Source organism: Solanum pennellii, chromosome 10, assembly GCF_001406875.1.
Source record: "Solanum pennellii chromosome 10, SPENNV200".
NCBI classification, from domain to species: Eukaryota; Viridiplantae; Streptophyta; class Magnoliopsida; order Solanales; family Solanaceae; genus Solanum; species Solanum pennellii.
In genome coordinates, this window is record NC_028646.1 from 58,919,501 (window position 1) to 58,991,589 (window position 72,089).

Genomic DNA, 72,089 nt, shown 5'->3' on the forward strand with positions numbered 1-72,089 from the left:
CTTCACACGTCAAACGAAAGCTAGAAAACATGTGTGTTTAATAGGTATATATTTTGAATAATTTAAATGTTTAATTGATATTAGCCTAGTTAAGATGTCTAAGTGAAATATACAGATAACTTTAAGAGACTGTAGATGATTTAAGCGTTATTTGTATCAGTAATACTTATGTTCCATTTTCAAATGTGTATGTGAATTTTTATGAGTATTCATTTGTAATTATATTAGTTATACTCGTATTCTATTTTTGAATGTACATGTGTAATTGTTTGATGAGTATTTATTTGTATGCGTTACGTGTATCATCTTTGAATGTGTGTGAGTATTTATTTGATGAGCATTCATTTGTATATGTATCAATCATATTCCTAGTCAATTTTCTAATGTATGTACATATTTGTATGATGAATATTTATTTATTGAGAAAATACATAAAATTTCCTCTGAACTTGGCTGGAAAACTTACTTTAGCATTTTAATTTTGCGGGTAATTATTTATCTTCCTCCCCCTAAATCTCTTTTTAAGTGAATTAAAATACATCCTAATATTATAACTCACAATGACAAGTGCATTCCGCATGCGCTATGTCGTTGATACGTCTGCGCCATGTCATTGATGCATCAGCGTCATGTCATTGCCATATCAGCATCACATTAAGCATATTTAAATTTTAATGTTTAATTTTTTTGTTTCTTTTTATTTACTCACAATTTTAGAAAGTAGAAAAGATCTCAAAAAAATAAGAATTAATACATGATTATAATAAAAATAATCTCAAAAAAAATCAGTTGAAAGAGATTCAAAATCTCAAAATCATTCTCACAAAAACACTCAATTTTTAAGACACATAATTAAAACAAATAAATAATAACAACTAAAAATGTAATTTGAAATGAAAAATTTGTAGAGTTTCATTGAAAGGAGCTTCAAGTTCATCAAATTCAAACCTTGCCATAAGGACTAATTTAATTTGAAGCAAGAACAAATTGATGGCTTCCTATTTTCCTTTGTTCATCACATTTTTTGGATTTATTGATAAAGGAAATGAGGATGGGATGGGGCGTCTTGAAGAAGGAAAAATAATATGAAAAGTTCAACAAAGAAGAAGAAGAAAAGTGTGAAGCACCGAGATTCGAAGAGAAATAAAGAGGGTAGAAGTGGGGGTTCGTTTGGGGGGGGGGTCGAAGAAGAAGAAATTGTAGTGCAAGTGGTGGTTGAGGGCGGGAGGGGTGTATTGAGTGTGAGGAAGATGAAGGGACAGGAGGTGGGGGTGGGGGTGGAGGTGGTGGCACTAAAAGTTGGGGGTGGTAGGGTATGAAAAAGATGAAGAAGAAAAGGATTATTGGAAAAATGAAAATACTTGGGGTCCACTTATTTTTTTTCCTTTAATTCTTAGTCTTTACGCGCTTTATTTTTATTTTTTTTACTTGCCATGTCAGCGATTTGTGTGTATTTTAATTCACTTGAAAAAAAATTAGGAGGGTAAATAATTACCCGTAAAATTAAAGTGCTAAAGTGAGTTTTGCTACCAAGTTATCAGTTATACTCTTATTTCATTTTCAATTGTGTATGCATATTTGTTTGTTTGACAAGTATATATTTGAATTTGTAGTTATTCCAATGCACCTTTAATTGTCGACAAACATACATTATGAATCTCTCATTTTGCATCAATACACCACATAGACCAACACTCGAAGCATCACTGAATACCACAAATGTCATACCCTTCCGAATAATGCTAAGATAGGTGCTAAGGACAATAATTCCTTAGCTTTTGAAAGTTGGCCTTTAACTCATCATTCCACAAATTAGACTGGTGCACCCCATGGGAAAATACCAGGCTGAATAAATCTTTTATGCAATTAGTCTTCCAATTGAGCCTTCAATTTCTTTAACTCTGTCGAGGCAATCCTGTAAGGAGAGATGGAAATGGCCTTAGTGTCCAGCTCTTAGTCAATTACGAAATTGATAACATGGTCCAGAGAGAAACCCGTAAGTCGGTAGGAAAGACATCTATGAACTCTCTTGCGTCTCTTCTGGTCATTAAAGGGGACAGATCCCTGGTAAGATCACGAATGTGGGTCAAATAAGATAAACAAACCTTCTCTATCATACAATGGGCATGAACAAAAGATATCACTCCCTTCAGATATGAATTTGAAGCAACCTTCTACACTAATCGAGGTAAGCCGGGGTAAGCTAAGGCCACAGTCTTAGCATAACAATCAAGGTTTGCATGATAGGAAGATAACTAATCCATACCCAATATCGTATCAAAATCAGGCATATCAGTAAAATCAAGTCTTCCTAAGTCATCTCACTGTAAGAAAATGTCATTACACACCCCCGGTACATCCGATCCACCACTAAGTAATCGCCTACCAAGGTAAAGTCACTGATAGGCCAACAAGGGACTCACAGACATGATCAATACCCACAAAAAAAATAAGTAGATACATCTAATCAGGTCGACCCAGGATCAATTAATAATGTAGTAGAGGGATGACATACTAAGACATTACCTATTATCACTACATATGAGGCCTCTGCCTTGGATATACCTGGTATAACATAGAATTGTCTACAATTACCACTAGACTAAGAGGCACCAAAAGCACTATCTCGAGCTCTCTGATATCCACCTTTGGTATCCTTAGTACAACCTCTAGCACCTTCTAAAGTATATTGTACCACTGAAGCTGGCGTAGAAGGAGTAGAATGTGACCCTAACTATACAACAAAATAAGGACGTCTAGGACAGACCTTTGTCTTATGTCCAAACTCCTCACAAACAAAACAACTATGAGAACTTGAACCTTGCTGAGAGTAACCAAAAGAGTTTGTATGCCCTCTCTGACCTTAAGATCCACTATGTATGCCCTGACCAGTCTGACTAGGCTTGGGTCACCAACAACATATGTACACTTAATATATTCATGTACTGGTCTACCTTGATAACTCTGTGTGCCCTGGCCCAAAAAAATCTCTACCTTTAGATGAATGATCGTTGAACTAACTTGGAGATGAAACCTCTTGGTGCCGCTACCATGTCTAGCATGTCGAATACTCTCAATCATAGCATGATCAATAATACTCTAGAACGTACCACCTAATAACACAAAGAGGCTGTGATTTTTTTAAGAGAACTGGTGGAACCCTTTACCAACTTATGGATCTGCTCAAATTCTGTAGGGATCTCAACATGGCATAACGAGACAATTATGAAAATGAGTGTCGTACTCATAAAATTATAAGGAGCCCTTCAAACTTTTCCTTGCGTTATCACGAAGTCTATATGGCAAAAACCGCTCAAGGAACACTTAAGTAAATAGCTCCCAACCCAAAATATAAGAACCAACGATCCTATAAGCAAGAACCGATCTCCACCGCTCCTTAGCTACTCTAGAAAACAAATAAGAGATGTAAGACACCCCAAGTGTCTCTAAGATACCTAGTTTGAACAATTTTTATTAGCACTTAGTCAAGAAGTCATAAACCTTCTCTCTTCAGTAAATATTGTTAAACCTGGGAACTACCAATCTAACAAATCTCTCAAAGCTCTTCTTCTTGGCAATCGACATGGTTGTACTAGTAGAAAAGTTGTGAATCTTGAAGGTTCCATAGAAGGTACTGAAGAGGGATCAGGAGTCTTAAATCCCTCACAAGGCCCCTGAACAAGTGGTGCAACACCAAGTGTAATTAGAGAACCTATAGTACCCGAAAGAATACCAAAATAAGGGGCACTCTCTAGTCTAGCTAATAACCTAACGATTAACTCCTGAAGCATCAAACTGGTGTCGGGAACCAAAAGAATTTGGGCTCTCACCTCAGCCTACTACTCAATAAATCATCATGCTCATATACGGACTTAGGTTATGCCTCCCTAGCTCATCCTTGAGCAGGTGATGCCCCTCTCACTCGACCACGACCCCTAACTCCACTAGTCTCCTTAACTCACCCATAGACTAGGCTCAGGCAACAGGTATAGCCTCACCCTCTAAGGTTCCTCGCCATCTTCATAGAGAGAAAAGATTAATTGTATGAAACATGGTATGAATAATTCGAACAAAAGGAATTTCTTCTACTAGGTATAATGTATCCTCTTAGAGATAAGTATGAACATCTATGTATTGATCCACAAGACTTTACTAGTCACCCTGCTCTTCAACTTATGAAATCAGTGAATCTAATGCTCTAATACTAATGTGTCACTATCTAAAAATCAAGGTCATGATGACACACACCCCAAGAACCACAAATGGTGTGTAAGTCAAATAAAATAACACATATAAGAGTTCCAAAAGAAAGTCAAGCTACAATTGAAGAGAAGGAAAAATAACAAAAAAAATCTCAAAACTCGGTGTCATAAGCATAAAAAACATCTAATACATTTCTAGAATCTGGGATACATCTCAAGTCTTTGAAAAGAAATTAAAAATTTTAAATGATACATAGAGACTAATGGCGGTTCAAAAATCAGGATCTCACCACAACTCCAAATGAGAAGAAAACGCTAAATCTAATCAGCTTCTACGAAGATCATCCTGAGTAGAATCTATATCAAGAAGATAATTGAAGTAGGGGTGAGTACAATCTACATGTACTTAGTAGGTTATACCGATTGAATATAAGGATCTAATCAGACTCAAGAAATAAACTATGAAATACTTCCACCTACATGCATAAAATTCATATTCCGGCGTAGATACTACCAATCTATATAGTAATGACACCAATAAGGTAAACATATAAGGCTACAAATAATACTTATATATCAATAGATAAGCAAGTTACAAAATATGAAAGACTCACCAATGCAATGTAACGAGATGATGTGATGGGATCAAGATCGCCGCACAACCTATTATATATACCTTATCAAGTTTAGCTTCCATAAAAAGAGCCATGCGTACTCGCAACCATATGCCAATCTCAAAATCTCTATATTTATCAACTTGCCACCTAGATTGTGGTCAAGGATCAATATAATGTGTCTCATTTTATTTCTCCGAAATAATATTTCTCCACTTCTTCATACACATGTGAATCATGAATGCTGAATGAGGATAAATGCATCACAACATATACAACACAAGGCATAATCAATTATCGAGAATTTGAATAACATAAAATCTCCAAACTCAATAGGTCATGAGCACATCCTCATCTGATAGGGATAGTAGAAGAAATCATTTTAAAACAATCTTTACCATTTAGAAAGCACTTCTTAAGTTTAAGATGACCAAATATCAATTCGAAATCCCCTAACTGGGGAATCTTAATGTCAAATATAAAAGTAGGCCACACTACCCCTCACTCAGGTAATTTCTCAAATATCATAAATTTTCTACAGCAGTAATTAAGGTATCACATGAGACCTCTACACATGCTAAGTATCACAAATAGGCCTCACACGGGCTAAACAAGAAAGTCAACACTTCCCAACATCTAAAATTCATACTCCAACTCATTTCACAATTGACTTCTTAAGAAAGATTAACTACTCATCTCAATCTAAAAAAGGGATAGCGAACCTACCTCGAAAGCTGAAACTTCACCTGAAAAACTTTATTGGAGCACTCTCTCTACGAAATGATCCCCAACCATCAAGAATGGAAATGGTTCATCAAAAGGAGTCCAATATACCCATGATGACAAGATTGGAAAACGAAGGTATAATAATCTAAAAATCACTTCAAAAATTGGGAGGGTAAAATCATATTTTTATTTGAAAAACACAATCGACAATCAAAGAGGAACTTGTGGTTGAAACCCCCATTAAAATCAATCAAGAAACGAGCTTATATCCATGAAAATACTATTTTTTCACTTATGGGGAAAACCCTCAAAACCCACAATGAAATCAAGATTTAAAGGTGTTTCGAATTATTAAAATTAAAGAAAAAGATAAGGAGTTAATAGAGGAACTTACTCACACGAACTTTACCAAGAAAAACTTTCAAAGAATTATCTATCCTAAGATCAAATTGAGTGAAAATGAAATTTGAGAAAAAGGAAAAATCCCAAATTTAGGTCTTGTCCAGGTGAAAAATTATTATCGCAGGTCAATAATTCTCATGGTCGCGATAGACATGAAGGTTTCACATCGGGACCGCAAAGGTTAAGGGAGGGAATTATCGCGATCGCGAGCCTAAGGGTCGTGATTGTGAAGGCCACAGAGAAGATATAATGTGATCGCGAGCCTACGGTCCGCGATCGTGAAGGTCAAAATGACCTGCACCCAAAATAGGGCTTAAACTTAAAAAAATATTCCCAAATGGACCCTCAGAAATTGTTAAGAATCCGATAAAAAAATAAAAATTAACTGAATATGCTACACCATTAAATTTGACATTTCAGACTCAATGGAATCGTCAAATTATAGAATTACCCTCTCAAACCACTCTTTAGGTTCAAAACACAGCTTCTCACCCAAATGCCCAAAACTCAGCTTAAGGCCTAAAAAACCTTACCAAGCACCATTCTAGCTTAAACTTGACGTTTCGGAGGAACTGACGAAATCTCTATTCGGCGCTAGAATTTCTAAATATTAATCAAAGTAAATTATATCAATATAATTCAACTAAAACGGATTAAAATCATTTCTGATCGCAATAGGGACCATGCTAACCACTCTCACAACATAAATTAAGCATGAAACACTAAGAGAAAGGGAAAATAGTCATTTAATGGTTAAAAGCAGTTTCACTAGAAATGGGACATTTCAAGTGATGAATTTTTGTATGTTGCTTATTGTCAAGGCAAATTGATTACTTGACCATCACCAATGAAGGTTAACATTGAATCCCCCAAATTTTTCAGATGTGTACATGAGGATATATGTGGACCTATTCACCCATCTAGCGGATTCTTCAGATATTTTAGGTTCCCAGATGCATCTTCAAGATGGTCTCATGTGTGCCTCATATCGTCTCGCAACATGGTGTTTGTGAAGTTATTGGTACAAATGATGCGCTTAAGAATACAATTTTAAGATTATCGTATTAAGTTAATTCACCTTAATAATGTTGGAAATTAACATCACAAACTATTGATGATGATTGTTTATTAGTTGGAATAAAAGTTGGACATCTTGTAGCTCATGTTCATACTCAAAATAGCCTTGTTGAGTCATTTATTAAGTGCCTAAAACTGATAGCAAGAATGTTACTTATGAAAACAAAGTTGTCGACTATCGTTTGGGATCATGTTATCTTATATGCAGCATCACATATTTGTCTCCAACCGACTCATCATAATAAATACTCTGCGTCACACAATTACTATTTGGTCATGAACTAAATATTTCTCATCTATGAATTTATGAATGTGTTGTATACGTGCCAGTAGCACCACTATAACGCATGAGGCTCAAAATAAAGTTAGGATTATATGTTAGGTTTGATTCACTCTTTATAGTTCGTTACATTGAATCATTGACCCGGAGATTTATTCACTGCACGATCTGTAGATTATTTATTTAATGAAAAAAATTTCCGCTATTTGAGGAGACATAAAGGAACTTAAAAGAGAAATTGCATAGAAAGTTTCATCATTATCTCATTTTGATCCACATTCCTCTATATGTGAATTCCATTTGTAGAAAATAGCAAATAAAATGATATACACATTTGCTGATTTGAAAGGATAACTAAGTCACATATTCTTATAAAGAATGTATCCATTTGAATTGATATTCCAACAGGACCATCACTGGTGTCATAGCTTCTGAATCTCATACACGCTTGAAGTGTGGCATATTAGGTTCGAAGGATAAAAATCTTAGAAAAATCTCATAAAAGATGACACCATAAAGGTATCTCACAAAGATATTCAAAATCCAATAAATTATAATATTTTTGAATGAATCAATGAACCTGAGTCTCAAGTGAATGAAGAACTATCAATAAGCTTTATTGATAATGAGATAAAACTCAATTGATCAAAAATTACGATGGATAATGTTTTTTCATATAAAATTGCAGTTAACATTATGTAAGACAGTGAGGATCTTGAACCTCTATCTTTCGAAGAATTTCGATGAAGATGTGATTGACGAAAATGAATTCAATTAAAATTGAGTTCACTTGTTAAACGTGAGGTTTTTGGACCAGTAGTCCAACCACATGATGATGTAAAATCAATTGGATATTAATGAGTCTTTGTGCGAAAAGAATGAGAGAAATTAAACTAAAAGATACAAGGAACGCCTTGTTGCACAAAGATTCTCTCAAGGACCGAGTATGGACTATGAGGAAACACATTAACCAGTTATGGATGCGATAACTTTTTGATATCTAATCAATTTAGCTATCCATGAAAATCTTGAAATATATTTGGTGAACGTAGTTACAACTTATCTTTACGGTTTACTTGATAATGAAATTTATGTGAAAATCTAAGAAGGATTTAAAATCCTGAAGCATATATTCCAAAATTTCAGAAAATATACTCAATTAGATTTTAAAAAAATCATTATATGGTTTAAAACAATCACGGTGCATGTGGTATAATCGCCTTATTGAGTACTTGATAAAAGAAGGTTATATAAATAATGTCAATCTCATTCTCCTTGTATTTCATTAAGAAACCAATGTCAGAGTTAGTTATACTTGTTGTTTATATTGATGACATAAATCTCATAAGAACTCCAACAGAGGTTCAAAAGTCAATTAAATCATATATTATTATAAGTGAGAAGATCTTAAGTTTAAAGTTAGATTACGAAAATGCCCTTCACCAATTTTTTAAATTAAAAAATCATTTACTAATTTTTAAAATTAAATCAATAATGACAATTAAACTAGACCAAATACATGATTAGATGTTACAACTTATCATTTTCCATTTCTTAATGAATTTGATTGTTAAAACTTTTTAGTTTCTACCATTAAACACATTTATACACAAACCTTTCATGTACTTAATTTCTCCCTTTATAAATTGGATAAAAAATATTAATCCACCACACTTTGATTTCATCATCTAATAGTTCTTTTGTCACAAGTATTTTTTATTGGTCACTATTTTCTTATTGATTTGTGCCTTCATTCATTTTTTATTTTCATGGTTGTTGGAGAAACACATAATCTAATAGTTCTTGTAATATTTTTTTATTGGTCACTATTTTTCTTATTGGTTTGTGTCCTTCATTCATTTTTTTATTTTTAATGATTGTTGGAGTATTTATATCCCAAGAAATTTCAGTTTTGGGGCTTAGTTCTAGCCTTACAAGTTGCTCATCATTCACCGAAAAAAATGTTGACATTTAAGTTCTAGGCAAAAAGTAAACACTAAAAGAAGTTTATTTTATATGCACAAAAAGACATAGGAGTACGTCAGACAATGTCAAGCAATTTTATATCTTGAGCCTATATAAATTATAACAGTAACAGAGGTCAAACGTGCAAGACACGTTTCCAGAACTAGTATCTAAAAAAATGAGATGAAAGATCATAGAAGACCAACCTTTGTCTTGGTCTGCGAGGTTTTCATCCATCAATTTTTCTATAATGAGAAAATTTGAAACGATTTTACATGGAAAAGGCTCATCCATTAGGTATTCCAACGATTGTTTGATTACTTGAAGTGAGTAAAGATCTATTTCAATCTTAATGAGAGGATGGGGAACCTTCTGGTTCTGAAGTGTCGTATTTTAGTGCAATTGGTGCACTTATTTATCTTGCTAATGCTACGAGACTGACTAAGAATTTTCTCTTAATCTGTTAGCAAGATATAGTTCTTTCCCTATACGAAGACATTGGAACAATGCTAAACATATATTGCAATACTTAAAGGGGACCAATGATATGAGTATGTTTTATACTAAAGAAAGATAGTTTATATCTTGATCATGCAGATGCATGTTATTTATCTGAACTACGTACAACTCGATCTCAAACAAATTATTTGTTCACATACGGAGGTACTACTATATCATAGCGATCTATGAAATAATCAATAGTTGTTAATTCTTCAAATCATATTGAGGAAATAGTTATACATGAAGCTAGTCAAGATTGTTATGGTTGAGACATTTTATCAAAAAAAAAAAAGTGTGGCCTGGAGTGTGATATTAAAGGTACCCGCAGTGCTATTGAAGACAATGTTGCATGCATAAAAGGAGGCTTTAAAAAGAGATAGAACGAAGCACATTTCATCAAAAGTATTCTTCACACATGATCTCCAAAAGAATGATGATATTGATATACAACAAATTCGTACAAGTGATAATCCAGCAAACTTGTTCACCAAATCTTTGTCAACTTCAACTCTTGAAAAGATGGTACACAAGATTGGAATGTGAAGACTTCATCAATTAAATTTTGGTCTTTATCAGGGGGGAAGAGGGTAAATACGTATTGCACTTTTTTTTCATTTGTCTAGATGTTGTCCTACTAAATTTTCCTAGCAATATTTTTAATGAAGCAAAAAGCAAATGCATATTTAAAGATATATGTACTCTTTCTAAATGTTTTTCCCTCTCTAGTTAAATTTTAATGAGGGATATTATTAAGCAAGATATGAGCATCAAAGAGAGAGTGTTTGAAATTGCGAATAACCGCTATAGGTGTATAGATAGTTTGTGGAATTGCCATGTTGGGAGTGTTAATGGTTTGTGGGATTGTCATGGAAGGAATGTGGATGACTTGTGCAGAAAATAAATGGCTTGTGAATGTCATAATCTGCTTCACGTATAGGGCCCATAAATAGCCAATGGTTAAGAAGAAAATAATATGGACTACTACTACTACTATTCTTTGTCTCTCTCATTGTTCTTTTGATTTAATACATAATCTTTTATTTTATAATAACAATTGATACAATATATAATAAGGACAAGTGATACAACATCAAATTACACCAACTTGTGTTCCTTTATTCTTCATTCTCACGGTGAACATTCTTTCAGATTTGAGTCTTAGTGCTAAAAAAAGATATCCTTAATCTGATATTCAAACCAGGAATTGAACCAGAAAGATTGGATATTCTAGACCCTCAAATATCATGTTGTAGCCTGATAGTTGAGGTAAATAATTGCACCAGTTACACAGAATAAATTTCAATTTCAGTATCTGCAATAAAGAGATTGCTGACAATACCAAAGAAGCACCTCCACGAGTCCCCCGTCACATAAACAGCATTTCAACAGCGATCCAGCTCTGCGAACTGACTTGATATAATGCTCGAGGATAGATTTCAAGATCTAGTAAGAATACAACAATCAACAAATCCTTTTGGATCATTGATCTCTCTCTTTCTCTTTTCATAATTGATGAGATGATGAGGAAACCATCATTACATCCTGAGCATCTTCCCAATGAGTGCTGCAAATATCAAATGCGGGAAACCAAATCTCATCCAAGTAAATACCAGTCTGATGAAGCAGCATCGAAGTGCCATGCATGTGTAAACAAGAGAAGTTACAGATTCTCGCATTTACCTTCCAAGGACGAGGGGATAGAGAAGAGTACAAGGAAAGATAGTCGAGCGCATCAATGAATGGTTGTCTGAAAATTCACCTGACAAGTGATAGTCCATGAGCGAGATGCAACATATTCTTGGCAAGAAAAGTGTCACCGTAATCGGTGAGCAAGAGAGCAAAGGTTTCATATGAAGTAAGAAGGGAGCTCCAGGTTACCACAATAAACTAGAAAGATAATCCGTCTGAAGCCCATAATCGTGTGAAAAACTAGATAGATGCTCCTCAATAATAATTGTCCTTTCTGAAGCCTAAGACTAATTAGAAGACTATCGTTTTGCACATTCTTTACAGTACATATCTGCACAGCAGGCAAGACTAGCCCAATTCTGTCTAGCTTATATGCCAGATACTACGGGATAAAAACTAGACTCTGATTTTACACTGGAAAAAGTAATCCTACCAAGAAGCTTGTTGGAATTCCATGAGAAATCATATGGGATTTATGACTACTTAAGTTGGGATTACTGATATCCAACTAGGTCATGTTAAGGTGGTTGCACATTTCTAATGTTGTAAATATTCATACAACCATATTTCCACTTCATAACTGGTGCACATGCACTTAAAGTTAGTTCAGATCTTCTAAACTTATTAGGTATGGATTGCAGATAGACCCTCTAACCTCGTATATAAAACAAGTTTAGATGGTCTAAAGTTAGCTATATTTTATGTTATATGGTCCTCATTGCCTCGACGTGCTGGTTTCAAATGTAAGCAACATTGGTATAGCCGATAGTTACTTCATGCCAAAAACTTTACATATCCATATCGTTATGTACCCAAAGTTGAGTCCATGTAACATAGACTATTATTCACATTACACCTTCAGCAGAAGCATGGTAACCACGCCTACTTCATCTCCAATATGCATTCAAACTAAAATCAAATTAAAAAAAGCAATGAGTAATTTTACCGATACAAAACTGGCCTGCGATCGCTGACTCCATTGAGGAGTTATTAACTGGACAGACATCTATGATCCAGAGCCTGTGCCTGAGGCTGGAACAGCAATAATAGAAAAGATAATCAGATGAGACAAGGAAGTAGCCTCTAGAAGAAACTACCAAGTATTTCACATAGTAATAAAATACAATAGAGCTCATCCTTTGAGTATATCAGATCTGCCTACACTAGGCCACCATGCAACGGCTTTCCCCGTCGAGGGCTAACTTACCTAGCTCAGAGGTGAAATGTCTACAGTCTTATCATAGTAGTCATAAATTAAGATATTGAACTGTAAAATGAAGAGAAAAAAACAGTAAAATGGAAAAATGGTTGGATATGCCCCGACAAGATTTCTAATTAATTTGACTTCTCCCCTTTCTCATTACTCTATCAAGGTTAGGGCAAGACCTTATGGTGTACTACTAAGAGGAAAGCCTAATCCAAATACAGTAAAGAATAGCCTCATCAAGTGTGAGCTGATACTGTAGTTACAAAGTTTAGCAGGAATTTCTAAAGAATCAGTCGAACGATCTTGTTTCTCTTTCCCTTACTACTTATAACTCTTGACAGAAGGGTTTGATTCTATTCTGAATAGATCCTGATCAAGGCAAGCTGGTAACACATTACTCTTGGCTCACCAATTCTTTCATTTTTCTGGTCAATTGTTGCAAAGGAAGAAACAGATATGAATCAATAACAGATTCAAGTGTGCCATTTAACATGATGAGAGGACAAAGGCCCAAGCGCTAAATAAGTTCAAATAAATTAAAATGGAGGCACTACCATCCAACACATGTTCTTGCACGCGTCTACATGTGTCATCTTCTCTAGTCATTTTATACGAGACATCTATGATTGTGGAACGTCCTCCCGTCCCGTAAACATCCAAGAAGTTTCACCATGTTTAGATGACCAAATGTTTCTCCGACAAGTAACAGAGATGATTGGGATCTTCTCCAATGTGGAACAGACTTAAATCAAGATTTTCCAACCATATCTTCATTGAACAGACTCATTTCTACGACTCTGCCACAGATTCAGCACTAATCAAGTTGACTACAACTTCAGAGTTCAGTACATTCCTATGGTAAATTCCATTTTTTGAGGTACAATACGATTCACCTTTTTCCAATCGAGTTTTCTGATAGACTTGGCGTAGTTTCACGAACCTTCAGAAGATTTGGGTGCAAGAAGATGAGATCCAACACTTCAAATGATCAGATGGTCTCTTTTCCTGATCATGTTGGATTCCTTTCGTACAATAACCTAAAACATATTCTTCCTAGATAGCTTACTTCGTCCATATAGGTAATAGAATGGCTTGTGTCTCCCAATCTCCTACTCTTACTCCTTGGGTCACTAATTGACGTGTTTCTAAGTTATAATCACATTTTTAGTAATAAGTATCTTTTACCAACTATGTTTCAATCTCATCTCCTCTGATAGTCACTTCGACCAATACATCTCAAATTATGGCAACGAAATAGGTAAAGTTAGCCTAGCTCCTACTTTAACTTTAAATTTAGTTCTTCATGTAGTCTCATATTTCATTATCCCAAACACTTAACTGCTCAGTGACTGTCCACAAAAACACAATTGTTATATACATGAAGGTAGTACGGGGCGAATCATTGTTTCCAAGCATGATGACATGAATTTTATTACCTCAGCCTTCCTAAATTGTCGAAAGTGTGCCTTCTGTACATAGCTAATCATGTTATTGCTTCACTAGGTCTATTACATAGATGATTGGGACATCCTAGTTCATTAAAGCTTCAGAAAATGGTATCTTATTTGTCTCACTTGTCTACTTTAGAATGTGAGTTGTTTGCAGATTGGGACATCCTAGTTCACTTTATTCGAGAGGAAAAATAGGCGTCTCATTGAGACTATTCACACCCTACTTATACATGTTCCATTGCAATTTGAGGAATGGAGGAATGCAGTTCGCAAATATTGTTATTTTATTAATCTTATGCCTTCCTCTGCAACTCAGAGTCAAGTCTCATACCCTAGTTTGTTTCCTCACTCAACTTAGTTTTTCTCTCTAAGTCCCACCTTATGTCTTTTGGAGGCTATGTCCATAACTTCACCAAAGACAAGTTAGCCCCTGTGCTCTTAAGTGTGTATTCTTAGGTTATCCAAGAGTGCAAAACAGATATCAGTGCATCTCACTTGACATCCAGCGGTACCTTATATCCGTCAATGTTACCTTATTCCAAATTCAAACCTTAATTTGCACCCTTCTCTCCCGCACACCAAAACATTTATGAGGTTTTACCAATTCCATCTTTTGGGATTCTGACGTTATCTCCCTTCCGCCACCCAAAAGCTATGTTGCTGAGACTCAGGTGCAGGTGTCCAATATGAGTGCAGATCTAGAGGTCAGATCCTTCATGATCTAAAACTTTTTGAGATTTTGGAGACACGGATCCAAATATGGATATGAGTGCGGGGATTCGGCTAAAAATAATTCAAATATCTAAAAAATAGAGTTACAAAACCTAAATTATAAGATATTGAGGAGAAAAAATTGATCAAGAAAAGAATCCTCTAATGAGATTAAAGGAAAAAGGAGTGACGGAAATTTCTATATACAAGATGTTCCATTGTCTTCAATTTCATTTAGCTTTTGTTTTGATTACAGAAAAGAAAAACTGTACGAAATTTCTTCATCGATTTTTGGTCAATACCCAAAATCGGCTGACCAGATTGTGCACGGATCCCAACCCACACCAATATTGTGTCAACACGAGTGCAGCACCAAAAGTGAAGAGTCAGAGCAACATAAGCCCAAAAGCAAGAGAAATTTTCATGTCTTTGGCTCATGAAAAAGAACCAGGCCCGCACGTAAAAAGGCTTGTTGAAGATATAATTAAGTAAAAAGAATGTGCTCCCTCTTATAGCTTTGCTTTAAGTTTTAGCTGAGATGATCACACACTTCAACCTGACCTCTGTGATCTTGGGAAAGACTTGAATAGCTTCCACTATAGGCAAGCTATATCGGCCATTGTGTTCAAGCCAATATTTTCTTCTTCTGATCCAGTGTTTTAAAAAACTCTGTTGGTACTCGCCTCGGGGCTCGCCCTTGGGCGGGGCTCTAGCAAGACGCTCCGAGACTCAAGTGTGGGGCTTAGTTCTGTAAGACTTATGCCCTAAGCGCCTGACTATACGCCTTAAGAACGCCCAATACTCGGGGCTCATCTAATAGATCTTACACAAATAATGTGTTAAAAACTTTTTTTAACATTGTTGACCCTTATAATTCTTGAATAAGTGAATGATACTTAACAATTTTTTAATCTATAGATACGAAGATTGAGAGTAACTCAAATAACTTCTAATATCACATCTTTACTATTTGGTAACACTATGGTAGAATAATTCTAACATGTATTCAGATGCAAACAGTAACTGCATGTAAGCCGTAAATGTACAGGAAGATCTCCCATTATGGTTCATCAGTTAAAGCCACTTCACATTACAGCGGACCTTCTGACATTATCATATGAGCTGAGACAGACAAAAATCAGTCTTTCTCCCCCCCTGCTCGGGAGAAACAAGAAACAGGACAAGCATAGAGTCGCAACGATGCTTACCTCAATTAAAGAATTCTAGGCAAGTTTAGACAGTAAATCGTCAAGTAATGGTAAAGGATCAACTCTTCTAGCCACCAACAACAGTCAGAAAACTTCACTTTTACATGGTAAATTGTCAACAAAACGGAATGAGCAGCTCCTCTACCCCCCATTATGGTTCATCAGTTAAAGCCACTTCACATTACAGCGGACCTTCTGACATTATCATATAAGCTGAGAAAGACAAAAAAAATCAGTGTTTCTCCCCCCCTGCTCGGGAGAAACAAGAAACAGGACAAGCAGAGTCGCAACAATGCATACCTCAATTGAAGAATTCTAGGCAAGTTTAGACAGTAAGTCGTCAAGTAATGGTAAAGGATCAACTCTTCTCGCCACCAACAACAGTCAGAAATTCAACTTTACATGGTAAATTGTCAACAAAAAGGAATGAGCAGCATCTCTACCCCTCAACAGCAACCAGAAACCTTCTCTTGCTGACTGGCTCCTCTTGCATAACCACTACATCTTTCACCTTTTCGAGCAGCTGCTCAAGTTCTGTCACTCCAAAGCTCTCATAGTCCAAAGGCCTCTTGTACCGCAGTTTATATATTGCCTCAAAATTACTAAGAAGAATCCGACAAAAGTAGCTCACAAGGATCTCTTGAATCTCATACTTGAACCTTTGGAGGCTTGTTCAACTAATGCAGCTGTATCAGATTTCTTACGCCCCCCATGTTCTATAACTAATCTTTCATCATCTGAGAACTCATCTGAAGATTCGGGTGTAGTCACAATATCAGCATTCACTAATTGCATTCTTTTTCCTTTTCTATCCTTTTTTGCCACAATCAAGGGAGAAGTACTTGGTCCCGCTCTTCCGTTACGGAGGTAAGCAAACTTTCTTTGGCCTTTTCCCTCAACAGATATAGCATCAGCCATCTTCTTCAGAAGATCCATAAATTTACAAGCCCCATATTCTGAAGTATAAAGCAGGTTCCCATAAAATTTCTGGTACTCTACGGGGATATGTGTAAGAGGCAAGCAACCTCCAAATAATTCAAGCAACTTCACCAGCTGTCCCTTCAAACCATTTATATCCCCAGGTGGAACCGACGTTACATCACTCTGGCCAAATAAAGATGGACCTACAGCTGGAACCTCAGTTAAACCAGATGGAAGACTGTGAGACGGCATACCCCCAGGATGACATGGCAAAGACATTAAAATGCCGTTATATTCAGCTAGAGACTCTGATATTATTGAGAAATTCCATGCATTATAATTGCTTCGAGAGAGGCCTCTACACACTGTAGCTTCTTCTTCATTCTGTTTATCTGAATTCTCATACATCTGGCAACCCATTAGCATCCCAGAAACGTCTGCCACACCTCCACGAGGAGGAATTAAGGCCTTCACAGGGGGGAAAAGGCCTTCACCTCGGGCCACACTTGGCCAATCCCAGACAAAGCTCCCTGCACTACATAAAGCAGATGAAACACTCACTCTAGCAGGAATGACAAGAATTACATTGTATCCTCGTTGACCAAGAATGTGAAGGGCAGGAGAAAAATCAACATCTCCTGAAATTAGCATAATGGATGATGGTTGAGGATTGTCAAGAGCAAAAACAAACATGTCAACCAAGATTGCCTTATCGGCTGCATCCTTCCTTCCATTAGGGACATCTATGAGTTTAACACCAGTCCTCTGACAGCCCTCTCTTAATCGCCTGGGGAAAGCATTAAAATCTCCATAGGCAGAAAACATAGTGACCACTCCCTTGATTACAGGATGGACCTGCAGAGCCATTCTGACGTTGCCAGCCACATCCTCAGGCCGTACATTACTAGGAACCGGACAGTTCTCTATATCCCAAAAAATTGCCACAGGTCCCTGTGTAGCATCTGGGACTTGCGGGGAGAGGGATACTGTTCCTTTCATATTTCTACTTTCCTTGGGCTTCTCAATTTGTTCGGACGATTCTGAGGATAATCCAGAAGATGATGTAGCAGGATGTGCTGTCATTATCCAATTACAGTTTCTATGGTCCTTGGCTTCCTGTAGATGGCCAACAAAACTAGTTACAAACAACTAGAACCTATTCCAAGTTTTTCCATAGATAACTGAATCAATACACGAAACCCATGAAAGCAGAAGTATTTTCTAACAGTTCCAATAAAAACCAATATATGCAAGCCCAGCAGCAATCAACTCCAAACAGTTGACAACATTAGTTTAGAACTTTAGATGCTAATTAGGGAGACCAAATTCATAATTTTTCACTTTATGTGAATAAAAAGTTAAATTTTACATGATGTATGCCTGCAACCAATTTGGCAAGGTAGCCTTTTTTATGATTAGAAACACAGTGGAAAACGATCTCCACTATTCAAAATAAAAGCTTAACATTTTCACTTAAGCAAAGTTGTGGCTGTAAATACGAGAGAAACAAGAGATATACATGACAGCACCATGGTAGAGTATGGGATATGTATCAAGATAACCATCTTGTGAATCATGTATCATATGATAAATCCTGTTGTAAGATACATGAAAAAGTTTAAACGATGCATAGAAAGAAAAAATAAGCGACTAAAGAGGATTTATATACTTCTTATAAGTCACTGAGAGGCTTGTTTAACACAAGGTAATTTATTGAGAGGTTTTTCCAAAATAGATGCCACAGGTGTGCAAAAGCTCCAGAGATCCCTAATCATCTCTTTGTACATTACAACAAGGACTGGCAGATGAGGTCTTATTTCATAATCATTTCGCAATGAACCATGCCAAACACACCGAAAAGATTATACTAAGTAGGGAAAGGACAAAAAAGCAGGTTAAAACAATGTGGAAAAAGCAGTACCCATGTGCATCTGTTGGACAGTTCAGGTAGAGAATTGTACACATCAAATCATAGACGCTTTGAAGAAAGGAAAAAAAAGCAAAAATGCTTGTTATGCTTGAAATCAGATGTCTTTAACCCTTTAAGTTTTTGTGTAACTTGAAAATTACATATGAATCAGACACTATGGACTCTCTGAATGCTAACAGAGTCTAAATTCACTCTGTTCTTACAGATTTTTGAGCAACCACTTTGTGCTATAGTGATTAGTGAAAACTCACCCTTAAAATAAGAATCCAAAAGCAAAGCACTCAGCGCATAAACAGAACATGTTACTAATACTAGTTTGAAGTCCATCATTCTTAAGAAGAAAAAACCTCACATCACCATTCAGCCCATCTGCCCCACTTCAGCACTCTTCTTGCATTGCATAGTTCCACATCTATATACATATAATGGGATAGGTTTGGCAGATCTAGAGATATTCGGTAATGAATAACGGTGATAATTAGAAAACAGAGTCCTCCAAATAACAGGTCAGATCATTTCAAAATTTGTTTACACATGGTGGCTGAGTAACCAAGTAAACACTCAACAAAACATTAATGCAAACCAAAAAATTCTTGAATTACCAAACATAATTTTAAAAAGATGGAAATTCTTAGAACAGTGATTCCCCAAAAGTAAGCATTCTGCTTCGATATCAATTGAGTTCTACCATGCTTCTTTTGTGATGTGGGGATATTAATTTTAAGGAAAAAAAGTACTAGTTTCCTAACAATAAACCTTATCTAAGTCTAAACTAGTTCTTAAACATGCAAACACTTCCTTTTTTAAAAAAATATGGAAAATGTAAACATGCGAACACTTTTTTTTTAGAAATGGAAAATGTAAACATGCAAACATGATCAATGATCCCAACTGTGTGTAAACACGCAAACATGATCAATGAAACATAAAAATATAGATTTGAGGAGTGCAAATTTCCAGGCCCCAATTGTGTGTTTACACTGGGTTTGTTGTTGAGTGAAAATTTTAGAACAGCTTATAGACTGGCTCTTTTGTTTTCTGTATTTCTTTTTTCACTTTGTAACAACCCATCGAAGCAAAAAAAATATTACAAGTTGAGAAGAAGTATTGATAAATCATAATGTGCAAGTCAAGAAAGGATAAAATACTGAAGAACTTTCAATGAACAATGACTATTACTCAATCTCAAACTAGTTAGGATCGGCTATATGAATCCTCTACCATTCTCCTCTACCCAAGTAGTAGAATGTCAATTTATCAGTATGTAAAATTAATAGAATGTTCAATCAAGTACACCCAAATCCCAAACTAGTTACGATCCCCAGTATCCATTTCACTCATTGAAAAACAGATTATTTTCAATCAGCAATCGACTACTCTTCCATCCCAAACTAGTTAAGGTTGGCTATATGAACCCTTTATATATATTCCCCACTCTACAAAAATTGAAAAACTTTCAATCAACACTCAAGTACGCATTGATCCAAACTAGTTCAGCTATAAGAATCGTCTATATGCATACTTCTCCGTAAGATTTGAGCCTTAACCCCAAGCTAGTAAATATCAACTATATGATATATTCATTATGCTCTAATAACTGAAGAACACCTCATCTTAAGCTAAATATATTTGGATACGGGATCAGCTACACCTCAATACCAAACTTGTTAAGGTCGCTATATGAAGTCCACATCGAGTCTATAAGAAGAAAAAAATTGATGATGGTAACTGAGTCTATAAAAATTCAAAAACTGAAGTGTTTTCAATCAATCCACTATCTTAATCTCAAAGTAGTTAGAGTTAGCTATATAAATCCTCTATATCCATTTCATTCCATAGAAGTTGAAGAATCTTTGATCAAGAAGCAACTATGATGCCACAATCCCAAACTAGTTGGTTGACTATGTGAATCTTCTATATCCATTCCTGTTATACAAAACAGAAAAATTTTCAACCATACAGCAGTTAAGTTCAGCTATATGCAGGAGCGGATCTAGAGTGTAGCAAAGGGGTTCATCCTAACCCCCACAGCAATGAATTACACTATATCATAAGGTATTTTTTAATATTTACTGTTATGTATTTTTTATAGATTTTGATTTCCCTAGACATAAAATAGAGGTTAACTTAGACTTGAGGGGTTCAAAATTTATCTTGAGATTCCAAGTTCAAATCACAAACACTATATTTTTATTTTTCAAACCCCTTAGTCGATCCTACATAGTGTCCCCTTAGTTGAAATTCTTTAATTTGTTTATAAAGGATTATCAAACCATTTTTTCGTTGTATGAGAAGTGAAGGATATTGAACCAACAATCAACTACTCAACCAAAAACTAGTTAGGAAATAATTTCAATCAAGGGTGGCAATTCGACGGGTTGGGTCAAATTTGGATGAGTCATAATGGATCAAGACTCAACCCAACCCAAATTTGTTTGGATCAAAACGGGTCATAGAGCAGGTTAAGACCCAACCAGACCAAATTGTTTATAGGTTTAACAATTTCTATTTGTTTTTAAAAATATTTTAGTACCTAATAAAATTAGTTTTTTCTTTATTATTATGACTATATATAACCTATCAAATTATAAAGATTTTTGATAAGATTTCTAATGAGTAAATTTGGTTTTACATATCCACTCAATGGGGCTATTACTTAAACGGGTTAGGCGGTTGGGTTTGATTTTGCCACCCCCAATTTCAATGAAGAACCCAGTAAAATCCTCATCCCAAACTAATTAGGGTGTACTACATGAACTATATCCATTAGTTTTTGAATATAAAACTAGAATAGTTAAGCAGAAGGGATGGCATTCATAGAGCCCTGAATCATCAGAAGAAGAAAAACTCTTGAATTGTTGAGATTGAAGTGGAAAGACAATATTGATTAACACTTAACATAGCAAATCGTGTATAGGAAAGGAGATGGAGAAAAAGGGAGTACCGCAAGATGATTGAATTTCGGAGCAAAGGAACCACCAATCTGTCAAGAGACGACACCAGATTTGCACTCATTTTTCATTCAGATTTGCCAAAGCAGATAGGATATACAGCCAAAACAAAATTAAGCTACATGGCGAAAGTGGTGAGCAAAGATATCGAAAAATCAAATCAAATTAAATTAATTTTATTTTATTTAGATTTTGATTCGGTGGTTCGGTGTAAGAGTAAAAAATCTCAGCGTTATCAACTAAATTTAGAATAGAAAAGGGTTAAAAATACCCTTGAACTATCCAAAATAGCTTAAATATATTCGAATTATATTTCGCCTCAAATATACTCTTTTCGTCAAACTATAGGGTCAAAAATATCATTCTCATTAACAGAATCTGTTAAACACCACTTGGATGCCGTGTGGATAAGCCTATAGAGTTTCACTCATGGCACGTAGACTAAGAAGCTTACCTTTAATTTTCCCCAATTTTCTCCATTTTCCTTAGAATTTAAAATCGTTTTCACAGGAGAACATAGAACCCCTTCTCTCATTACTCCATTTCTAGCATATCGTTGACCCTTTTGAGCTTGTTTTTTTTTACTTCCAACAACTGACTTCATTGTTTCAGGTGGTGAAACTATGGTACAAGGCACCAGAAATACTGCTTGGATCAAGGCACTACTTTGTTGATTTACTTTGTTTCATTCCAATTCCATTTGAAAGAAAGTCATTTTTATTGAAGTTGTTCATGGATGGATTGAGTGGTTACTGTTATGACACAGACCAAAATAAGAATTAAGAAAGAAGCTTAGGAGGGGTTAGAATTAAGAAAGAGAATTAAAACATTATTTATTTAAAACTTAGCTGCAAAATCGTTTCTAAGAAAATGGAAAAATGAGGGAAAGGGGTTCTATGTTCTTAGTGAAATCATTTCTAAATTTCGAGGGAAATGGAGAAAATTTGGGGAAATAAGGGGTAAGTTTATTAGTCAATGTGGCATGAGTGGAACTCTATTGGCTTATGTGGCGTGTCATGTGGCATCCACATGGCATTCAAGTACCATTTAACAGATTCTGTTAATGAGAAGAGTATTTTTGATCCTATAGTTTGACGGGAAGGGTATATTTGAGCCAAAATATAGTTCAAGGGTATATTTAAGCTATTTCAAATAATTCAAGGATATTTTTTATCCTTTTCCGAATTTAGAATAATATTTTTGTTGTAAAATCAAGATTATAAGAAGAAGACAAGAGAAATAGATGTAGGAGAAGATTTTCTTCTTATTCAAGTATATATAAGTTTCATATGTATATATTACAATAGTGAATGAACAACCCTATTTATAGAGTGAGAAATCACTCCAAAGGTCACCATATTAAGTATCATAATAAATAGATTCATTCTTATCCAAAAAGGTTCATGTAACCTAGTGAATATGAATGGTTGTTCATGTACTAACTTTATGGACTATCCACTTATTTAATGGATTTATAACACTCCCCCTTGGATGTCCATAGATATTGTGCCTCGTTAAAACCTTACTAGAAAAAAACCTTGTGGGAAAAAATTCTAGTGAAGGAAAAAGAGTACACATATCTTTTGATACGCATTATTTGCTGCCTCATTAAAAACCTTTCTAGGAAAACCCAATGGGACAAAACCTAGATTAAGGAAAAAAGAGTACAGTGCGTATTTTACTCCCCCTGATAAAAACCACGATTCAGATGGTTAAGTTTCCGCATTCCAATTTTGTGAACCATCTTCTCAAGAGTTGAGGCCGGTAAAGATTTAGTAAATAAATCTGCTGGATTATCACTCGAACGAATTTGTCGCACATCAATATCACCATTCTTCTGGAGATCATGTGTGAAGAATAATTTTGGTGAAATGTGTTTCGTTCTATCTCCTTTTATAAAGCCTCCTTTTAATTGAGCTATGCATGCAGCATTGTCTTCAAAGAGTATTGTGGGTATCTTGACGTCACACTTCAAACCACATCTTTCTTTGATAGAATGTATTACTGATCTTAACCATACACATTCTCTACTTGCTTCATGAATGGCTATTATCTCAGCATGATTTGAAGAAGTAGCGACAATAGACTGCTTCGTAGATCGCCATGATATAGCAGTACCTCCGTATGTGAACAGATAGCCTGTTTGTGATCGAGCTTTATGTGGGTCAGATAAATAACCTGCATCTGCATGACCAACAAGATCTGCACTATCTTTGTTAGTATAAAACAGACCCATATCACTAGTTCCCCTTAGATATCGCAATATATGTTTAACTCCTTTCCAATGTCTTCGTGTAGGGGAAGAACTATATCTTGCTAATAAATTAACAGAAAATGCTATGTCAGGTCTCGTAGCATTAGCAAGATACATAAGTGCCCCAATTGCACTAAGATAAGGTACTTCTGGACCAAGAGGTTCCTCATTCTCTTCTTGAGGTCGGAATGGATCCTTACTCACTTCAAGTGATCGGACAACCATTGGAGTACTTAATGGATGTGCTTTGTCCATGTAAAATCGTTTCAAGATTTTCTCAGTATAGGCAGATTGATGGATGAAGACCCCGTCTACTAAATATTCTATTTGTAGTCCAAGACAAATTTTTGTCTTTCCAAGGTCTTTCATCTCAAATTCTTCCTTTAGATATTCAATTGCCTTTTGAACCTCTTCTGGAGTTCCAATGAGATTAATGTCATCAACATAAACAGCAAGAATAACAAATCCCAATGTTGTTTTCTTAATAAATATACAAGGACAAATGACATCGTTTATATAACCTTGTTTTATCAAGTACTCACTGAGGCGATTATACCACATGCGCCCTGATTGTTTTAAGCCATATAATGACTTTTGTAATCTGATTGAATATATTTCCCGAGATTTTGAACTACATGCTTCAGGCATTTTAAGTCCTTCTGGAACTTTCATATAAATTTCATTATCAAGTGAACCGTAAAGGTAAGCTGTAACCACATCCATTAGACGAATTTCAAGATTTTCATGTACAGCTAAACCGATGAGATATCGAAAAGTTATTGCATCCATAACAGGTGAATATGTTTCTTCATAGTCGACACCAGGTCGTTGAGAGAATCCTTGTGCAACAAGGCGTGCCTTGTATCTTACAATCTCATTTCTCTCATTTCTTTTTCGTACAAAGACCCATTTATAGCCAATTGGTTTAACATCACTAGGCGTTTGGACTACTGGTCCAAAAACCTCACGCTTAGCAAGTGAATTCAATTCTGATTCAATTGCTTCTTTCCATTTTGGCCAATCATGTCTTTGTCGACATTCTTCGACGGATAGAGGTTCAAGATCCTCATTTCCTTGCATAATGTTAAGTGCAACATCATATGCGAAAACATTATCCACTATGATTTTTGATCGATCTAAACTTATCCCATCACCTGTAGAAGAACTTATTGAGAGTTCTTCATTTACTTGAGTCTCGGGTTCACTGATTTCTTCAGGAATATCAGGATTAATCAGATCTTGAATTTCTTCGTGAAATTCTTTTGTAGTGTCATTTTTTGTACTTCTTTTTCTAGGATTCTTATCTTTTGAACCCAATGGTCTACCACGCTTCAGGCGTATTTGTGATTCAGAAGCTATGACACTTGTAGATGGTCCTTTTGGGACGTCGATTCGGATAGGCACATTTACTGCAGGAATATGTGACTTTGTTATCCTTTTTGAATCAGTAAATGCGTCTGGCATTTGATTTGCTATGTTTTGCAAATGGATGATCTTCTGGACCTCTTGTTCACACACAGGGGAGCGTGGATCAAAATGAGATAATGACGAAACTTTCCATGCAATTTCACTTTTAAGTTTATTTTTCTCTCCCCCTAATTGCGGAAAATTTGTTTCATCAAATCGACAATCTGCAAATCTTGCAGTGAATAAATCTCCCGTCAATGGCTCAAGGTAGCGAATTATTGAGGGTGAATCAAACCCAACATATATGCCTAACCTTCTTTGAGGGCCCATCTTGGTGCGCTGAGGTGGTGCTACAGGCACATATACAGCACATCCAAAAATTCGAAGATGAGCAATATTTGGTTCATGACCAAATACCAATTGTAATGGGGAGTATTTATTATAATGAGTCGGTCTGAGACGAACAAGTGATGCTGCATGTAAGATAGCATGACCCCAAACAGTAGTAGGCAACTCACTTTTCATAAGTAGAGGTCTTGCTATCAATTGTAAGCGCTTAATAAATGACTCAGCAAGGCCATTTTGAGTATGAACATGAGCTACAGGATGTTCAACTTTTATCCCTACCGATACGCAATAAGCATCAAAAGCTTGGGATGTGAATTCGCCAGCATTATCAAGACGAATTGTCTTAATGGGATAATCTGGAAATTGCGCTCTTAATCGTATCATTTGTGCCAATAATTTTGCAAACGCCAGGTTGCGAGATGATAAGAGGCACACATGAGACCATCTTGAAGATGCGTCTATTAGGACCATAAAATATCTAAACGACCCACTAGATGGGTGAATAGGTCCACAAATATCCCCATGTATTCGTTCCAAAAATTGAGGGGATTCAATGTTAACCTTCATTGGTGATGGCCTAGTAATCAATTTGCCTTGGCAGCAAGCAGCACATGAAAACTCATCATTTGTAAGAATCTTCAGGTTCTTTAATGGATGACCATTTGAGTTTTCAATGATTCGTCTCATCATTATTGATCCAGGATGACCTATTCGGTCATGCCAAAGCACAAAAGTCTTTAAGTCAGTAAACTTCTGGTTTACGATAGAGTGTGCTTCAATCGTACTTATTTTTGCATAATACAGGCCAGAAGATAAAGTTGATAATTTCTCCAATACATATTTCTGGTTTGAGACAATCTTGGTAATACCAAGGTATTCAACATTCATTTCATTTATTGTCTCAACATGATATCCATTTCGGCGAATATCTTTAAAACTTAACAGGTTTCTTGGGGATTTAGAAGAGAACAAAGCATCTTCTATGACAAGTTTTGTCCCCTTAGGCAGAAATATAGTAGCTCTTCCGGAGCCTTCTATTAAGTTTGAATTACCAGAAATTGTAGTAACATTTGCTTTTCTTCTAAGCAAGTAGGAGAAGTATTTCTCATCTTTGAATATGGCGTGCGTTGTTCCACTATCAATTATACAAATATCTTCATGATTGATCATTGAGGTATCCATATATTCTTCAAGATAAAAGATATAAAAGAAATAAACATTATAATATTATTACTAAACAAAAACAATACACAACCTTTTAGTTATTTACAAATCTAGGAAAACATATTCATACTAGTTCATATAAACGACGAAAATGAAATATATTTATATTATCACAGACCCATCACCTATCAGGTGATCTATCTTTCCTTCGGGGTTCTCAAAGAAATCCGCTACATCTAGATGCATGGGTTCAACAGTATCTTCCGTGATAAAGTTGGCTTCTGCGTTATTTTTCACCTCCTTCAGGGAAGCTTGATATAACTCAACCAGGTGCCTTGGCGTACGACAGGTACGTGACCAATGTCCTTTTCCTCCACATCGATAACATTTGTTGTCTGAATTTTTCTTCTGCACTACGTCATGTTTTTCATTCTTCTTTTTACACTGCTGGTGTTGAATGTTATTATTTAGTGCAAGACGATCACCATGATTGAGATTTCTTCCTCGACCACGACCACGGCCACGACTGGGGCCACGACCTTTTTCACGCCTAGATTGGTGAAAATTTGCCGTATTTACTTCAGGAAATGGCATAGAACCAGTAGGTCGACTTTCATGGTTTTTCATCAGTAAATCATTGTGTTGTTCAGCAACAAGGAGATGTGAGATTAATTCAGAATACTTTTTAAATCCCATTTCTCGGTATTGCTGCTGCAGAAGCATACTCGAGGCAGGAAAAGTGGAAAATGTTTTTTCCAGCATATCATGGTCAGTGATACTTTCTCCACATAATTTTAATTGTGAGATAATTTTAAACATAGAAGAGTTATACTCACTGATAGATTTAAAATCTTGAAGTCTCAAGTGGATCCAATCATAACGTGCCTGTGGAAGGACAACCAACTTCAGGTGGTCATATCTATCTTTTAAATTGCACAACACCAGAGGATCCTTAACAGTGAGATATTCCATTTTCAAACCCTCATCAAGGTGATGACGGAGAAATATCATCGCCTTAGCACGGTTTTGATTTCATGCTTGATTATTTTCTTGGATGGTGTCTGCTAGACCCATCGCATCAAGATGAATTTCTGCATCGAGTGCCCATGATAGATAGCTTTTTCCCGATATGTCTAGAGCAAGAAATTCAAGTTTAGAAAGATTAGACATTATCTAAAAATAAAGGAAATTCTTACCTCCGAGGCTTTTAAAGTCTTTACTTGAACTGGTAGAGACTCGTGCTGATAACGTGTTGTAAAATCAAGATTATAAGAAGAAGACAAGAGAAATAGATGTAGGAGAAGATTTTCTTCTTATTCAAGTATATATAAGTTTCATATGTATATATTACAATAGTGAATGAACAACCCTATTTATAGAGTGAGAAATCACTCCAAAGGTCACCATATTAAGTATCATAATAAATAGATTCATTCTTATCCAAAAAGGTTCATGTAACCTAGTGAATATGAATGGTTGTTCATGTACTAACTTTATGGACTATCCACTTATTTAATGGATTTATAACAATTTTAACTTTTTTATTAATTATATATTTTAAATTTAATCAAAATATTTAATCTTTTGACCCACCCAATTTTAAATTTTGGAGCCCAGCCTTAAAACCAAACCAAAGAAACTCAAAAATCATTGGGTTACACATCAAAGTATTTGTTAGAGATGGGCGTTTGATTTTTCAATTTGATTCTATTAAATCGAATGTTTTGGTATTCGACTTTGAGAACAATGTCAATTGCCTTGGTAGGCGTTTTGGTCGTGTGATACCATATCACGATATGGTAACGTGAGATAGAATCAGTGTTTGGACATTTGATTATATGCTGATTTCATCTCATGAGATGTGATACCATATTCTTCAAAAATCATGATATGGAATCATATGGGAATACCATATCATGATATGAGTTATTTTAATAAAAAAAAATTGACCCACGAGTTTATATTTTGTTAAAACAATCCCACGTTTATATCTACTAACCATTTATTTCACATATAAATAAAATTTATAATCACATCATTACTTTTAAAAATTAATCATTCTTGCCGACATAAAATTTATTATTCTCACCAACATATAGTCACTTTAACTCACACTTCACGATTGTTGAGTAATAAAATCTTGAAGATCCCGTGAAAGGTGTTTCATTTTTACTCAAATATATTGACGAACAATTACTTAAGTGGAGAACAAATAACTATGTAATAATTTATTATACGATTTTATAATTTTTTGTTTATTTGATAATATTCAATAAATAATTGGGGCTATTTTAATAATTTTAGAACTTGTGAAATTTTTATGGTTATGAGAAAATATACAACACCAAAATTTCATATCGCATGTCCAAACAAAATTTTAATTTCATCTCATGATTTCACATCATGATTCTATATCATGATACCATATCACATGGTCAAACATGTCGTTGTTTGTTGGAACGTAAGTCAGAAAGAAGTAAAAAACCAGTTTAGTTCTTTATTGGAAATGTATTATTAAATATGTTTATTGGTTATTTCGAGTTTTCAATTTTTTATGTTTAGTGAAATATTTTGATTTGATATTTGATTTGAAATTGAATATTATAAAATATTAGTTAAAATTTTTATAATTTGACTTTAAAAAAATTGTGACTATTAAAAAATGAACAAGATAGTAATATTTTTGAGTTGTAGGACAAATGGACAATCTAAAAATATATATGGTGTAAATTCAGTTTGGTTGCAATTTGGATGGTTGGAAATTAAATTTATTTCTAAATTCTAAACCTCGCTGTGATTTATATCCAAACTCCAAAGTAATCTTATCCGATTCTACATAATAATTTTTTTTGTTGCTGAATTAGTAGTTCCCCAGATGGAATAACTTTTGTATTAGTATATTCTTTTAGTAATATCGGTTCGATTTTATCAAATTTTAATTTAATTGTTTGATTTTTTATTTTGAACAAGTGTGCGTCAAACATTAAATTAATTATATTTGGTTTAGTTTAATTTTTTCCGACTTCAATTTGATTTAGTGCAATATTTTTAAAATAATATAATTTCTCATTTCAATTGAAGTTTCAGAAGAAAAAAAATCCAAAAATTTATATGGATTTTCATCCGATTAATTTTATCGGTAGGTTATGCAGAATAAATTAAAAACTAAAAACTGTTTGTTTTGGACTTCTTGAATATCATGTGTCCTACATATTATGCGGGTTAGGTTCTCCGAAAAATACTTTATTTCTTGCTCATTGTCTTACATAAGCTCTTTGGGTAGAATCTAATCCATTATCAAATATTTACGTCAAGTCAATATGTTATTCTTTTGAATATAAACTTATTTTACTTAGTATGCGTATTTATTTCATTTAGTTACTTGATCATAATAAATTATAGGGCATAATACATATATTGAATCCTAAATTTAGCTTCAAATTTTAATTTTGACTTCCAACTTTCTTAATGCACAAACAAATACTTTAACGATTCTACTTTTAAATAAATAAACACATGAATCCTACATGACACAATACACGTAGGACACCACGTAGGATAAAAAATGACATGTAGGACATGTGTGTCTGTTTGTTCAACTTTATACAAGTTTAAGTGTCTACTTGTGCACATCCAAAGATGAAGGGCATAAATGTAATTTGAAGCCAAATTAAATGACATATTTATGTATTATGCCTAAATTATAGTATTGATTTGATATATACAACCTATGCGGATTATTTTTTTACCAGCTCTTTTAGAGGTCATTTTAGGAAAAGAAAAAAGCACAAAGAAACCAAAAGAAAGGGAGCAAAAAAGTGATTCCCTCTTCCCCTATGCCAAATAATGATACCTTTCCTATCGACATGGGTCGTGGTACGATGATGAGACTGATTCACCCTTAACCAGAAGTCTCGGGTTCAGCCCTAGATATGAAAAAAATCCTCTTGGGAGCGCCACCTCCGAACGGGAGCTGGAGTGTGCAATCCGAATATAGCGGGGACTCCAATATAGGCTCTGGACACCGAGTGGAAACCAGAAAAAAGATACCTTTCTTAAAATTTGATCTGAAGGAAGTAACCTGACAAGAAATGGAATGACTTCCTCCCTAAACCTCAGCAAAGGAAGCTTTTGATATAATGCTGAAACTATTTTCAGAATTCAACAATCCCACAAATTCAATATGGACAACAACTTCTTGTACCAACACTTGTCTGAAAGTGATGAACCTGATGAAAGTGACTTCTACCTCCCAGATTATGATAATCAAGAAGAGGATGATTCCAACTTCATATACATCATAAACACAATCTTAAGTGGCACTGCTCGTCTCAACGTCCTCTTACCTACCGCTACAATCCTTGCTTTCACCATATTTGCACCCATACTAACCAATGATGGTCAATGCAACAAATTTGAACAATGGATGACTGGGATTTTCTTGATCCTATCGGCTGCTTCTTGCGTGTTCTTCTCCTTCACCGATAGCTTCAAGTCAGCTACCGGGAGACTGCATTACGGGGTGGCAACTTTCAGTGGCATTTGGACTTTTAATGGAAGGAGGATTAAGCCTTGTGTTCCAAGAGATTATAGACTTAGATGGTCTGATATCTTCCATGCATCACTTTCTTTGATTGCTCTTCTTACATTTGCAGCATCACACACTGATGTGCTGCAATGTTATCGTTTTGTTGTACCACGAAAGATCATCAATACTGTTCCACTGGTGATTGGATTTGTCATTAGTCTTCTTTTTGTGATTTTCCCTTCTAGAAGAAGAGGAATTGGGTATCCCTTCTTGCTGCAAAGTGATATATAATGCAGTAAATGTTGTTCTAATCTTTTCATTATACATGAAAACAGAGAAAATGTAACTATTCCAAGTGTTCTAATTTTATCTACAAGGTTGTTAGAAGTCATGTTTTAAGACTTCCTTTCTTGAGCTATGATTTGATAGATGATATTCTTGGCACCCTTGTGTTGTGTTCTTGAATTGACATAGACCGATTTCGATACATGACTTCCTTTCCTGAACTATAAGCAAAGCACTCAATCCTTTTCATTTTCTCTCTTTGATGAGCAAAATGACACAACCAGCAGTTCATAAATAGCTTATTAAAGATATACATCTCGATGTTATTACCTGATTCAATGTGATAATCTGAACTGCTGTTAGTCAAACAAAAAGCAGAAACTCTGTGCAAGAAACCCATTTACATAATAATAATAAAATGATATACCAACACTAGTACATCAATAATATGATCAAAAAAGATCAAAAAACAAACCCAATGTAATCCCACAAGTGAGGTCTGGGGAGGGTGGGGTATCCGCAGTCTTAGTGCCTTACCCTTACTATTCACATATAACAAGTTTTTCCACGAGTCTTAACTATTCTCTGAAGTTGTATGCTGGAATTCTACCAAGGTCCTGTCAGTGTCCTTCTCAAGCATCTTAACTTACTCCCAAATGACGTATTCATTTTTTCCAATAACTACATTTAATGGAACGAAAAGTTAATAAACAACAGGACCTTGGTAGAATTCCAGCATACAACATCAGAAAATAGTTAAGAGTTGTGGAAAGACTTGGTATATGTAAATAAACTTCAGGCAATCAAGTTTAACTAATCACATGCATTTGTCTCGGTCTCTTACGTAGAACATATTCACTTTTAAAATTGTGATATCTGTGTAGGTGTACCATTTTCACAAGAATGTATGATTACACCGTTCACTCAGGCATAGCTAGTTTCCTTGAAACCTTGATCTATCTTCTAATTCACTAGCTAAGTACCCTATGACTCATATTCTTTCAACATACTATCTCTGTGTCTAGTCCATAGTTAAGCAGGAAAGGTAGGTAGTTATTGACTCACAGAGAGAGATACTTGCTATTAGTTGTAAAAGAGGCCATTACCTGATTTTTCTGTGAGTCGATAAATTCAGCCTGCGTGAAACATTCAAATGCAAACAGTTATTACAATAACTTTCTTGTAGTGATGCTGTGAATTTCAATTTCAACATATATACCTGTTTTTTCTGCAACTTTTCATTAATTTCTTTAAGCTTCGCCACTTCAGCTTCCAACTCGAAAGTATAGGCCTGTCATACCGAAATACCATAATGGAGTCATTCATACAAAATGCAAGTGTGTAAACATAGATAATGAATCCCTATGCCAAAGTTCTTTATGTATCTATCTTTTTTCCGGGATAATGTTGTGATTGTCAACTTTGTTTAATGCAGATTTGCCGATGTTGAACAACTACAAATGCATTTCCATCTATCTGATATGATTAGAGAAGATGCTCTTTGAGAGGTGTACAGATGTTTATGATAACGCTGTCAGTAAATTCAGTTATGTTTTTCTCAATTGCACGAGTATAACAGCATAAACACAAGATAACTCAATATGTAAAATATCGACATATGAAATCACCTGCTTCCGAGCCCTTGATCTTGCTGCGGATTCTCTGTTCTTAATCATCCTCTTATGCCTTCTTTCCACAACTTTTTCCAAAGTGCTGCATGATTTCCTCCCTCTTCCACCTTCATTAAATGCATAAGGTGAAGGGGAAAGAAATGACCTGTACAGTTTGTCCTTAGAAATCATTTCGGATGACAATTGATTTCCAGGGGATCCTCCTGGTGCAAATGTAACACCACTAAGCAATCCTGCCATGCCCGTAACTCCATTCTGCATAACACCGCCTTGAACAACAGTAGCATTTACAGAACGACTGGACGTGCTGACAACAAGAGCCCTTGCCGTTGGGCTAGCCAGTTGGCAATTGTTCCCTAATTGCATCGGAGATGCAAAGTCAACATTCCTTTTCTTAGGAATAAGAGGTTGCTGCTGCTGAGGCTGTTGTTGAGAAGATTTGACATTAACCACATTTAACATGTTACTCTCGGAAAATTTACTCAAAAGTCCGGGGCTTTGAGTTGGTTGCTGAAAAGCAATGTTCAAAGCATTGTTGTTACTACTCGGTTCACCTAAAACACCGGTGAATCCAACATTGTTTGAGGTTCCATTTGGTTGATTATCATCTCTCACCACTCCTGCTCTAACCAAAAACTCCTCCAACGTCATTTCACCCAAATTGGATTGCTTCTGTCCAAGATTGGAACTAACTGTTGTCTCATTCTGGAAATCTCTCCATACTTCATCCACAGTCCGCTGATTAAGTGTCCGAGGTAGTGTTAAAGAACCTTGTCTCTGCAAAGTCCCCGCAGCCATACTCCCCTCTCCAACACCAGCAGAAGATGCTAAGCCTTGAGACTCTTCAGCTGTCGAAATATTCTTCAAGAGGTCCTCCAAATTCATCGAACCAACATCCTTTCCGAAACCACAGGTACTCTGGAGCTCCTCAAATGTCAAGGAGTACATGGAAGATTGTCTAGTTAAACTAAAACTACCACTTCCCATCGACTTCTCACCGTTTCTCTCTATCTGTGGCGTGTCAGTACAGTTCTTGAAGTTCAAGTAAGATCCCATTGTGCTATAACTCAGGGGAAATTGAAATCTGATCAAAGGTTGATTAATAAGACATTATCAGGGAAAACTAGACTTAGTATGATACTATATATCCTCACACTGCAACAAAAACAGCTTTTAGCGGTAATATATGTATATACACATTAACAAAGAGTGCTAAAATTTTTACCAGCATTAGTTAATTGTCATTGGACAATGCCGCTATAGGATTTAAAAACACTTACAATGAATGTTAATTGCCTCAAAAGTTACATATTTAGCAGCAGTTAACAATTATCGAAGGTCTTAGCCACAATTCGAACAGTGGTAAGATGCAACCTTACTTCACTATAGCTTTAAAGAACTTAAAATCAACAGCTAAGAAAGTAGTTGATATTTGAACATATCATGCTTTTGACATTAACTCACTTCGGGACACTCTTAAAATGCGGGTGGACCCAATTTCAAGCGGGTGGATCCAATTTCAAGCAGTAAATATCTCAAAAAGTCACTCGACAATGAAAAAGTATATGGCAAAGTCATTTAACTTTGTTTTGCATCAATAATTCTTGCCTTGAAAAATATCAAAATCTGCATGGTTGATAAAAAAAAATTTAAGCTACTTTTAGCCTACAAGTAGAGAACAAAAAAGGAAAGATACTTACACTTGTTTTGGGGTAAAAAGAATCTTTAATATGTCTCAATTTACTGATATTTTTCATTTTTGAGAGTTAAAAAATTTAAGTTTGATAAAAAATTTGTGCATGAAATCTTTAAATTTGATTACAAAACTTTTTGAAATAAAATTTATATGTTTGTAAACTACCTACAAAAGGAAGCAGTGTAAGTTATAATAATTGACAACTTAAAATATAAAAAATATAAAAAAAAAAAAATTTATGATCAAAGATAGATTTATTTAAATATCAAATTCAAAGGTATGACGTATCCAAAGTTACATAACTTTGTTACATAATTCCTCATAGTTGAGTCACCTTTGTAATTCCTCAAAGAGTCAAAGTGTACCCTATAATTGAAGATAAATAGTTGATTCAAGAATCAACTTCAATCTTAAGTTCATTCATAATTCATTCGTATAAGTGAAACATACTCCACAAATCACAATCAATACGAACATCATATATATTATCACAATCAAGAAATATTTGGAGGTGAATTATTAATTTGGACGTGAATCATTAACTTCATTCTCGAATGATTAACAACTTTAAAAACACTTTTCTTACTTCACTAACTGAATTAGAATACACACAAATCTTACTCGTGAAACATATCTTAAGATCTCGTCCAATATAGAAGTGTTTTGAATATTTCCCTTAATTTTTTACAAGAGTTTGAAACTATTTGTTCTATCATGTGACAGATTGAGTGTATCAAAATTTAGAAATATTTTAAAGGATGTTATGGATGAAACTAATAATTTGAATCTAAGTTTAAAATATTCTCCATACTTTGTCTTTCTTTTTGTTTTTCTTCGTGATAAAAATGATGTGAAAAAAAAGTAGGCAATTAGTCTTCCACAAGCTCATTTCAAATCAGGAAAAAAAAAAACTTCAAAGCATTATTATCTGATAAAAATCAGAAAACAAATCAAATTCAAAGCATGAATTACAAGAAAAGAGTTCTAATATTGAAAGAACATAAATTAAAATATTAAAAAAGCAAGTTCATTTAATTAAATATTCATTTCATCCAAAGGAAATATAATAAGAAGTTGAAGAAAATTACTAATACTAATAGTCAATTAACATTTCTAAGAAAAAAATAAATAAAATGGAAAATTGACAAAAGAAGAGGACTCTGAGGAAATGAATAGAGTAGTAACACAATTGTACTTTTTTTTTAAGAGCAAAGCAAAGGGTGTCGATCCTTTCTTCTTTGCAAGTTTAAACGCTTGGTGAAATCGACAAGTGTCTCTCTTGCTTGTTAATGGTGCCTGACAAGGTGGTTCATTTCCTGTTTTTATTTTGTTTTTTTTACTTTAAAGGCTAAGAGAGTGAGTGAATGAGTTAGAAGTGGGACGAGTTTGATTAGATTCGATTTTTTAGTAGTACTATTTATAGACAATACGATATTTATTTATGGCATAATACATATATTGGACCCTAAACTTTACTTTAAATTTTAACTTTGAACTCCAACTTTTATAATGCAAAAACAGACACTTTAACTATCCAATTTTTAAATAAATAAACACATGAGTCCTACATGGCAAAATACATGTAGGACACCACGTAGAACAAAAAATGACATGTAGAATGACATGTGTGTCTATTTGTTCAATTTTGTACAAGTTTAAGTGTCTAATTATGCACACCCAAAGTTGAAGGACATATATGTGATTTGAAGTCAAGTTAAAGGGCATATTTATGTATTATGTCTTTATTTATTGTGCTTTATCAAATAAATCAAAATGTCCTATATGTCATCCTACATGTCATTTTTTGTCCTACATGGTGTCCTACGTGTATTGTGCCATGTAGGACTCATGTGTTTATTTATTTAAAAGTTGGATAGTTAAAGTGTTTGTTTGTACATTATGAAAGTTGGAGGTCAAAGTTAAAATTTGAAGTCAAGTTTAGGGTCAAATATATGTATTATGCCAATCAAAATTCTTTGAAAAAATCACCTTTTAAAATATAAGTTTCTTTTGGACTTTAGAAAGTGGGCTGAAAATTTCTCTCCAATTGAGGAATGATTCTCTCTCTTTTTACTGTTGAGTATGAAATTATATAAAGACATAATGCATATATTGGACTCTAAACTTGGCTTCAAATTTTAACTTTGATCTCAAACTTTCATAATGCACATACAAACACTTTAACTATTCAACTTTTAAATAAATAAACACATGAGTCCTACATGGCACAATACACGTAGGACAAAAAATGACATGTGTGTCTATTTGTTCAACTTTATACAAGTTTAAGCGTCTACTTGTGCACACTCAAAATTGAAGAGCATAAATATGATTCGAAGCCAAATTAAAGGGCATATTTATGTATTATGCCTTGTATAAAATATGATAGTGATCTCTTGGCTCTATTTGTATATTCTAGATTATTATTAATAGTGTTAGTTGACCTTAAGAGAATGCATGCGGTGTAAAGTATTTTTTTTAGAGCAGAAATGAAGATACATCATTTAAATTGAGAATTGTGTAGATTTGCTACATGTTATGAGTCTATGTTAACTAGAGTATGAAGTTACTATTAACAAAACCTTCAAGCTGAATTTAAGCAGCCATTGATGAGGCTGTGAAGTTCAATAAGGAGAATATCAAAATATACTTTTGAGATTGTATTGTAGAAGATGATTCGTTGATTGTATTAATCACCCAAGAGGTGTATATATACATGTGAGATTGTCATCTAGTAGAGAAAGAAAAAGAGTAACTAACAATCTAACAAACTAACAAACTAATTAGTTACATAACTAACTATGACACCACTAACTATAAAATGGAAAGTAACTAACTAACTAACTACTTGAAATAAGTAATGTACATGTTTAATTATGAATGTTAATACCCCTCCTCAAGTTGGAGGTGATGATTTCGCAGCCAACTTGCGCAAAATGGCTGAATGCTTGATGCCAGTGAGGGCCTTAGTAAGAATGTCAGCAAGTTGATTAGAAGTAGACACATGATGCAAAGAAATCAACCCCTCCTGAAGCTTATTACGTACGAAATGACAATCCACTTCAATGTGTTTAGTTCTCTCATGAAACACAGGATTGCGAGCAATATGGATTGCAGATTGACTGTCACAGTAGACACTAATAGGAGAGGAAATGGAGACAGTTAGCTCAGTGATCAATCTGTGAAGCCAAGTCAATTCTCCTACAACTTTTCTGAGTGACCTATACTCTGCTTCTGCTGAAGATAGTGAAACTGTCTCTTGTTTCTTAGATTTCCAGCTAATAGGACTGTTACCAAGCAACACCAAGTACCCACTGACTGACTTCCTTGAATCTGGACATGATGCCCAATCTGAATCACAAAATGCTTGGACTGTACAATCAGGATCCTTGGATAACTGAACTCCTAAAGTAGTATCTTGTTTGAGGTATCTAAGTAGATGATAAGCTGCTTGTAAGTGTGGAGCTCGTGGATCCTGCATGAATTGGCTTAAATGTTGAACACTAAAAGCTATGTCCAATCTAGTATTAGTCAAGAAATTCAACTTTCCTATCAATTTTCTGTAGAAAGTGGGATCAGGTAAAGGAACTCCTTCCTTGGCTTTCAACTTCACAGTGGGATCCAAAGGAGATGATAGAGGTGTATAGTTGAAACAATCATATTCTTTGAGTAAGTCTAGAGTAAATTTCCTCTGAGAAATCAGTACTCCATCTGTTGTATCAAGAATCTCCAGGCCCAGAAAATAGTGAAGTCTTCCAAGATCTTTGATCTTAAAGGTGTTGTCTAAATATACTTTGAGTTGTGCAATCTCAGTTGTGTCTGTCCCTGTTAAAATAACATCATCTACATATACTGCAACAAATACAGCCAAAGAACCTTCCTTTCTGTAAAACAAAGAATGATCAAATTGTGAATGTGAGTAGCCTCTAGATGATAATGCCTCAGTTAGCTTAGAATACCACTGCCTACTTGCTTGTTTGAGGCCATAAAGAGACTTTTTCAGCTTACAAACTAGCTCTGAATTAGGTACTTCAAGTCCTGGAGGTAATTTCATGTAAACCTCTTCATGAAGATCTCCATGAAGGAATGCATTATTTACATCAAGTTGAAACATACTCCAACCCTTCTTTACTGCACATGCTATCAAAGTTCTCACTGTGGTCATCTTGACCACAGGTGAATAAGTTTCAGTGTAGTCAATTCCAGCCTGTTGTGTATACCCCTTCACAACCAATCGTGCCTTGAACCTTTCTATGCTCCCATCTGCTTTGTGTTTTACTTTGTATACCCACCTACATCCAACTGCTTGTTTGTTTGGTGGTAAAGTAACAAGATCCCAAGTGTCATTATCATACAGTGCTTCAAACTCTTGTATCATGGCCTTTTGCCATGCAGGATTCAGTGATGCTTCCTCATATGATGATGGCTCACTATCATGACAAATGTTCTCAACAAGTGACTGACTAGTAGATGCAATGACTTCAGGAGATATATGGTGGTGTTTGGTAAACAATGCAGTAAGGGATAGATTATTGTTGATCTCTGTGTTTTGTGTATTGGAATTGACTGATTTTAGTTTTGGGATATTGATAACATAATCTTTCAAATGTGATGGTATTTTGTTTTCTCTATGAGATCTTCTCTGTACTATTGTGGGAGGATTGTGTTGGGATGATGTTGGAGAGGTAATGGGAGCACTGGAAGATATACTGGGATTTTGAGTAATATGAGGAGGAGTTGTATCAGTCACATTGTCACAATCACTTACACAGCTTTTATATGAATCTAAATCAGCATAGTCAGAGGATGGAAAAGACTTTAAAACAGAAGGAAAAGAAGGATTTTCAATTGACAAAGCAAAAGGAAAAACATGTTCATGGAAAATCACATCTCTGGAGACATGTATCTTCTTTGTAGCCAGACTCATCACCTTATAACCTTTGGTTCCAAAAATATATCCTAAGAAAATGTGTGGTGTGGTTTTTGGTTCAAACTTGTCTCTAAGTACCTTTGGAATAGTGGGGTAACAAAGACACCAAAGGATCTAAGCTGACTATAGCTTGGTTTCTTATTGTATAACACTTCATATGGACACTTATTTTTCAAATAACTTGATGGAAGTCTGTTAATAAGATGTGTAGCTGTTAACACACACTCTCCCCAGTATCTTATAGGCAGTTTAGATTGAAATAGAAGTGCTCTAGCTGTTTCCAACAAGTATTTATGTTTTCTTTCCACTATACTGTTTTGTTGAGGTGTGTAAGGGCAAGTTTTCTGGTGGATAATTCCTTTGGACAGGAGAAATTGGTGTGTTTCATTATTAACAAACTCTAGTCCATTATCTGTTCTAATGCTTTTCACGGTGGTATTAAACTGATTCTCCACCATGACTGTAAAATTCTTTAAAACTTGTAATGCATTACTCTTGGTACTTAAAAGTTGTGTCCAAGTTGATCTACTATAATCATCCACCAATGTAATGAAGTATCTGTAGTTGTCATATGTAGGTGCATGATAAGGTCCCCATAAATCAATGTGTAGTAGCTCAAAAATGGATTTGGTTTGGCTGTTACTATGGTTAAAAGGTAGCCTTTGTTGTCTTGACATTGGACAAATGTTGCAGGAAAAAGGTTGTTTGGGAGAGAAAACAGCTGGTAAGTCAGTAATACTTTTCATCTTAACAAAAGGTACATGGCCAAGTCTATTGTGCCACAACAAATCTACATTATCTCCTGCAATACTACAAGAGTTGTGATCATCCAGAACATTCATATTATTAGGAGAAAGTTTACACTTAAGAGGAACAGAATTAGAAACCAACACTTTGAACTGATCTGGAAAACAAGGACTAGCAGAAAAAGAATTACATGTATCATTCTTAATGGAACTAGACAAAGGTTTGTTATTGGAAAAACAACAGCATATCTGACATGTATTGACTTTATTAGAAGCCTTCAAACACTTTGTGCACAAGAAGTAAAGCCCATCTCTACAATTACCAAGAACCTGAGGCCTCTTCACTAAAGGGGCCTGCAATAGACACAATGCATTAGTGAACAAGACTATGCACTTCATTGTAGTAGTTAGGGATTGAACTGAAACTAGATTATACTTAAAAGAAGGCACATATAAAACTTGATGTAAAATGATGCTAGGTGTAACTGGTACTTCCCCAATCTCTGTTACTTTGACTTTGTATCCATTTGGAAGAGAAACAAGTATAGGAAAAGGTAAGGTTTTAATGTTTCTGAGGGAGTTTCTACTAAAGGTTATATGGTTTGAAGCTCCTGAGTCAATGATCCACAAATTAGCACTTGATTCGAAACATTTGCAAGATGGATTGTCAACAACAGTAGAGGAAGAACAAAACACAGTACCTGCAAAGTTCATTGATCCAGCAGCCACACTAGAAGTATTGTTAGCCCCAGTCTCTTCTCCCATATTCCCATTTTGGAAATGTTGCAACAAATTCATGATCTGTCCATATTGTTCTCTTGTGAAGTTAACATTCCTTGAGTTGTCACCTTGAGATTGTGATTGTTCCTCTCCATTACCAGACACCACATCACCTGTAGTACCATGAACATTTGCTATCACTCTTCTTCCTTTGTAATTTGATCCTTGCTGTCTAGAACTCTGACCACCACTGTAATTTCCTGATCTATTATTTTGATTATTGTTGCTTTGGGGATACCCATGCAGCTTGTAGCATTTATCTTTGATGTGCCCAGTCCTCTTACAGTAGTCACATACTATGACATTCCTGTTGTTTGGATAAGGACTCCCTCCTGAGTTACTGTTAGCATCACTATGATTTCCATAGCCATTTGCATAGTTATTCCCTTGAAAATTTGTTCTAAAAGGTCTTCCTCCATGGCCTTTGTTATCAACAGCTTTAACATTCAGGGAAACAGGATCTGTTCTACCAACAGGCTTGAGCTCTCTTTGCTTTTCCTCTTGAATTAGTAATGAGAAAGCCTGCCCCATGGATGGAAGAGGATTCATCATGAGAATGTTTCCTCTTATCACTGTGTACACTTCATTTAATCCCATAAGAAAATGAATTAACCGCCTATCTTGCTCAGCCTTGTATATACCATCTTTCGCACCACATACACACACACAGCTACAATGGTTCTTCACATTCAAAGTGTTTAAGTCTTCCCACAACTTCTTCATTCTTGTGTAGTAGACAGTGATGTCCAAAACTCCTTGTGTGAGATCATTGATCTCCTTTTGGATTTGGTACAATTTTGCTCCATTAGTTTGATCATACCTATCTTCCAACTCCTTCCATAACTCTGCAGAATTGGCAACATATTCCACACTATCTGAAATTTCTTTGATTAAAGAGTTTAGTATCCAAGATGTCACCATATCATCACATCTTTGCCATTGACGTAATTGAGATGGATTGTTGTTTGGTTTCTCACAACTTCCATCAATGAAACCCAACTTATTTTTCACTGACAAGGCCCTCATTACACCTCTTCTCCAAGACCTATATCCTGTTCCATCAAATTGGACAGGAACAAGCATCATCCCTGGATTATCCGAGGGATGTACATACAGAATACCATTTGTATCATTTCCAGATGTGACAGATCCTTCAGATGTGGATGCCACAGCTTCAACAGCCATCACAACTAAGCTGTTCGATGAGCAAAAGAAGAAGAGAAACAGAGATGTAAACGAAGATGAACAGAGATGAAAAATCTCTGGACAACAAAAGTAATCAACAGTGTAACTTCAGGATCTACTATCGATTGCTAAGACACGTAACTAAACCAAAGAGAAGAGAGCAATTCACTGCGCTCTGATACCATAACAAAACCTTCAAGCTGAACTTAAGCAGCCATTGATGAGGCTGTGAAGTTCCATAAGGAGAATATCAAAATATACTTTTGAGATTGTATTGTAGAAGATGATTCGTTGATTGTATTAATCACCCAAGAGGTGTATATATACATGTGAGATTGTCATCTAGTAGAGAAAGAAAAAGAGTAACTAACAATCTAACAAACTAACAAACTAATTAGTTACATAACTAACTATGACACCACTAACTATAAAATGGAAAGTAGCTAACTAACTAACTACTTGAAATAAGTAATGTACATGTTTAATTATGAATGTTAATAACTATGATTAGCCTACTCGTCATTGTTAGTAAGAGTTTGTTAGGATCGAGAAGTTTCCTATAGTAACTCATTATACACATGCGTTAAGTATAAGATATGTACACCCAATTATAATTAACTTTTCATTCAATAGTTGAATCAAAGTTTTTTATCTTCTTCTGCTTAATTTATTATGATATCAAAGCCTTAGTATTACGGCCAGATAAATTGTTGTCTAGTTTCAAAGTATGTCTAGGTTCTCATTCAGTAGAATCATAAGCATAAGTTAAGCAAATCCAAAGTTGTTCATAAATGGGCAATCACATTGGAAATATTGAAAACTGACAATGTCTATCAAATATAAATCATGCAGCTCCTGCTATCTGCAACTATAATCATTCTTTGTATCTACAAAATAATAATACTCCAGGTGGCTCTTTAATCTTTTTATAGCTTATTACCTCTAAGAAATATGCAATCTGGAGTAGATCCATGAGAATTGGCTAGGTAAGAGTAAGATAGATTTTGTTGATGATAGATTTCCTAAAAAAAGTACCTGAAAATTGTTTAATATTTGAAAAAATGTAATGCTACGATTTTTTCCTAGATTATGAATGTTATTAGACATGACATGATTTGTTGAGTTGTACTGATGTTTTTCAGTCTGGAGGTCTAGCTATAAGTGCATCTCAAAATAACACTAAAGATCCTAACCTAATTCCCTTAACTCATCCTATTTTTTTCAAGCAAGGCCAATATCATTGGATCTTGCAAATGTTGTCTATGTGAAGTGAGAATGGAGGGAATATACCACTAAAATTGTAGCTTGTCACGACGTCATGATGACCCACAATTCGAAAATCCTCATAATGGCGTGTAAGTAAAAAATAACACACAACTCCAAGAGAAATCAGACCACAAATGATAAAAAAGAATGATAAAGAATATCTCAAAATCTGGTAGCATAAGTACAAAAAGCTTTTAATACAATTTTAGAGTGTGAAACACATCACAATTCTCTAAAAAGAAACAAAGACTGAAAATAAATGATGGAACTAATGGTGATCCGGAAACAGGATCTCACTATCACTCCAAAAAGATCTCCAAAGCTAGAAACAATCAGCCATCCGCAGGGAGTACCCAGAATAGAATCTGCATCAAAAGTAATACGAAAGAAGGTATGAGTATAATCCATGAGTACTCAGTAGGCTTGACCGACTAAGCAAAATGAATTAATTAACTTATGAAATATACTAAGAAACGATTCCACTTGTATACAAAAAAGTTCCGTTCTTCAGTGCCGCCAATTTATCATGAATGACGCGAGTAAAGTAAAAACATAAGGTCATAACAGTTTTCATATCACATACAAGTCAAGCAATTCAAATGATTAATGCAATGGAATGAGATGATGTAATGATGTGGTGGTACAGTAAAATCAAGGCTATTGCACAACCTGTCGTATACACTTTATCAAGCTAAGGCTCCAATACAAGGATTTATGGGAGACTCTCAGTCCATATACCAAATCACAATCTCAATATCCTCAACAACTTGCTACCTCACTGTGGTAAAAAATATAAAAAGGTGTCTCGTTTTGTTTCTAAAAAAGAATCTATATTATTTTTTTAATTTTCTTAATAACATGATATGATGAATGATGACAGATGCATCACTAACTCATATATAATATGGAGACAATAATCAACTCAATTTGTATCAACAATCTAAATTTCTCAAAACTCAACTAGATCATGATAAACACCCTCATATGAAAAATAGTGGGAAAGGGTTCATTTGAAATAAGTGAATTCTATTATAATGTTTTTAGCTCAGGCGCTCACTTGAGCATTATAAGTCAAATAGAATTACAATTCTCTCTCACAAGAAACTAATGAATCATATGCTCTCAGAGCAAATAAAACAACAGTTAGAGTCATAACATACACTAAACAACATATAAGTCCCCACACGGTTAACACAATAAAATTAAGCGTTGCACGAGAAACACAATACAACGCACATCTCAAAATCATGCTACGATTTCATCCCATAGCAATAAGAATGATCAATTATCCTCAACCACACGCTAACTGAAACGATCTTTAACTATCAAGAACGGAAAAAGTTCATCTAAAGGAGTAAAATGATATCCATACTAATGGGATTTGAAATTGGGGTTAAAACAGTTCAAAAATTATTTCAGAAATCAAAAGGTTAAAAATAATTGTTTTAGTTGAAAATCAAGTTCTACAAGTCAAGATGATTCTGTGGTTGAAAAACTCATCAAAAACAAGCAAGAATTGAGCTCTAAATTAAGAATTTACTTCAGCTATAGAAGAAAACCCCCCAAAAGCCACATTTGAAATGCAATAAAAAGTGAGAAATTTCAAAACTTTTTTTAATCAAAATTAGAAGTAAAATCTCAAAACCTACATCTAAAATGCGGTAAAAATGAGAGATTTTGAAAAAAACTTTTCAAAATTAGTTTATATTGACCTTAAATCTCGAAAATCAATAAAAACTCATTCCAAATCGACCTTCAAATTAACAATTTTTGTTTTGTCTACTTTGGGGTTTAAAATCTCAACTTAATGGATATAAATTATTAAGTATAAAAGGAATAGGGTTAGAAATACGTACCCAATGATTATGAAAGAAAAATACATCAAAAATTATCTCAAACCGATTTTTCTAGCTCTCAAAATGTCAAAAATACAAAATGAGTTTGAATAGATATTTAACTCAATGAATTCGTCACAAATACCCATTTTTCGTCGCTAACATCTATTTTTTGCCACTAAAAGTGTGCACCAGCAACCTTGAAAATATTTTTTTGACCCTCAAAACTCATTCACAATCCTATAAACATGAACTAATAGTGCAAATTCACCATTAAACATGTTTTGACACCAATGGACTTGTCATATTTCAAAAAATATAATTATGATCAAAATTCCCCTCGAAAACCATTTAGGTTAGAAATTTAACTTTTTACCTAAATATTCAAATCACATCCTTAGGTCTCAGGATTCTAAATGATCACCTTATTAGAAAAAACTCAATGTTCTGGACTCAATAAACTATTAGAATTGTCATAAGACGCTTGAAACTCATAATATTGACCAAAGAGAACCATATTGAAGATTCTCAACTCAAAAGGGACAAAATCACCAAAAACACACTCAATCACTTCGGGGACCACAACAATCATTCTCGCAACCCAAACTAAGTATGAAAAAACTAAAAGGAAGGATAAAATGGTCATATCACAAGTAAAAGCAAATTCACAAGAAATAAAACATACACAATTGCATGTAGTTTATTGGTTGTCTTAGTGTCAAAATATGTCCATAAGGACTGGACAATTAATACTAGAGCATCTAATCACATGACTTCTCAATTTGAACTCTTAGATAGAATCAAAATAGTACCAAAATCTGGGAGGAAATAGTTAATTTACCTATTGGAGTTGTGATTTCAATTTCATATGTTGGTAATACAAGGGTTATTGGTGATCACATTATTGAGATTGTGTTGTTTGTTCCTGACTTTAAAATGCAATCTTCTCTCAATTTCATAGATTATCAAGAAAACATATAATAAGTTTATTCAACCTATGAAAAATATGAAAATGTGGCCAAAAAACACAAGACCAATAATTGAACCAACTAAAATAACTGTCATGCCAGAATAACCAAGCAAAAATAGGAGAAAATAGTGATGAGCTTGTTAAGAAGAAGTTTGAAAAGGCTACAAGGGAGGGAATAAAAATAAAATATTTTGTTTGCTTAACTCATGGACATAACAAGAAAGATGTTCGATTCTAGTAAGTTGTGCTTTGGTATCTTTCACTGAATTTGATACTTTTTAATTGTACTTTTGACTTTAACATATGTTTGTAGTAAATACTGGAACTTTTACTGTTGAAACTTGTAGTGACGGAGAATTTAGTGCATCCGATTTTACAAATACTGCAATTGAAAGTCAACCAAGTGTAGTTGCAGATCAAATGACACCTACCACAAACATGTGTGAGGTTTACAATTGCCTCAACATCTGTGAAAAGGTATACCATTGCTGTATCAATTGGTGTAAGGCCTGTAACTACCTCAGCATCTGTAGAAAGGCCTACAAGTGCTACATCAACTGGTGTGAGGACTACAACTACCTAAGCATCTAGGGAAAGACCTACTAGTGCTACATCAATTGGTACGGGACTTACAACAATTCTATTAGGTACTCAACAATAAACTTCTAGTGTTGCTGGTCAAAAAAGAAAGAGTAACACAACTTTGAGAGGTGGTACAATTATTGGATATAAGAGATCAAGACAAAAAATAAATGCAAAAATAGTTGTTATGGTGTATTATTAAGATCAAGTGACAATGTAATTGCGATGATATGTATTCTATTATTATAGACATTTAATGATATAAGTTCATTTGTAAGTGAAAACTTTTATTGTTTTCTTAGTTTGAAACTGTCGTAAAGTAGTGTCAAACAGTCTTGCATTAACAAGTTTAGTTCCTATTAATATTGATTCTGGTTACGAATCTAGTGGACTAAAGTGAAAGAGAAGAATTGCAGTTACGCAAAGATAACTACGAGATGAGAACTACAGAAGCATCATATATTTTTATAAAAGAGAACCCTAGACCCGCCTAAGTGGCGCCGCCACAAGCAAGAATTTCCTTTTAAATTTATTTATTTTCAAAACTAGCCTTCATCTTTCATGAAAAGATGTGACTTTTATGAAAAGTTGTGACTTTAATGAACAGTTGCAACTTTTATCAAAAGTTATGACTTTTATGGAAACTTGTGACTTTAATAAAGAGTTGCGACTTTTATCAAAAGTTGTGAATTTATAAAGAGTTGTGACTTTTGTCAAAAGTTGTGTCTTTTATGAAAATTTGCGACTTTATGAAAAGTTTGTGACTTTTATGAAAGGTTGTGAACTTTCCAAAGGGTTGCACCCTTTCCAAATAGTTGTAACCTTTCTGATAAGGCACAATAAACATTTGTTCACACTGCCCTTTGTTGTCTATAAATAAAAGGATTTCCTCTCATTTTAAAACAACAAAAATTCTGATCTTCTTCTACTTTCGCAAAATTAAATATTTTTGTACTTTGCTCCTTTTGAATGACTTACTAACACCACTGTTTTTTATCAATAAGTTGGTGAATAAAATCGTTTCATCCTGAGAGGATGTAATTCTTTAAACCTCTTGTATTGGAGGAGAATCATTTTCTTAAGGAGATATTGTGTATTCAGCGGACTCGATTTTTCCTTTATATTTCATTCTATTTCCTGATATGTTTTTTACACTCATTAATTTATGTTTATGATATTAATTGTTGTTTTTTAGTATATGTTTTAAACTTTGTTTTTATGTTTCTGCAAAGTTATTTTCTCCGGTTATATTTAAAATATACACATATAGTACGTATATTTATTGTACAGAAAATAATTATTGTAAAAGTACTATACATAAGCTTACATATTATCTTTTCTTACATAAATATGAAATTTCTCACTTATCAATTGAAGAAATTTATTATGCAAGTTCAAAAGTTATAATTGTTTTCTTTTGCAGGCATAATTTCTTTTAAATATGTTAATAAATTTTTAAATTTTCTCCTTAGACATATATCACAATTGTATAATCTATGCAACTTAAATGTTTCTTTTTATTATGAAACACCTTTGTATATATATTCATATTTTTTCTTTGTTTTCCTTTCAATGTTGATTAAAGAACCAATGATCTATTATATCGTGAATAATTCATTCATTAGAGGTGCTTGACTTATGTGATAATGACAAATAATCAAATTCATGTTGGAATATTGCTAATACTTTTTTAAGAACCTATTTTTCTATTATTTTTAATGTATGGATATTAGTAAAAAATTATTTGCAAAATCAATGCAATTATTATTGATGACTGCGCGAAGCGCCGGAGAATTACCTAGCTCAATCCATAAACAAGAACTCATGTATCACCAAACACTTAAGGCATACAATAAATGTCTCTTTGTTTGGCTTAATGCTTAATGACTTGATCCCAACTGTTTTGGTTCTGCCTTCATTTTCGACTATTGTTAAGTTGATATCTTGAAGACTTTATTTTTGTTTATAAATTTGTATTTAATATGTTAAAGGGCTGTTCTGAAGACTCTTTTTAATGAATTTGTGTTTGTATGAAGGTAATGTCTTTGTGAAGTTGTTAGTTAGATTTGTTTTAAGGGGCTACCATGAAGATAATGTCTTTTTTATGTCATTTCATTATCATTGCAGATTCATAATACAAATCAATACATCTTAAAATAACAAGAAGAAGTCATATCACAATAATTGAAATAACAATGATATCAATACTAGTGCTTGATTTTTTAACTTGTCTTCCATGACTTTCTTGTCTTCCTTTCCTTCTATGTTTTTCTTGTCTTCCTTGCTATGAATTCATTGATGGGTTCTTCATATTGTATTGTAATTGCATGTTGAATCATTTGCATAAGCCCATCGAAAGAATTCACAGCCATTACCAGATGTATATTTTTGACAACCCCGGAAAATTCTTTCAGAATTAGTTGGTGTCCTTGACATCTAAAGTTTAACATAGAGTCCTCAATAGCAACATCGAACTGTCATGATGAAGACCAACAAATTGGAGTTGCATGAAAAAAAGAGATGAGTAGATTGAAGCAAAAACAATTAAAGGAAAAGAAATTTGGAAAGAGAAGATCAAGAAAGAGGTTAGGAAACACACTCAATATTGTCTAACAATGGTGTTGAGTGCAAAGAAGGAAGAAAATGGTCTTTAAATCTCCAAAAAGGACCGTTATAACCTTTTTAGAAGGTCTCATGCTTTCTATGAATTCTTGCCACATGGATACCAAGTCAAAAATTGTGTTAAAATGTTGAATTTCGATGAGTTCGGAGATTTAAATGACAACGAGGTAAATATGGGTGGCAGGGGGTCCGGAACCGAGACTGCTGGACCGGTAGTAATCAGAACCGACACGGAACGGGATTCACTAGCCGGAACCGTACCGAAACCGAAACGTATTGGTACCGATAGTGCCGGCATTTTTTCCCTGCTCCGATCCCGATCCGCCAGGGAATCGGTACGAAATTGGACCGAAACGGGATCAGATTCTAGGAATGGCCGGGTATATTATTAAATTTTTTTTATTAAAATCAATTAAAAATTAAAAAATTAAAAATTACTGTTTTAAAGTTAAAAAATTATACTTTTCAAACTTTTAAAGTTAATTATTTATACTTTATAAACTTCAAAGTTTGAAAGTTTGTAAAACTTTAAACTTCAAAGTTTGAAAGTTTGATAGTTTGTAAATTCAAACTTTCAAATTATAAATATATAATTTAAATGGCATAATACATAAATATATCCTTTAACTTAACCTCATTTTACATTTATGCCCTCCAACTTTGAGTGTGCACAAATAAGTATTAAAACTTGTATAAAGTTGAACAAATAGACACACGAGTCTTATGTGTCACAATACGCGTAGAACACCACATAGGATACAAATTTCCATGTAGACTGTCATGTAAGACGTCATGTAGGACGTTTGTGTCTATTTGTTTAATTTTATACAAGTTTAAGTGTCTAAATATGCACACTCAAAGCTAAGGGCATAGATGTGAAACGACACCAAGTTAAAGGGCCTATTTATGTATTATGCCAATTTAAATATTAGTTTGAAACTTTGAACATAGTTTATATTATATAAATTTAAAATTTTATATTTTTCGTTTAAAATTTTAACTTTAGATGTTTGGAAATTTAAATTTCAAACCTTGAGGTTATAAAAGTTTAAATTCAAACTTTAAAAACTATAAAATTTTAAATTTCATAATAATAAAAAATAAATTTAATACAATAATAAAAAAATTAAGGCGAATAGCCTAGACTTTTATTAATATTAATTTGATAGTACAATTTGATCTACAAAAATATTAGTAGAGTATCAAAAGATCTAATCTACACAGCCACCTTCTAGGAAAAGTTCTATTTGAATTCGATCTCGAATTATCATACTCATACTAATAGACGATTAAACATTTATAAATTTAATAGTCGGTGCTACGATAGAGATCCTTTCTTAAATCATTTGACATTTCTATAGTAACATGATCGGAAATTGGTTGAATAAATAAATTCTCCATTGCTTCAATCCCGTCGTCACTATAATCTTGCATTATTTCATCAACATTACTTTGAAATTTGGTCAGCAGTGGTTCACGACCCAAATTTCTTCTCTCGGCATTAATCCAATCTCTAAATAATATCGATATATCCAAACTATCTGCTGCTAGTGAATGCCTATGCTCTCCAATTTAAAACCTTGCTGCACTAAAAACGCCTTCCGAAGCTACTGAAGATGCTTGAATAACTAATACATCTCGAGCCATCGGTTGAAGTTTTGGAAATTCTTTGCCGCGATTTCTCCACCATGCTAGAACATCGTCAGTAGATTCTGTATTTTGATTAACATATGCAGCAAAATCATTTCTATTATTGTGAGAAAGTTCAAGATAAGAATCTAAATAATCATCAGTATTATCTTCATTAAGTCTACTCTTAGAACTTTCAGGTTCTTGATCACTTGATAAATTTATATTAGAATTATATAAGTTATACAATTTTCTAGCTTCAAATTTTATGCTATCTTTAACTTCTTGACAACTAGGAATTTCATCTTTTTCACTATCAATATCCAATTTAAAATATATTTTATCAACCATCTTAGATGCACATACATCTTTGTAATGAGAGTTTAACAAACAATCAGTTAAATAAATTTGAGGAATAGTAATATAATATTTTATAAATTTTTCAATCATTTTGTTAATAGTTTCTTGAAATCTTGGTTTATTCTTATATTTATAAAATTTAGAAGAAATCATACAAATATCAAGTAAAACAATGCAAATTGATGGACTATAAAGTATATATATTCTTTTGATAGTTAAGTAAAAAACTTTTAAGAAATCTATGAGTTCATATATGTCATGCCAATCACTATCATCGAGTCTATATGACATATATGAATTATGAAACTATTTGTAAGGGTTTTCTATATTCGTAAGCGACTACAAGCATTTCATATAAAGAATTTCATCTAGTAGACACTATTTTTGGAGTTTTTCTAGATGGAAGATTATATTCAAAACAACGATTTTGAAAATCTAAAATGACATGCATTTTCAACTTTTGTGCAACCGTTATCATACATTTGTATACCATCTCTAACAATCAAATTATATATGTGTGCAGCACACCTAATATGATAATCATCACCATAAATAGGGCAAAAAGAAGGTTTTTTAACAATTCAACAGCAACTGTATTATTTGCAGCTTTATCTAAGGTGATACTACTTATTTTATCACATATTTCATAACTTTCTAAAATATCTAAAATTGTTTGAGCTATATAACAACCGTTTTTTTTGCATCTGACAACATTTATAACTTAAAATTCTTTTTTGCATAATCCAATTTTCATCAATCCAATGTGCAGTAACAGTCAAATAATCATTACCGTTTATACTACGGCCCATATCAGAAGTAATAACTATTTTGAAATTATTATAATAAAATAAACAACGAAGATATTGAAAATGTTGTGCTTGATAATAAAATACAGCCTTTTTAATTGTATTTGTAGCAAAACCTTTAAAATGTGAATTATATACAATTGGAATATAATGTATAAATCCGGGATTTTCAGCAAAACTAAATGGCAAACCCATAATAACAATCATTTTAGCTAGTTCTTCAAGAGCTTTTTCTCTACTATATGGTCGTGGTAAACTAGAGCCAGAAACATTAGAAGGATTTAATTGGGTTTGTTGACACCCAATTTTGGCCTAAAATTTTCAAAAATTCGTAATTTTGGGCCACAATACTAAGCCCGTCATTTGAGCCCATTTTGTGTTTATTTAAGTTATAAACTAGGTCAAAATATGGTGGAGGGGAACAAAAATTTTCAGGAAAAAAAAATTAGAGAAAAACCCTAAAAAAAACTCCCTTCTCTTCCTCCTCTCCCCTCTCCCGTCGCCCCCTTCCCTCTCCTCTCCCGTCGCTCCCCATTCCCTCTCCCTTTTCCCTTTTCCATCAGCCCCTCTCCCTCCCTCTTCTCCCCTCATCCTCTCGTCTCTCTTCTCCTCCGGCGAATAGCCATGGAATCAGCTCACCTCCGAGCTCACGCCACCACTGACGAGGATGAAGCAGCAGTGCCATCAGTCGCCGACTTCTCCGGCTAAAACAATAAACAACAACAACTCCAAACGGACAGCAGCTCAAGCCATCTCCCTTCTTCTCCTCCGTTCCCTTCCCCCTCTTTCTCCGGCGAGTAACAGCCAGCAGGCGAGTACCCCAAAGCCGCCTCTCTACCCCTCTCCCGTCGCCCCTTCCCCTTCCTCTCTCTCCTCTCTTCCCCCTTCCTTCTCCCTCCGACCAGCCAAGAGCCGCCAGCACCCCCCACTTTCTTTCTCCTCTCTATTTTTCCGGCGAGAAGCAGCAGCTCCAGCGCCACCTTCCTCTCCCTCACAGCAGCCTCCCTCCCCTTCTTCCCTCTCACCCTCTCTCTTCCTCTTCTCCCCTCTTCCTCTTCTCTTCCTTCTCCAAACACCCCCCTACCACCTCATCTGATCGGGTCTTCAACTTCGCTGCCAGACCCGCCACTCTCCCGGAAAATGTCATCCAAAACCCCTCCCCATCTCGCCTCCGACCACCGCTCCAACAGCAAACGCCATCGACCAACCTAGCCCAGCCGCTGGCCGCCTCTTCCTCTCCAGCCTCCCCCTCCCTTCTCTACCTCCCATTTCCTCTCCAACCCAAACCCCACCAGAAAACCCGACCTCCAAACCACCACACCACCACAAACTGCCGAAACCCCTACAAAACAACCCTTATTTCTTCGTCAAAACAACCCCAAAACAGCAGCTGAAACCATCAGCTCAATACCCATTTTCCAGCGAGAGCTCCGACACCAATAACAAGCAGCCGCCGACGAGAAGCAAAACCAGCATCAGCCTGTGCTTCCCCTCAATTTTTCTCCGACGTGAACAGCTGCTCAAACAGAGCAACCACCGATCCCCTCCCTTTCCCCTTTATGATTCTTTTTTCTTGTTTTGTAGGCTGCCAGAGAGCTCGAAGCTCACACCATCAGACCCGCATCGTTGCAATGTCGATTCCGGCAACAACAACACCAACTCCAGCGAATAGCAATACCTTCTCCAACAAAGCTCCGGCAGTTGCAGTGACTTCTCCTTATGGTACACGGAGGTGCTTCTCCTTGAAATTATTCGAAAAAGTTCGAATTATATTTTATTCATTATTTTGTGAATATTGACATTAGACAAACTTTAGGCCGATAATTATTGCTTTATTGTGTATATTGCGTGTTTATTATATGTGTTATTTATATTCTTCCTCAATTTGAAAAAAAATGAATTCAGTCGGGAACCACAATTGTGGATTCCGAAGGGTGCCTAACCCCTTCCCTTCGGAATAACTTAAACCCCTTACCTAGAATCAATTTGGTTTCGTAGATTAATAATGGGTTTCCTAGTTTTCCTAAAATTAGGTGGCGACTCTCTTTTAAAAAAACTCGTTTATTCTTAAAACTTTGTTAAATTGAATCAATTAATTTACTTTCGAGTTGCCGCGACGTTTCGCCCTATTTCGAAAGAGTAGGGATGTAAACAGGGTTTGTACCATGTTAGAGTCGCCTACTCCTACATTCTTAGGAAGGGGGTACCATTCTTTTTAGCTTCGGCTACCGCTTTAGCATACAACATGACATTAAATAATTACTCAAATGTCCCGTCCCACCTTATTTTTCAACAGTTTTATGATTTAATCTATGTTTACATTTATTACAAATAGTTTGTGTTTTATCTTCATTTTGTATCATAAATTGCCACACAATCAATTTTTTAGCACGTTCTACCTTAGGCCTAGGATGCACGGGGGGAATGGGGGTAGGACAACGAAAAGGAGCGGGACTAGGAGCGGGACTGGGAGTACTAGTAGCCGTGGTTGGCTCAGTTTCATCATCATCATCATCAAAATTAGGCATATCAATATAATCATCATTATTATTATCATTATCATCATCTTGAGGCAAATCCTCATTAAAATTACCAAACCGTCTTTGTAAATGTTTATGATAAGGATCTAATCCAGAATTACTATCAATATTAAAAACAGTATCATTAACATGTGTATAATCCTCCGTATTCATTTTTACTATAGTAGATTTTTTAGCTTTAGATCTAGAAGAACTATCGATTTTTTGATTATTGGAGGATGTAAAGTTAGACATATTTTGAACATGCTTAATTGCACTTTTTTTACCTTTTCCTTTTTGAACAACATTTTTACCGGAATCCATATTCAAATATTAAAGGTGAGTAAATTATATATAATACGAAAATGTAATGCAAATAAATAATCAATCACAAAATAAATAAATAATTATTGCAATATAAATAAGACGTAAATTATTAGTTGAAACGAATGTACCGAATGTAGTCGTTTATGACCGATGAGAGCCGAAAGTGAAAAGTTGAAAGTTGAATTTTGAAGCTCCAAATTCAATTTTCAAGATCAAAACCAGAATTTCAATAATTTTAAGAGATTAGAGAGTAGAGAAGTAGAGAGTTGAGAGTTGAGAGAACAGAAGATGATTTTGTGAATTTGTGATTGAAAAGAATGAACGTTCAGGGGTATTTATAGGTAAAAGAAAAGGGCTAAAATGTAATTTTTAAAACTTTGAGGTATTAAAAAAGTTGGGGGGGGGGAGGTAGGGGGTGTAATTGGCTGCGAAAAAAGTGCAGAGAGCCGTTGGGGCCCCCCACTAGTCGTTACCCAACGACTCTCAACGGTAACAAAATTTTAAAAATAAAATAAAATTTCCTTTTTTTTAAATTGGACCAGACCGGACTCGGAATTTATCGAATTGGAACTAACTGGTAAAACCCGATTTTCATCCCGTTGTCTGTCCCGAACCCCCTTCTTACCGATTCCTATCGGGACTAACCGAAACGAAACCAGACCGGTAATGGACCGGATTCCGGGACCTACCGGTTCCACTGCCACCCATAGAGGTAAGTAGAAGGATTCACACAAACTCATATAAGTTCAAAGGTCCAACAGACCATTTCACTAAATGTTGTAATGACCCTTCAAGTCATTTTCTGACTTTTTGTTTCTTGCAGCGACCTCAAGTCATTTATGACTTGCTAGGGCTGATATTTCGATCGCCAAGTCATTCGTTTGGGTTTTGTGCAAGTTCCCATGTTTTGGAGACTTTGAAACTTAAATGGTTGGCTTCAGTCAAAAGCTCAATAAGACCCCCAGAACACAATTTCGACGGTTTTACTAGCTTTGAAAGGGTCATTTTAGGCTTCGCCATGGTTTGTTTGGGTATAGTGACTTCTTGATGTGAAATTGTGCCATTAGACATTTTTCCTTTGAAGCTTAAGCCAAGGTTTAACTTCGATCGATATTTCGATGCTAACCGCACTGACAAAGTTTTATTTAACTAATAGCTTGTTGGACATTATTGTTGTTGGGAGGCAAGAACACTTATTTTGAGAAATTAAGTGTTTGACAAATTCTTAAAACTGCCTTTAAATGGAAATAGAAACATATTTTCCGTTGTTGGGAAGAAGCTAGTTTTTTTGCTTCTGCTTATAGAAAATTATTTCTTAAGATTAAAATTAGTCAAACGCAAATTTCTTAATTTAACTCGTAAAAATATTTTTTTAAAGAAAATTAGTTAAACATAATTTTTTTTTAGCAAAAGCACTTTTTAAATAAATTTGTCAAACACAATTTTTCTTTAAAAAAATATTTTTCTAAAAAACTATTTTAAAAAAATATACTTTTAAAAATAAGTCATTTTTAACCGTCGCAATGTCAAACGGACTCTAAATAAGAACGTGGTCCTCATCTTCACGCATTCAAAATTCACTTTGACTAACCAGATGCGAAAACGGCTTGCTACCTACCTACCCATTATATTATTTGTTATTTGACAACCAGACGTGACAATTGACAACAAACAATTAAAATATCTCCTATAGATATTTGTTTTACTTATTAAATCTCTATTTGTTTGAGTTTCATTGTTTGTTGGGCTTCACTTGGATGTTTAAATAATAATATTTCTCAATTTCTACCCAATTTAGCTAAATTTTTAAAATTAACTTGTATTATTTTATATACAAGTTTTTTTTGGCAAAAGTAATTTATATTTGACTATAATATTTTTAAAAAATACTTTTAAAAACAATTAGTATTTCGTCAAACATTTAAAATTGTTCCTTTATATATTTTTCTTAAAGGGTAAATAATTTTGAAAAAAAAAGTACTCATTATAACTTCTAAAAAATATTTTTTGCTAATCTTTGAAAGCACTTATTTTCTTCAAAAATTTAAACCAAACACCTTATTTTAAAAAAGAAATATTATATAATTCTTTTTATTAAAGCTCTTTGACCTCCTAAAACCTTGACCAAATTGATTATTTTCCAATCTTGACTCTCATAGTTTACAAAATTCACTTGAAGGGAGAACAATAAAACCAAACTATAAAGAAATATTCAAATTAAATCGCAAATAAAATAAAATTAATTTTAAAAAATTAATATTTTAATTTGATTTAATTTAATCTAATTTAGTTTCATATTTTAAAAATCGATCGTATCTTATTTAATGTTATATATTAAAACTTTGACACAATATAGTAAAATAATTAAAAAATTTAGATGTGTTGATCTCTTATATTCATTTTAAATAGCCATTTCTTGCCTCTATTGTTTTACATTCCTAATTCAAATTAAAATTTTTTTTTCCTTCATATTGAGACATTTCAAATATACTTTAATAAATAAATTTAAAAGAAGGTACAAAAAGGGACCCACCCTTCAAAGTTTCTAGAAAGTTCCTCAATAACCAATGAAAAATATCTGGCTATCATTAGCCCAAGATATTATGAATCCTGCTGACGTGGCGACGTTCACTATTACTGCCACGTTGAAAAGCGTCGCCACGTACGAATTTTGTGGGGCCCACCACCGCAGCCAACGTAGAAGTCCCCCAACTTGTGTGACCCAAGAGAGACCAGAGGGTTCTTTTTCTCTTCTTCTTTGAGATCTTACATTCACGGACATCGGAAATAGAGGAAACCTGCCGGAGTGACTCGCCGATGTCATCGGACAGTTGCATCGCTGTGTTGAGTCGATCGGAATCTGGCGCTGGCGAGTCTTCTTCTCTGATAATTGAGAATTTCAAACATGATTTTGTTCAGACTGGAAATGTAACCACGGTAATCTTATATTCTTTCCACTTTTTTTTTCCTTTATCTTTTGTATATTTAGATAGGAGTTTTTTTTACGTTAGAACGGCAGTAACACAATTTGCTAAGGAATCACCTAGATGATTATGTTTCTTTATGTGTTCAGAAAAGGTATTTGCTTATATTTGAGAATTTCAATGATGAATTGTTTTCAAGTATCTTGAGTTTATTATTCAAGGAGATGGGAAGATTGACCATGATGTCACTTCATGTTGGTATTCGGTGGATGAGATGGAGGCTTGCTTGCATATGGAGTTTTGTGTGATGAGAAGGTACAACCTAAACTTAAAGGAAAGTTATAGGTAGTGGTGGTTGCACCTTCTATGCTGTATGAGGTGGAGCGTTGGCAAGTTAAAATATCTCATGTTTAGAAGGTGATGAAAGTTGCGGAGATGAAAATGTTGTGTTGGATGTGTGGCTATACTAGGAGTGATAAGATTAGAAATGAAGGTATTCAGGACAAGGTGGAGCTTCCCCGGCGGAGGAGAAGATGCGGGAAGCAAGACCGAGATGGTTGGGGCAAGTAAGCAGAGATGCATGATTGCTCCTGTGCGGAGATGTGAGAGGTTGATTATGGATGGTTCTGGAGAGGTAGAGTTGGGCCCCAAGAAGCATTGGGAAGAGGTAATTAGACAGGTAAATGACACAGTTTCAGCTAAGTGAGGACATGACACAGTTTCAGCTAAGCGAGGACATGACTTAAGATAGGAGGTTGTGGAGGACACAAATTAGGGTGGGAGGTCAGTAGGTAGTAGAGCGTTGTCTCACTTATCTTTCCACACCTAGTAGTCGTAGTATTACTTAGGAAGTTCTTGTCGTTCAATGTCTATTGTTTTATTGCACTTTGATTATTGTATTATTTTGTTGTAGTTATGTTTTTTATCGGAATGCTTTGATATGCTCTCTCTCTATGTTTTTTGAGTTGTGAGTCTATCAAAAATAATCTCTGTACCTCCTAAGGTAGGACAAGTCGGTGTACAATCTGTAGATCAAATTGACGATTTTATACGTTGATTTGTTATGCTTAATTAAGTTCTGTTTTTGATCTCTTTAAGAAAATGTCTTGCATGGGATGAGTGTGGTTTATTTTTATGATGAAATGGCATTTACTTATCCAAAAAAAAAGGTGCAAAGTGTTCTATGATTGGAAAAGACTCACTTCATTATTGAGTTTGGTAAGGTAAAAATAGAGTTCTTTGTGGTAGGGTATGGTCTAAAATTTGTCAGCTTGCAAATACTACAGACTGCAATATTTGCTCCACAACTTCTGTCTGTATGAAGCCGCAGTGGAGTTGTAACAAACATCAACCATCCTGTGTAACAGCACAGTTGTGTGCGTTATTCTTCTCCTTTTTTATCCCTCTCTTCCTTGGTATAGAGACGAAACAAGAGGGGGTTTAATCATATGGCCAGGAGTGTTTTCTCTGTAAAATTAGCAAATTGAAAATAAATCATGTAGGGGATTAATGATGAAATTTAACTTCTTCCTTCATGGTTAGCCGTTTCTGCTACTTCTCACAAAAAGAAGAAAGATTTTCCATTGTGCATTACTTGTACATGAGTCACTTTCACCTTTTTATTAGGTTTTCAGATATTCGACCAAACTTATTGAAGGCTGGCTGTTGATTACTCCATAAGTAGCTTTAAATAGCTGATGTATCTTTAGAGTAGACTTGGCATGTCTGGCAGAATGGTCTTTTCTTATCGGCACTTATTTATGCTGATTCATTTGTTTTAAGTAGTTTTAGTTTATCAATGATTCCTAGACAATGAATGTCATTATTATGTTGTCGCTTTTAGAACCCAGAGTTCTTTAATGCTATGACAACCATTGCTCGATATTAACTAAATATGGCCTAGTAGTTTTCTGATTAGTAAAGTAAAAGTTTATTGTTATCATAGCACCCAGAAGGTGTTTCTCAAAAAATTACAGAAGAGCTGGACCGCAATCCTTAAAAAATTGCTGGGAATCTGGGAGATCTAGCAGTTGACCATTTTCATGTACGACCTGATTTTTTCACTAGAAATGCAGATTCTATAGACATTTAAACTTTACAAAAGGTATGGATGTGTCTTTAACCTCAAAACACCTACGATTTCCTTCTGACCTGACTAGGAGATGACTCTCCACAGGTTCTTTTCCTGCTTCCCATTCTCTGTCCCTACCAGGGTTTGCTTGCAGAGAGAGAAAAAATGTTCCTAGGTATTATCCACACAGCTGCAAACATGTTCAAGAACATACACCATATTTGCCGAATGAATCTGCAGAGTAGTAGTATATCTCTGACAGATACTGAGATATCTTTACAGAAGAAACGCCTCTGCATGAGTGTGTCACCCTAAGTTACCAGTTTTTTAAAAAAAGAGTGTGTCACCCTCTTTTGAAGGTTTCCCTGTGTTATACAAGCTTCATGCATGGCTATCCAACCAAACCTGGCTATTATAGGAGGAACCTCTACCTTCCATATCATCTTCCATGGCCATTGCCCTTCACTTCTCTTGCCTACCAGCATATTATAGCTTGATTCCACAATGATACCATCCTTATTGGCTGTCCAAAACAAATCTGTCAAGAAATTTGTATGCACTTCCTGGATATTCATGCGTACTCCTGGAGATGCAGTCAACCACTTGCTGCAGTCACACAGATATTTCGTCTGAAAGCACAATGCATTGATATGATTACTCTAGTCTGAAGTACTTCAAAGTCTTCCTAGTCTTAAAATCAGATGCTTAGACTTACACATTTAAAAAGTACTCCTACAAAATGCTCTTGTTCTCAAATACCTTAGGTTCCCTAGTCTCTCCATGCAAATCTAGTTGTATTATCTCCTTTGGTTAATTTAATTTTTTATACAAAGATTTTGTGTACAGGTTATTAAGAAGGTGACATAATTGTGTCCTATTTTTGACATATCTGGCAAAGACCCACGTACTCTATTCTTGAAGTTTCTTGCAGATATATATGCAGCTTTCTGTTCAAGGACTGACAAATATGAACACCTACTCAGCTTGTTAAAATTGAACAGTACCCTAACTATCGGTGTTGTGCTACTTTTTGCTTTCAGTAATTCTATAATACCTAGTGTATCTATGTTTTCAACATATGACTGTTTGGTTCCATTTGCTACATTAGAAGTTGACATTATATTTTCGCCACCTAATCAATCATGCAACAGAATCACTCCAAGAACAGGGCAAAATTTGACCTAATAAAGTTTCTTAGTTGATTGGGAGATTACTATCTCTAGTTAGCTTTGTTTCAATTCCCATTATTGGAAAGAAAGACAAGGAGAGAAGCATAAGAAAGTTAAAATGTTTTTCAACAGTAAATCATAGAGAAAAGAAAGGAGAACCACTATTTCACCCGTAAGACAGAGAAAGTAGAACTATTATCAAGCACCGAGGCTGCAGAGGCAACTAGTGTCACATTGGACTCTTTTCAAAAAACTTCTTTCTGACTTCAAGAGAGAGTTAGGTCCTCCTTCTGGGGAGTACATGAGGGCCACTCATTTTTCCGTCATATATCAATAAATAGAAGGAATACGACTAACAATATTAGTGATGAGAGACTGAGGCAAAAACGTTGTCTGCTGAAGGAGATGGGGAAACTTGTTGGTCCTAATGTTATTGTGATGGTCAAAGTAGAAGTATTTTTTTGGGAATGGGACACAGTGTAAATAGTGAATGATGTTTCTGGGAGAAGGAAGATATTTTGNTGTTGACACCCAATTTTGGCCTAAAATTTTCAAAAATTCGTAATTTTGGGCCACAATACTAAGCCCGTCATTTGAGCCCATTTTGTGTTTATTTAAGTTATAAACTAGGTCAAAATATGGTGGAGGGGAATAAAAATTTTCAGGAAAAAAAAATTAGAGAAAAACCCTAAAAAAAACTCCCTTCTCTTCCTCCTCTCCCCTCTCCCGTCGCCCCCTTCCCTCTCCTCTCCCGTCGCTCCCCCTTCCCTCTCCCTTTTCCCTTTTCCGTCAGCCCCTCTCCCTCCCTCTTCTCCCCTCATCCTCTCATCTCTCTTCTCCTCCGGCGAATAGCCATGGAATCAGCTCACCTCCGAGCTCACGCCACCACTGACGAGGATGAAGCAGCAGTGCCATCAGTCGCCGACTTCTCCGGCTAAAACAATAAACAACAACAACTCCAAACGGACAGCAGCTCAAGCCATCTCCCTTCTTCTCCTCCGTTCCCTTCCCCCTCTTTCTCCGGCGAGTAACAGCCAGCAGGCGAGTACCCCAAAGCCGCCTCTCTACCCCTCTCCCGTCGCCCCTTCCCCTTCCTCTCTCTCCTCTCTTCCCCCTTCCTTCTCCCTCCGACCAGCCAAGAGCCGCCAGCACCCCCCACTTTCTTTCTCCTTTCTATTTTTCCGGCGAGAAGCAGCAGCTCCAGCGCCACCTTCCTCTCCCTCACAGCAGCCTCCCTCCCCTTCTTCCCTCTCACCCTCTCTCTTCCTCTTCTCCCCTCTTCCTCTTCTCTTCCTCCTCCAAACACCCCCCTACCACCTCATCTGATCGGGTCTTCAACTTCGCTGCCAGACCCGCCACTCTCCCGGAAAATGTCATCCAAAACCCCTCCCCATCTCGCCTCCGACCACCGCTCCAACAGCAAACGCCATCGACCAACCTAGCCCAGCCGCTGACCGCCTCTTCCTCTCCAGCCTCCCCCCTCCCTTCTCTACCTCCCATTTCCTCTCCAACCCAAACCCCACCAGAAAACCCGACCTCCAAACCACCACACCACCGCAAACTGCCGAAACCCCTACAAAACAACCCTTATTTCTTCGTCAAAACAACCCCAAAACAGCAGCTGAAACCATCAGCTCAATACCCATTTTCCAGCGAGAGCTCCGACACCAATAACAAGCAGCCGCCGACGAGAAGCAAAACCAGCATCAGCCTGTGCTTCCCCTCAATTTTTCTCCGACGTGAACAGCTGCTCAAACAGAGCAACCACCGATCCCCTCCCTTTCCCCTTTATGATTCTTTTTTCTTGTTTTGTAGGCTGCCAGAGAGCTCGAAGCTCACACCATCAGACCCGCATCGTTGCAATGTCGATTCCGGCAACAACAACACCAACTCCAGCGAATAGCAATACCTTCTCCAACAAAGCTCCGGCAGTTGCAGTGACTTCTCCTTATGGTACACGGAGGTGCTTCTCCTTGAAATTATTCGAAAAAGTTCGAATTATATTTTATTCATTATTTTGTGAATATTGACATTAGACAAACTTTAGGCCGATAATTATTGCTTTATTGTGTATATTGCGTGTTTATTATATGTGTTATTTATATTCTTCCTCAATTTGAAAAAAAATGAATTCAGTCGGGAACCACAATTGTGGATTCCGAAGGGTGCCTAACCCCTTCCCTTCGGAATAACTTAAACCCCTTACCTAGAATCAATTTGGTTTCGTAGATTAATAATGGGTTTCCTAGTTTTCCTAAAATTAGGTGGCGACTCTCTTTTAAAAAAACTCGTTTATTCTTAAAACTTTGTTAAATTGAATCAATTAATTTACTTTCGAGTTGCCGCGACGTTTCGCCCTATTTCGAAAGAGTAGGGATGTAAACAGGGTTTGTACCATGTTAGAGTCGCCTACTCCTACATTCTTAGGAAGGGGGTACCATTCTTTTTAGCTTCGGCTACCGCTTTAGCATACAACATGACATTAAATAATTACTCAAATGTCCCGTCCCACCTTATTTTTCAACAGTTTTATGATTTAATCTATGTTTACATTTATTACAAATAGTTTGTGTTTTATCTTCATTTTGTATCATAAATTGCCACACAATCAATTTTTTAGCACGTTCTACCTTAGGCCTAGGATGCACGGGGGGAATGGGGGTAGGACAACGAAAAGGAGCGGGACTAGGAGCGGGACTGGGAGTACTAGTAGCCGTGGTTGGCTCAGTTTCATCATCATCATCATCAAAATTAGGCATATCAATATAATCATCATTATTATTATCATTATCATCATCTTGAGGCAAATCCTCATTAAAATTACCAAACCGTCTTTGTAAATGTTTATGATAAGGATCTAATCCAGAATTACTATCAATATTAAAAACAGTATCATTAACATGTGTATAATCCTCCGTATTCATTTTTACTATAGTAGATTTTTTAGCTTTAGATCTAGAAGAACTATCGATTTTTTGATTATTGGAGGATGTAAAGTTAGACATATTTTGAACATGCTTAATTGCACTTTTTTTACCTTTTCCTTTTTGAACAACATTTTTACCGGAATCCATATTCAAATATTAAAGGTGAGTAAATTATATATAATACGAAAATGTAATGCAAATAAATAATCAATCACAAAATAAATAAATAATTATTGCAATATAAATAAGACGTAAATTATTAGTTGAAACGAATGTACCGAATGTAGTCGTTTATGACCGATGAGAGCCGAAAGTGAAAAGTTGAAAGTTGAATTTTGAAGCTCCAAATTCAATTTTCAAGATCAAAACCAGAATTTCAATAATTTTAAGAGATTAGAGAGTAGAGAAGTAGAGAGTTGAGAGTTGAGAGAACAGAAGATGATTTTGTGAATTTGTGATTGAAAAGAATGAACGTTCAGGGGTATTTATAGGTAAAAGAAAAGGGCTAAAATGTAATTTTTAAAACTTTGAGGTATTAAAAAAGTTGGGGGGGGGGAGGTAGGGGGTGTAATTGGCTGCGAAAAAAGTGCAGAGAGCCGTTGGGGCCCCCCACTAGTCGTTACCCAACGACTCTCAACGGTAACAAAATTTTAAAAATAAAATAAAATTTCCTTTTTTTTAAATTGGACCAGACCGGACTCGGAATTTATCGAATTGGAACTAACTGGTAAAACCCGATTTTCATCCCGTTGTCTGTCCCGAACCCCCTTCTTACCGATTCCTATCGGGACTAACCGAAACGAAACCAGACCGGTAATGGACCGGATTCCGGGACCTACCGGTTCCACTGCCACCCATAGAGGTAAGTAGAAGGATTCACACAAACTCATATAAGTTCAAAGGTCCAACAGACCATTTCACTAAATGTTGTAATGACCCTTCAAGTCATTTTCTGACTTTTTGTTTCTTGCAGCGACCTCAAGTCATTTATGACTTGCTAGGGCTGATATTTCGATCGCCAAGTCATTCGTTTGGGTTTTGTGCAAGTTCCCATGTTTTGGAGACTTTGAAACTTAAATGGTTGGCTTCAGTCAAAAGCTCAATAAGACCCCCAGAACACAATTTCGACGGTTTTACTAGCTTTGAAAGGGTCATTTTAGGCTTCGCCATGGTTTGTTTGGGTATAGTGACTTCTTGATGTGAAATTGTGCCATTAGACATTTTTCCTTTGAAGCTTAAGCCAAGGTTTAACTTCGATCGATATTTCGATGCTAACCGCACTGACAAAGTTTTATTTAACTAATAGCTTGTTGGACATTATTGTTGTTGGGAGGCAAGAACACTTATTTTGAGAAATTAAGTGTTTGACAAATTCTTAAAACTGCCTTTAAATGGAAATAGAAACATATTTTCCGTTGTTGGGAAGAAGCTAGTTTTTTTGCTTCTGCTTATAGAAAATTATTTCTTAAGATTAAAATTAGTCAAACGCAAATTTCTTAATTTAACTCGTAAAAATATTTTTTTAAAGAAAATTAGTTAAACATAATTTTTTTTTAGCAAAAGCACTTTTTAAATAAATTTGTCAAACACAATTTTTCTTTAAAAAAATATTTTTCTAAAAAACTATTTTAAAAAAATATACTTTTAAAAATAAGTCATTTTTAACCGTCGCAATGTCAAACGGACTCTAAATAAGAACGTGGTCCTCATCTTCACGCATTCAAAATTCACTTTGACTAACCAGATGCGAAAACGGCTTGCTACCTACCTACCCATTATATTATTTGTTATTTGACAACCAGACGTGACAATTGACAACAAACAATTAAAATATCTCCTATAGATATTTGTTTTACTTATTAAATCTCTATTTGTTTGAGTTTCATTGTTTGTTGGGCTTCACTTGGATGTTTAAATAATAATATTTCTCAATTTCTACCCAATTTAGCTAAATTTTTAAAATTAACTTGTATTATTTTATATACAAGTTTTTTTTGGCAAAAGTAATTTATATTTGACTATAATATTTTTAAAAAATACTTTTAAAAACAATTAGTATTTCGTCAAACATTTAAAATTGTTCCTTTATATATTTTTCTTAAAGGGTAAATAATTTTGAAAAAAAAAGTACTCATTATAACTTCTAAAAAATATTTTTTGCTAATCTTTGAAAGCACTTATTTTCTTCAAAAATTTAAACCAAACACCTTATTTTAAAAAAGAAATATTATATAATTCTTTTTATTAAAGCTCTTTGACCTCCTAAAACCTTGACCAAATTGATTATTTTCCAATCTTGACTCTCATAGTTTACAAAATTCACTTGAAGGGAGAACAATAAAACCAAACTATAAAGAAATATTCAAATTAAATCGCAAATAAAATAAAATTAATTTTAAAAAATTAATATTTTAATTTGATTTAATTTAATCTAATTTAGTTTCATATTTTAAAAATCGATCGTATCTTATTTAATGTTATATATTAAAACTTTGACACAATATAGTAAAATAATTAAAAAATTTAGATGTGTTGATCTCTTATATTCATTTTAAATAGCCATTTCTTGCCTCTATTGTTTTACATTCCTAATTCAAATTAAAATTTTTTTTTCCTTCATATTGAGACATTTCAAATATACTTTAATAAATAAATTTAAAAGAAGGTACAAAAAGGGACCCACCCTTCAAAGTTTCTAGAAAGTTCCTCAATAACCAATGAAAAATATCTGGCTATCATTAGCCCAAGATATTATGAATCCTGCTGACGTGGCGACGTTCACTATTACTGCCACGTTGAAAAGCGTCGCCACGTACGAATTTTGTGGGGCCCACCACCGCAGCCAACGTAGAAGTCCCCCAACTTGTGTGACCCAAGAGAGACCAGAGGGTTCTTTTTCTCTTCTTCTTTGAGATCTTACATTCACGGACATCGGAAATAGAGGAAACCTGCCGGAGTGACTCGCCGATGTCATCGGACAGTTGCATCGCTGTGTTGAGTCGATCGGAATCTGGCGCTGGCGAGTCTTCTTCTCTGATAATTGAGAATTTCAAACATGATTTTGTTCAGACTGGAAATGTAACCACGGTAATCTTATATTCTTTCCACTTTTTTTTTCCTTTATCTTTTGTATATTTAGATAGGAGTTTTTTTTACGTTAGAACGGCAGTAACACAATTTGCTAAGGAATCACCTAGATGATTATGTTTCTTTATGTGTTCAGAAAAGGTATTTGCTTATATTTGAGAATTTCAATGATGAATTGTTTTCAAGTATCTTGAGTTTATTATTCAAGGAGATGGGAAGATTGACCATGATGTCACTTCATGTTGGTATTCGGTGGATGAGATGGAGGCTTGCTTGCATATGGAGTTTTGTGTGATGAGAAGGTACAACCTAAACTTAAAGGAAAGTTATAGGTAGTGGTGGTTGCACCTTCTATGCTGTATGAGGTGGAGCGTTGGCAAGTTAAAATATCTCATGTTTAGAAGGTGATGAAAGTTGCGGAGATGAAAATGTTGTGTTGGATGTGTGGCTATACTAGGAGTGATAAGATTAGAAATGAAGGTATTCAGGACAAGGTGGAGCTTCCCCGGCGGAGGAGAAGATGCGGGAAGCAAGACCGAGATGGTTGGGGCAAGTAAGCAGAGATGCATGATTGCTCCTGTGCGGAGATGTGAGAGGTTGATTATGGATGGTTCTGGAGAGGTAGAGTTGGGCCCCAAGAAGCATTGGGAAGAGGTAATTAGACAGGTAAATGACACAGTTTCAGCTAAGTGAGGACATGACACAGTTTCAGCTAAGCGAGGACATGACTTAAGATAGGAGGTTGTGGAGGACACAAATTAGGGTGGGAGGTCAGTAGGTAGTAGAGCGTTGTCTCACTTATCTTTCCACACCTAGTAGTCGTAGTATTACTTAGGAAGTTCTTGTCGTTCAATGTCTATTGTTTTATTGCACTTTGATTATTGTATTATTTTGTTGTAGTTATGTTTTTTATCGGAATGCTTTGATATGCTCTCTCTCTATGTTTTTTGAGTTGTGAGTCTATCAAAAATAATCTCTGTACCTCCTAAGGTAGGACAAGTCGGTGTACAATCTGTAGATCAAATTGACGATTTTATACGTTGATTTGTTATGCTTAATTAAGTTCTGTTTTTGATCTCTTTAAGAAAATGTCTTGCATGGGATGAGTGTGGTTTATTTTTATGATGAAATGGCATTTACTTATCCAAAAAAAAAGGTGCAAAGTGTTCTATGATTGGAAAAGACTCACTTCATTATTGAGTTTGGTAAGGTAAAAATAGAGTTCTTTGTGGTAGGGTATGGTCTAAAATTTGTCAGCTTGCAAATACTACAGACTGCAATATTTGCTCCACAACTTCTGTCTGTATGAAGCCGCAGTGGAGTTGTAACAAACATCAACCATCCTGTGTAACAGCACAGTTGTGTGCGTTATTCTTCTCCTTTTTTATCCCTCTCTTCCTTGGTATAGAGACGAAACAAGAGGGGGTTTAATCATATGGCCAGGAGTGTTTTCTCTGTAAAATTAGCAAATTGAAAATAAATCATGTAGGGGATTAATGATGAAATTTAACTTCTTCCTTCATGGTTAGCCGTTTCTGCTACTTCTCACAAAAAGAAGAAAGATTTTCCATTGTGCATTACTTGTACATGAGTCACTTTCACCTTTTTATTAGGTTTTCAGATATTCGACCAAACTTATTGAAGGCTGGCTGTTGATTACTCCATAAGTAGCTTTAAATAGCTGATGTATCTTTAGAGTAGACTTGGCATGTCTGGCAGAATGGTCTTTTCTTATCGGCACTTATTTATGCTGATTCATTTGTTTTAAGTAGTTTTAGTTTATCAATGATTCCTAGACAATGAATGTCATTATTATGTTGTCGCTTTTAGAACCCAGAGTTCTTTAATGCTATGACAACCATTGCTCGATATTAACTAAATATGGCCTAGTAGTTTTCTGATTAGTAAAGTAAAAGTTTATTGTTATCATAGCACCCAGAAGGTGTTTCTCAAAAAATTACAGAAGAGCTGGACCGCAATCCTTAAAAAATTGCTGGGAATCTGGGAGATCTAGCAGTTGACCATTTTCATGTACGACCTGATTTTTTCACTAGAAATGCAGATTCTATAGACATTTAAACTTTACAAAAGGTATGGATGTGTCTTTAACCTCAAAACACCTACGATTTCCTTCTGACCTGACTAGGAGATGACTCTCCACAGGTTCTTTTCCTGCTTCCCATTCTCTGTCCCTACCAGGGTTTGCTTGCAGAGAGAGAAAAAATGTTCCTAGGTATTATCCACACAGCTGCAAACATGTTCAAGAACATACACCATATTTGCCGAATGAATCTGCAGAGTAGTAGTATATCTCTGACAGATACTGAGATATCTTTACAGAAGAAACGCCTCTGCATGAGTGTGTCACCCTAAGTTACCAGTTTTTTAAAAAAAGAGTGTGTCACCCTCTTTTGAAGGTTTCCCTGTGTTATACAAGCTTCATGCATGGCTATCCAACCAAACCTGGCTATTATAGGAGGAACCTCTACCTTCCATATCATCTTCCATGGCCATTGCCCTTCACTTCTCTTGCCTACCAGCATATTATAGCTTGATTCCACAATGATACCATCCTTATTGGCTGTCCAAAACAAATCTGTCAAGAAATTTGTATGCACTTCCTGGATATTCATGCGTACTCCTGGAGATGCAGTCAACCACTTGCTGCAGTCACACAGATATTTCGTCTGAAAGCACAATGCATTGATATGATTACTCTAGTCTGAAGTACTTCAAAGTCTTCCTAGTCTTAAAATCAGATGCTTAGACTTACACATTTAAAAAGTACTCCTACAAAATGCTCTTGTTCTCAAATACCTTAGGTTCCCTAGTCTCTCCATGCAAATCTAGTTGTATTATCTCCTTTGGTTAATTTAATTTTTTATACAAAGATTTTGTGTACAGGTTATTAAGAAGGTGACATAATTGTGTCCTATTTTTGACATATCTGGCAAAGACCCACGTACTCTATTCTTGAAGTTTCTTGCAGATATATATGCAGCTTTCTGTTCAAGGACTGACAAATATGAACACCTACTCAGCTTGTTAAAATTGAACAGTACCCTAACTATCGGTGTTGTGCTACTTTTTGCTTTCAGTAATTCTATAATACCTAGTGTATCTATGTTTTCAACATATGACTGTTTGGTTCCATTTGCTACATTAGAAGTTGACATTATATTTTCGCCACCTAATCAATCATGCAACAGAATCACTCCAAGAACAGGGCAAAATTTGACCTAATAAAGTTTCTTAGTTGATTGGGAGATTACTATCTCTAGTTAGCTTTGTTTCAATTCCCATTATTGGAAAGAAAGACAAGGAGAGAAGCATAAGAAAGTTAAAATGTTTTTCAACAGTAAATCATAGAGAAAAGAAAGGAGAACCACTATTTCACCCGTAAGACAGAGAAAGTAGAACTATTATCAAGCACCGAGGCTGCAGAGGCAACTAGTGTCACATTGGACTCTTTTCAAAAAACTTCTTTCTGACTTCAAGAGAGAGTTAGGTCCTCCTTCTGGGGAGTACATGAGGGCCACTCATTTTTCCGTCATATATCAATAAATAGAAGGAATACGACTAACAATATTAGTGATGAGAGACTGAGGCAAAAACGTTGTCTGCTGAAGGAGATGGGGAAACTTGTTGGTCCTAATGTTATTGTGATGGTCAAAGTAGAAGTATTTTTTTGGGAATGGGACACAGTGTAAATAGTGAATGATGTTTCTGGGAGAAGGAAGATATTTTGTGGATCTCTAGAGAGCGTAGTTTGGGAACTGTTCAAGTGTTGAATTTGCGATAGAATTATATTTTCTAGTGAACCTAAGATTTCCTATCATTTCATTTCTTCTGAATTTTCCCAATTCATTGTTCATTAAATTCTCCTGTTGCTCCAAGCACTAGTGTTTTTATTTATATATCTGGCAAGCACTAGTTTTTTCCCCAGAGGTTTCTACATTGACATGACCGTAATATCTTCCAATTTTTCTTTGTATTCCACTTTAGTCTTCCTATGCTACTTTAAATTTAATCAAAATTTACTTGAATTCTCTGTATTCATCTCTTTCACCCTTCATAGGACTAAACCTTCTGTTTTTATAAGTTCAGGATATAATAAATTGTGCATCTCTTTTTAAAATTGCACATTTGCGTTCTTTTCTCCATACTACCAAGATTGTCAGGAAAAGAATAAAGAGTACAAAGGCA

At 35.0% G+C, this 72,089-nt stretch overlaps 3 protein-coding genes and 1 pseudogene across 7 annotated transcripts in view; 2 read left to right on the forward strand and 2 right to left on the reverse strand.

The window, feature by feature from the left end:
* Nucleotides 1-10,752: 10,752 nt before the first annotated feature.
* On the reverse strand, nucleotides 10,753-22,015 carry LOC107031822 (annotated as a pseudogene).
* Nucleotides 22,016-30,690: 8,675 nt separating this feature from the next.
* On the reverse strand, nucleotides 30,691-34,828 carry LOC107032467 (ABSCISIC ACID-INSENSITIVE 5-like protein 3). Of its 3 annotated transcripts, none has more exons than XM_015234069.2 (4): nucleotides 33,450-34,828; nucleotides 33,041-33,112; nucleotides 32,928-32,957; nucleotides 30,691-32,151 (listed from the first exon to the last, which is right to left on the reverse strand). In XM_015234069.2, exons 1-4 carry the CDS (start codon nucleotides 34,506-34,508, stop codon nucleotides 32,110-32,112), a joined length of 1,203 nt encoding a protein of 400 aa, XP_015089555.1. In that variant the 5' UTR covers nucleotides 34,509-34,828; the 3' UTR covers nucleotides 30,691-32,109. The 3 variants fall into 3 exon arrangements, with proteins under 3 accessions (XP_015089555.1, XP_015089553.1, XP_015089552.1); XM_015234067.2 differs by having other exon boundaries at nucleotides 30,691-32,169; XM_015234066.2 differs by having other exon boundaries at nucleotides 30,691-32,502.
* On the forward strand, nucleotides 31,192-31,827 carry LOC107032468 (protein DMP7-like). Its single transcript, XM_015234070.2, has one exon. It carries the CDS (start codon nucleotides 31,192-31,194, stop codon nucleotides 31,825-31,827), a length of 636 nt encoding a protein of 211 aa, XP_015089556.1.
* Nucleotides 34,829-67,596: 32,768 nt separating the features above from the next.
* Nucleotides 67,597-72,089, forward strand: part of LOC107032358 — an 18,459-nt gene continuing 13,966 nt past the window's right edge. Inside the window, exon 1 of one of the 3 annotated variants that reach the window (XM_027912100.1) lies at nucleotides 67,597-67,874. In XM_027912100.1, the coding sequence (XP_027767901.1) occupies nucleotides 67,764-67,874 (111 nt within the window). In that variant the 5' untranslated portion in view covers nucleotides 67,597-67,763. Of the gene's footprint in view, nucleotides 67,884-72,089 lie in introns of all 3 variants that reach the window. The other 2 variants (XM_027912099.1, XM_015233955.2) reach the window with 2 other exon arrangements.

What these genes read in the sequence shown, in the direction of transcription:
- LOC107032468 (XM_015234070.2), top strand. Translation starts at nt 31,192, where the DNA reads ATGGACAACAACTTCTTGTACCAACACTTGTCTGAAAGTGATGAACCT.
- LOC107032467 (XM_015234066.2), bottom strand. Translation starts at nt 34,508, where the DNA reads ATGGGATCTTACTTGAACTTCAAGAACTGTACTGACACGCCACAGATA. An exon ending in AAAAGTTGCAGAAAAAACAG is followed by an intron (nt 32,958 to 33,040) that starts GTATATATGTTG and finishes TGTTTCACGCAG; the next exon opens with GCTGAATTTATCGACTCACA. An exon ending in TCGACTCACAGAAAAATCAG is followed by an intron (nt 32,503 to 32,927) that starts GTAATGGCCTCT and finishes CATTAAATGTAG; the next exon opens with TTATTGGAAAAAATGAATAC.